This window comes from Nicotiana tomentosiformis, chromosome 8 (genome assembly GCF_000390325.3).
Source record: "Nicotiana tomentosiformis chromosome 8, ASM39032v3, whole genome shotgun sequence".
In the NCBI taxonomy this organism is placed as follows: Eukaryota; Viridiplantae; Streptophyta; class Magnoliopsida; order Solanales; family Solanaceae; genus Nicotiana; species Nicotiana tomentosiformis.
This window is the reverse complement of record NC_090819.1, coordinates 143,132,092-143,204,180: the sequence shown is the minus strand read 5'-3', so window position 1 is coordinate 143,204,180 and position 72,089 is coordinate 143,132,092. Positions and strand designations below refer to the sequence as shown.

General features: G+C 37.8%; 4 protein-coding genes and 1 non-coding gene across 5 annotated transcripts; 2 read left to right on the top strand and 3 right to left on the bottom strand.

The window, feature by feature from the left end:
* The first annotated feature begins 1,381 nt into the window (after positions 1–1,381).
* Positions 1,382–1,452, top strand: TRNAG-CCC (transfer RNA glycine (anticodon CCC)). The gene has a single exon. It is a non-coding gene; the product is annotated as a tRNA-Gly (tRNA).
* Positions 1,453–7,392: 5,940 nt separating this feature from the next.
* On the bottom strand, positions 7,393–15,839 carry LOC104090433 (ABC transporter F family member 3). Its single transcript, XM_009595528.4, has 18 exons — positions 15,435–15,839; positions 14,482–14,700; positions 13,901–14,093; positions 12,784–12,992; positions 12,502–12,657; positions 11,575–11,703; positions 11,364–11,465; positions 11,103–11,249; positions 10,913–10,975; positions 10,683–10,729; positions 10,466–10,525; positions 10,281–10,363; positions 9,923–10,017; positions 9,495–9,581; positions 8,461–8,548; positions 8,238–8,323; positions 7,954–8,016; positions 7,393–7,855 (listed from the first exon to the last, which is right to left on the bottom strand). Exons 1-18 carry the CDS (start codon positions 15,639–15,641, stop codon positions 7,736–7,738), a joined length of 2,154 nt encoding a protein of 717 aa, XP_009593823.1. The 5' UTR covers positions 15,642–15,839; the 3' UTR covers positions 7,393–7,735.
* Positions 15,840–22,253: 6,414 nt separating this feature from the next.
* On the top strand, positions 22,254–32,182 carry LOC104090432 (glutamine-dependent NAD(+) synthetase). The gene is made up of 14 exons (XM_009595527.4): positions 22,254–22,412; positions 22,589–22,811; positions 24,016–24,321; positions 26,030–26,253; positions 26,421–26,524; positions 26,948–27,082; positions 27,795–27,963; positions 28,735–28,870; positions 29,597–29,735; positions 29,934–30,110; positions 30,420–30,587; positions 30,949–31,044; positions 31,157–31,285; positions 31,754–32,182. Exons 2-14 carry the CDS (start codon positions 22,618–22,620, stop codon positions 31,970–31,972), a joined length of 2,196 nt encoding a protein of 731 aa, XP_009593822.1. The 5' UTR covers positions 22,254–22,412; positions 22,589–22,617; the 3' UTR covers positions 31,973–32,182.
* Positions 32,183–33,922: 1,740 nt separating this feature from the next.
* LOC104090431 (luminal-binding protein) lies at positions 33,923–38,513 on the bottom strand. Its single transcript, XM_009595525.4, has 8 exons — positions 38,333–38,513; positions 36,710–36,977; positions 36,410–36,624; positions 36,078–36,320; positions 35,242–35,721; positions 34,984–35,138; positions 34,797–34,879; positions 33,923–34,707 (listed from the first exon to the last, which is right to left on the bottom strand). Exons 1-8 carry the CDS (start codon positions 38,388–38,390, stop codon positions 34,203–34,205), a joined length of 2,007 nt encoding a protein of 668 aa, XP_009593820.1. The 5' UTR covers positions 38,391–38,513; the 3' UTR covers positions 33,923–34,202.
* A 3,083-nt stretch (positions 38,514–41,596) lies between these two features.
* LOC104090434 (uncharacterized) lies at positions 41,597–42,963 on the bottom strand. Its single transcript, XM_070184321.1, has 2 exons — positions 42,864–42,963; positions 41,597–42,240 (listed from the first exon to the last, which is right to left on the bottom strand). The coding sequence occupies exons 1-2, from the start codon at positions 42,961–42,963 to the stop codon at positions 41,597–41,599; spliced, it is 744 nt and encodes a 247-aa protein (XP_070040422.1).
* Positions 42,964–72,089: the final 29,126 nt, after the last annotated feature.

Genomic DNA, 72,089 nt, shown 5'->3' with positions numbered 1-72,089 from the left:
ATTAAGACTGGTCTAGATCAAGATCGAGCCAAGGAATAAAAGAGTCGTTATATCCGCATTTTGAGAGAGAATCTCGGCGAAAATCATGGCTTGAATCAAGGAAAAGCCAATTAATTAATCTATCATGGGATCTCCACTATGTATTTTTAATTATATCCAAAGTAGGATTCCTCCACTATATTAAGAGTGATTATCATTCATTCAGGAGGACTCAATTTATTCATTCACACATTCAGACTTATTAAGATTTACATAATATCTAGCAAAGATTATCCTTTTTGGGCTTTGATATTGATTCATATTGCTCTCTTATCAATCACTCTCCATTTAATTTAGGGTTTGTATTCATTCCTTTTATAGTTAATTTCCATATACATTTGCTCATTTTTCCAATTTGTACCAAGTTATATCACGTATCCTTAGAACTACGTATAAATTCAACTCTATCCGTTTTTCGGGTAAACAAAACCCTTTGGTTGGATTTTTCTGTTTGTCCAAGGATTCAGCAGTTGTTCAAAAAGTTGAAGTTATATACTCGGTTAATTTTTACTATTAGATTATCGTTACTTGTTGTAGCAACTTATCCGTCTTAGATTTCAAATTTCACAATATCTATATTCTTTGGACGAGCTGATAGTATTAAAAAAAGAAAAAGAAATTACACTAACATGGTAGATAACTTAAAAGTCTTTATTTTATAGTGCCCAAACGATAACTTACTAGAATTTTCCTCGTTAAGAGTAGTTCAAACACCACGAGACATTGTTAAAAAACATGTACTTCCAAGTCCTCACACAGAACTACTACTAAGAAACCATCATATAAACCTAAGATAAGAGGTTGGTTAAACACAATAATTACTAACAATTATCATGACAAAACGAAAACAACAATTTGCATCCCCTTTTTTGACCAAGCAAGGTCGCACCGAAACTAAGAGCCCATTTGGACATAAGAAAAATTTCACTTTTTTTTTAATTTTATTATTATTATTTTTTTTCGAAATCAGTGTTTGACCATAAAATTTACAATTTTCACTTGAAGTTTGAAAAAATTAAAAAAGCTATTTTTCAAAAATTTTACTGAGATCACTCACAAAACATAAAAAAATAACCCTAAATTATATTCATTTACATACACAACTCTAATTTTTAAATACTATTTTTACTTCTTTTCTTTTCTTTTTTTAAATTTTACAATTCTTATGTCCAAACGCCCACTAACAGAGTTCCAACGGGAAATGGGAGGCAAATTCTTAGAGAGAAAAGTCCAAGTTTATCCCTTAACTTTTGATTATGATTAAAATTAATTTGACGTTTTGTTAGGGAAAACCAAGTCTTTTAGTTATATCAGAAAACTTTCTAAAGGATAGCACAAGCAAGCGCATCTGGTGTAGTGGTATCATAGTACCCTCCCACGGTACTGACCAGGGTTCGATTCCCTGGATGCGCATTTTTGTTTCCTTTTTCGCCAGATTTTGCTGTTTCCTCAATTCGTATTCCTTTTTTAAGAGCCAAGACAAAAAGTAAAGTACGACCACAAAAAACAAAATTTGGATCTCTAGTGTGATTTGTACTGCTTTGATGTTTAAGTGTTTGTAATCTTTCCTCAGATTGCTGGCACAATATAGTTTTTGTTATAAAATAAAGACTGTAAAGTAATGACAAGTATAAAGAAAAACTGATATATTATTCAAACTTCAAACTTCTGTACATAATGAACTGAATTCTCCTCTATTTATAGAAGAAAGGAAGCTGCTGTGTAAGCTGCTTGTAAGCTGTTACTGCAAGCTGCTGTGTAAGCTGCTGCTCTAAACTGTTGTGCCAGATATAGATAATCTTCTATCATGGGTAATATTTATCCATAGCGGAGTACCGAAAGGATAAGCTTCTTCAGGAGGCTTATTTACAACGGAGTACTAAATGAACATCCATAATATAATATATTCATAACACTCCCCCTTGGATGTTCATTAAAAGATAACGTGCCTCGTTAAAACCTTACTAGGAAAAAACCACGTGGAAAATAATCCTAGTGAAGGAAAAAGAGTACACATATTTAGTAATACGCATTGTTAACTACCTCATTAAAAACCTTATAAGGAAAACCATGTGGAAAAAAACCTTAATAAGGGAAAAAGAGTACATCGCGTATTTTACTCCCCCTGATGTAAACCTTGTTTCAAATATTTAAGTCTCTGCATTCCAATCTTGTATACCATCTTCTCAAAAGTTGAAGTTGGTAAAGATTTGGTGAATAAATCTGCCGGATTGTCACTTGAACGGATTTGTTGCACATCAATGTCACCATTTTTCTGAAGATCGTGTGTGTAGAATAATTTTGGTGAAATGTGCTTCGTTCTATCTCCTTTTATAAATCCTCCCTTCAATTGGGCTATGCATGCAGCATTGTCTTCGTATAAAATTGTGGGTCTTTTCTCACATTCCAAACCACATTTTTCTCGAATAAAATGAATTATTGATCTCAACCATACGCATTCCCTACTTGCTTCATGAATAGCTATTATTTCAGCATGATTTGAAGAAGTAGCAACAATAGATTGTTTTGTGGAGCGCCATGATATGATAGTACCTCCACATGTAAACACGTACCCGGTTTGAGATCTAGCTTTATCGGGATCAGATAAATAACCTGCATCTGCATAACCAACAAGATCTGCACTATCTTTGTTAGCATAAAATAAACCCATATCAAGAGTTCCCTTTAAATATCGTAATATATGCTTAATCCTGTTCCAATGTCTCCGTGTAGGAGAAGAGCTATATCTTGCTAGTAAATTAACAGAAAATGCTATGTCAGGCCTTGTAGCATTAGCAAGATACATAAGTGCACCAATTGCACTAAGATAGGGTGTTTCAGGACCCAGGAGTTCCTCATCCTCTTCTGGAGGTCGGAATGGGTCCTTATTCACTTCAAGTGATCGAACAACCATTGGTGTACTCAATGGGTGTGCTTTGTCCATGTAAAAGCGTTTTAAGACCCTTTCTGTATAGGCAGATTGATGGATAAAGATCCCGTCTGCTAAATGTTCAATTTGCAGACCAAGACAAAGTTGTCTTCCCAAGATCTTTCATCTCAAATTCTTTCTTAAGATATTCAATTGCCTTTTGGAGCTCTTCTAAAGTTCCAACAAGATTTATGTCATCAACATAAACAGCAAGTATAACAAATTCTGAAGCCATTTTCTTTATGAAAATACATGGACAAATAACATCATTTATGTAACCTTCTTTCAGCAAATATTCACTGAGGCGATTATACCACATGCGCCCAGATTGCTTTAAACCGTACAAAGATCTTTGTAATCTGATTGAGTACATTTCTCGAGATTTTGAATATGCTTCAGGCATTTTAAATCCTTCAGGGATTTTCATGTAAATTTCATTATCAAGTGACCCGTACAGATAAGTTGTAACCACATCCATTAGATGTATTTCAAGCCTTTCACGTAAGGCTAAACTGATGAGATATCGAAATGTTATGGCATCCATAACGGGTGAATATGTTTCTTCATAATCGACTCCAGGTCGTTGTGAGAATCCTTGTGCGACAAGGCGAGCCTTGTATCTTTCAACTTCATTTTGCTCATTCCTTTTTCGCACAAAAACCCATTTATGACCAACTGGTTTTATACCAGCAGGTGTTTGGACTACTGGTCCAAAGACCTCTCTTTTAGCAAGTGCGTTCAATTCTGATTGAATTGCCCCTTGCCATTTTGGCCAATCAGATCTTTGTTGACATTCTTCGACAAATCGGGGTTCAAAATCCTCACTATCTTGCATAATGTTAAGTGCAACGTTATATGCAAAAATATTATCCACCACTATTTCAGATCGATTTAAATTAATCCCATCACCAGTAGAACTTATTAAAAGTTCTTCGCTCACTTGAGTCTCGGGTTTATTGATTTCTTCAGGAATCTCATAACTAATCAGATCTTGGGTCTCTTCAGGAGATCCCTTCATAATATCATTTTGATCATTTGTCGATTTTCTTTTTCTAGGATTTCGATCCTTAGAACCCATAGGCCTACCACGCTTCAGGCGTGCTTTAGGTTCACTAGCTCTCATGCTAATAGATGGTCCTGCTGGGACATCAATTCGAATAGGCACATTCTCTGCAGGGATATGTGACTTAGTTATCCTTTTCAAATCAGTAAATGCGTCTGGCATTTGATTTGCTATATTCTGTAAATGGATGATCTTCTGGACCTCCTGATTACATATAGGGGTACGTGGATCAAAGTGAGATAATGATGAAACTTTCCACACAATTTCTCTTTTGATTTCCTTTTTCTCTCCCCCTAATTGTGGGAAATTTGTTTCATCAAATCGACAATCTGCAAATCGAGCAGTAAATAAATCTCCCATCAATGGTTCAAGATAGCGAATAATAGAGGGTGATTCAAACCCAATATATATTCCTAACCTTCTTTGGGGGCCCATCTTACTGCGCTGAGGTGGTGCTACTGGCACATATACAGCACATCCAAAAATTCGTAGATGGGTAATGTTTGCTTCATGACCAAAAACTAATTGTGACGGAGAATATTTATTATAATGTGTTGGTCTGAGACGGATAAGTGATGCTGCATGCAAGATAGCATGGCCCCAAACAGTAGTGGGCAATTTTGTTTTCATAAATAGTGGTCTTGCTATCAATTGCAGTCGTTTAATAAATGACTCTGCAAGGCCATTTTGAGTATGAACATAAGCTACCGGATGCTCAACTTTTATCCCAACTGATAGAAAATAATCATCAAAAGCTTGAGATGAGAATTCTCCAGCATTATCAAGGCGAATAGCCTTTATAGGATAATCTGGGAATTGTGCCCTTAATCGAATTATTTGGGCTAATAACTTTGCAAACGCCAGGTTGCGAGATGATAATAGGCACACATGAGACCATCTTGAAGATGCATCTATTAGGACCATAAAATATCTAAACAACCCACTTGGTGGGTGAATAGGTCCACATATATCCCCATGTATACGTTCTAAGAAGGTAGGGGACTCAATGCCAACCTTCATTGGTGATGGTCTAGTGATCATTTTGCCTTGATAACAAGCATCACAAGAAAATTCATTATTTGTAAGAATCTCCAGGTTCTTTAATGGATGCCCACTCGAATTTTCAGTAATTCGTCTCATCATTATTGATCCAGGATGGCCCAAACGGCCATGCCAAAGCACAAAAGTATTTGAATCAGTAAACTTCTGGTTTACGATAGAGTGTGATTCAACTGTACTAATCTTTGAATAATATAAGCCAGAAGATAAAGTTGGTAACTTTTCTACAATGCATTTCTGGCCAGAAATATTCTTTGTAATACAAAGATATTCCACATTCATTTCATCTATTGTCTCAACATGATACCCATTTCGGCGGATATCTATAAAACTCAACAAGTTTCTTCGGGACTTGGAGGAGTACAATGCATTGTCGATAATAAGTTTTGTTCCCTTAGACAGAAATACAATAGCTCTTCCGGAGCCTTCAATCAAACTTATATTACCAGAAATTGTAGAAACATTTGCTTTTTCCTTATGCAAATAAGAAAAATATTTCTGATCTTTGAATATGGCATGAGTTGTCCCACTATCAACTACACAAATATCTTCATGATTGGTCTTTGATCCAAACATAATTTGAGGATTATCCATATTCTTCAAAATGACATAAACAAAATAAATATGATAGTAAATATTATTATCAAAGCATAACTTTTATTTATGTACAACAATTACATAACCATACTATCTACTACAAATAACAAAAATTAAAATATTTACATCTCTACAGATTCACTACCGATCACATGACTTGTTTCTCCTTCTGGGAGTGCAAAGTAATCAGCTACATCCAAATGCATGAAGTCTAAATTATCTTCAGAAATAAAATTTGCTTCAGCATTTTTCTCTGTCTTCTTCAGGGAAGCTTGATATAGCTCAACCAGGTGCTTTGGCGTACGACATGTACGTGACCAGTGCCCTTTTCCTCCACATCTATAGCATGCATTTTCTGGCTTTGCTGTTTGCACCGCTTCATGCTTTTGTTCCTTCCTTTTCCACTGCTGGTGGTGAGGAGGGTTCTTTGGTGCATTATTATTACCACGATTAGAGTTTCCTCCCCGACCATGGCCATGACCACGACTGGGGCCATGTCCCCTTCCACGTTTAGCTTGGTGGAAGTTCGTCTCATTCACTTCAGGGAATGGACAAGAACCAGTAGGTCGGCTTTCATGGTTTTTCATTAATAGCCCATTATGTGGCTCGGCTATAAGAAGATGTGAGATAAGTTCAGAATACTTTTTAAATCCCATCTCTCGATATTGCTGCTGCAGGAGCATATTCGAGGCATGAAAAGTGGTGAAAGTTTTCTCCAACATATCATGATCAGTAATATTATCACCACATAGTTTCAATTGGGAAATAATTCTGAACATAGCAGAATTATACTCACTGATAGATTTAAAATCTTGTAGCCTTAGATGAGTCCAATCATAACGTGCCTGTGGAAGAACGACCATCTTCAGGTGGTCATATCTATCTTTCAAATTACTCCACAGTATGACTAGATCTTTAACAGTAAGATATTCCATTTTCAGGCCCTCATCAAGGTGATGGCGTAGGAATATCATTGCTTTGGCACGGTCTTGGTTTGATGCCTGATTTTTATCTTTGATGGTGTCTGCCAGACCCATCGCATCAAGATGAATTTCGGCATCAAACACCCAAGACATGTAGCTTTTGCCCGATATATCCAGGGCTATAAACTCAAGTTTAGAAAGATTTGACATTATTTAGAAAAAGAAAGTTCGTACCTCTTATACTTTTAAAGTATTTGCTCGAGATGACAGAGTCTCGTGCTGATAACGTGTTATAAAATAAAGACTGTAAAGTAAAGACAAGTATAGAGAGAAACTGATATATTATTCAAACTTCAAACTTCTGTACATAATGAACTGAATTCTCCTCTATTTATAGAAGAAAGGAAGCTGCTGTGTAAGCTGTTACTGCAAGCTGCTGTGTAAGCTGCTTGTAAGCTGCTGTGTAAGCTGCTGCTCTAAACTGTTGTGCCAGATATAGATAATCTTCTGTCATGGGTAATATTTATCCATAGCGGAGTACCGAAAGGATAAGCTTCTTCAGGAGGCTTATTTACAACGGAGTACTAAATGAACATCCATAATATAATATATTCATAACAGTATTTTTTTTTTTACATTCCTCGTTAATCGTTACTAGCTTATTTGTTTGTAGCCTGTATGTGACTTGAGATGCGCCATCTTTATTTTCTCGCCTTTTCCTTTGTCCTCGGTTTCCTTCATCTTAAATTATTCACAAGCCGAAGCCTGAAGGGCTGTACAAATTTACAAGGACAAATTATTCTTCAATCATTTGATAGTCTGTAATGCCCATACATTCAGTTGAATAATTAAGCATTGCTCCAGCAATGTCTCTCAACACCATACTAGAATGAAGATAACATATAGAAGTACAAGATATACCCTTGGTTTTATAAAAGGAAAGACAAAAGGTAAAATAAATTTCACATATAGATCACAAGACAACAAAATTGGAATAAAACTAAGCGGATCATCTCTGCATCGATCTCGTGCGTACTTTGAAAGCAATATTTTCCTGCATATTCTGTAGGGGTCTAGAGACCATAAGATCGCTAATAAAACTTCATCGAACTTCAGAACAACTATTTATGATTGCAGAATTTTCTTGTAATCCTGGAATGTCCCGTCGAAAGGCGTCACCCTGCCCTCAGAGACGGCCCAGAGTTGATCAACACTACCAGATATTAAATGTTCATCGTGACTGACCTGTAAATAACATGTAGCAGCAGCATTAGAGACCAGCAAAAACAAAATACCGTTATGTTTCCAATTAGTCAAAGAAACTGATAGAAGTTTCATAATACCATCAGTACGCCTCCTTGGAACAAGACAAGACCTTGTATCAGAGCCTCCACAGCGTCAAGATCCTACATAGAGCTAGATCAGAATTTTGCATATATCGCTAATCTACCAAAATCAAGCAAGAGATATGTTCTCACTCGAACAGAGTGTCAATAGCAGATAATGCAATCACATATGCAAAAACTTTGGATAAACATCATACTGACTACTAGTGGATCCTTTGCTTTAGCTATTGAGGTGAAACGAAATGCAAGAAAGAAACTAAAACAAGTAAAATATAACTTACCAAGTGATTTGATGGCTCATCAAGAAGCAATATGTGAGGCTTCTTGAAGGTTATCTTTGCAAATGCAACTCTGCTTTTTTGGCCACCTGAGATCCCATAGATCAATTCATAATGTGAAGAATAAGCTATTATCGTACTCTTGACTCCAAAATGACAAAACATAACAGAAGGCGGAACTGAATCATTGTGATCTGACCAGGAAAAAAATAGAATGCTAACGTACCAGACAAAGTGTACATGGGCTGAAGAGCAAGATTTCCAGTGATACCAAATGAACCTAGATGACCACGTAATTTTTGTTCAGGCACTCCCTGCAGGAAGCCAGAGCAAGGTTATGCATTAAAAGAGATAATTTGCAGATCCATCTTCTGCAATATCAGATTTAAGAGAGTAATAAATCCTGTAAATATCTTATTCAGGAGCTCGATAGGAAGTTATGGAGGTCGAGCATTAGGGTTGTAGGTTAGGAGATAGGAGGCTAGTATGATAGTATTTTGTTTTAGGCTGCTAGTGGCTCCAGTTGTGTTCTTAATACTTCATTAGGGTCGTAAGTTAGGCTGTAGTATGTTTAGTGGCCCTTTGTGTACATATTATTCCCTTGCGTCTGTAGTACTGTGCCTTTGTTACTGCTTAGTGTAACTACTTTGCTCTCTATTTTCTGGTTATTGTGTTGCTGGTGTTATCTTTCTGGATTCCGTTGCTGTTACTGATACACTGTCTCTTTCCTTCTTGTGCCGAGGGTCTACCGGAAATAGCCTCTCTACTCCTCCGGAGTAGGGGTAAGGCCTGCGTACACACTACCCTCCCCAGACCCCACTTGTGGGATCTCACTGGGTTGTTGTTGTTGTTGTATCTTATTCAGGAGTTCGGACACAAATAAATTAAAACAAAATCAACTGCTAGATCCACCTTCTTATCCAGAATTTCTTTCGTTCTCTTTTGGCTATTGCTTTTTGTTTTTTTATAGGACCATGAGGAGGGAGAAGGAAAAACACTAGTTGAACCACATCAGCAAGAACAGCAGCTGCCTGTCCAAATCACAAGTTCACTTTTCCTTCCATTAACTATTTCATCTTATATCTTGCAATTGTAGAACAGACCTCGATATCCAACTCCATTCAGAACAAAACTTCCAAATAATGGACAAGCTTACCAATGAATGGGAATCAGAAGCAGTGGATAAAGTAGAATGGAAGATTTATTACGCACATATTTTCAAATTTACAAGAAAATTCATCACCGATTAGGAGAACTTACTGGAAAGCAACGCATCATGTATAAGAGGGGATTTGAGGACAGATCCAGCCCATCAACATGATGCTGACTAAATACAGCAATTCGGACCTAAACAAAAAGAAAAGTGCAATTAGAATGCATTAAGACCGAGTAATTGAAGTAGCAAAATGAGACAATTGCCTGCACTACAATCATTATAAGCTCAAAAGATAACCACTAACATTTGTTTATACAGAATTATTAGTCTATAGACCTTTAAATGAAAGGTGACAGGAATTGTAATGAGAGAATGCTAAAACGGCTGAAACGCAAATTGACCAAACAATATAGTAAACTGACAAAAGTTGGTGAAAGTTATGATGCCAAAGACAGAACTAGTAGATGTTGGAAGTGATAAACAAAAATAAACCCTCACAAAATCTGTCTTTGGAAAATAAAAGCTACTGTACCTTAGCAGAGCGGAAAACAGTTCCTGAAGTTGGTTGAAGCTCCCCAGAAATAAGCTTAAGTATTGTTGACTTTCCAATACCATTAGGACCAACCACTGGAAAAAATATACGGTGAGATAAGGCCCATGATATATAGAACAATATAAATGATTAAAAGAAACAATTATAAAGATGCACATGCCTAAGCCACATACTACCTAATTCACAAATAGAGATATCCAATTTTACTTCCCAAAAGAAAAACTCAACGTAAAATACAGAGAGGCATATTACTGATCAGAGGATATGTACAGAGGTTTGCAACAATTAAGAAAACTAAAGTTTAAAATAAGTGATTGTTAGGTAATCAAGGTCTTACTTGCTACTCGGCTATCCAGATCTATTCCAAAATTCAAATTTTTGAACAATAAGGGGCCCCCAGGATATCCAAAGGATGCATCACTGCATATGTTACAACAAAGTAAGAAGTTAATTAACTGACATTTGCTACCTGACAAAGAGATTCAAAAGAATGTATTAGACATGGAATAAGAGATGCTTAACCTGAAGCTTATAATAGGAGCACCAGGTCTATCATCAGGAGAAGGGAACTCAAACTTGTAGCTGCATACGCAAAACAACATGAGTTCATATAGTTAAAAAATGTAACAAGACCGAGATCGGAGTTTTATAGACTCAGGTGATAACACGTTAAACCATCAGAGAAAGTTAAAACAACAGAAAAAATATAGGAGCAATCTGTTAAGGAATGAATACGTACTCAGGATCATTGATGACTTCATCCACACGACCAATTCGTTCCAGTGCCTGTTAAATTCAAGGAAAACCATTCAGATACTGATCATGGCATGCTAGGGCATCATAACTAGGCCTAATTAAATTATTAACCAATCGGATCGGGCAACTGATTAAATCACTTGAGCAAACAACCACAACCACTGAAAGCTGACAAGATATATAGAAGCAGCTTATGGTAAAATGAAAGAATACCTTAATTCTAGATTGAACAAGAGATGCACGCTTTGCATTGTACCGGAACTTATCAATAAAGGTCTGCAAAGCATTAAAGCCGAAAAATGTATCAAAGTATTAAACAGCTAAACAAGAAATATCCAAATAAGGTCGCAATTAATCTGTTTGCAATTGTCTACCAATAAAATTTAATGTAATTGAGAAAGACCTGCATGTGGGCCCTTGTACGTTCATTCGCCTCGAACGCCTTCTGTTGATTCTTAACTTGTTCATCTCGTGTCCTTTCGAATGTATCATAGTCTCCTTTGTAGGTACTCAATTTCTGATTTTGTAGATGGATAATGTCTGTGACTACCTGAAGAAAGAAGCAACGATAGGATTATGAGATATCAGAACAAACATCAACCTCTAGACATACTGAACCCAACTATTGTTTTAACTTTTAAGTCAAAGAGAAGAAAACACATACAGTATTCAAGAACTCTCTAGCATGAGAGACAACTATAAATGTCTTCGGCCACTTCACCAGGTAAGTTTCCAGCCATAAGACAGCATGTAGATCAAGATGATTCTGCAAGGAAAGGAAAACATAAGTTCTATGCTATTCTGCGTGCAAAAGAAAGCATACGTTCATTGTCTTACTAGATGTACATCTACATCTTCAAGAAGAAATAACACACCGTGGGTTCATCAAGCAACAATAGATCAGGTTCAATGAACAACGCCCGAGCAAGAGCTATTCTCATTCTCCATCCTCCAGAAAATGTTTTAGTTGCTCTCTTTTGCATTTCTGTAGTGAAGCTCAAACCCTGGAAGTAATAGCCACCAATGAGAACTAGTCTAGTCATTACAACTAGCTTGAGCACAAATGACCAATACGCAAAATATTCTTGAAGCACGTCAAAACTAAAGCAGAATCAAACTCAGCCTCTTAAAAATAGAAGAGTTCTAGCTTTTGATTGCCAAAGATAGACTGACTTCTAGCATCTTCCCGTTTTCGCAACTTTCAGTTTAAGATTTTAGTACACAGACCAGTAGCTTAAGACGTATAAAGAGTTTAATGCCTAAGTTATGGAAGCCTGAATATCTACAAATATAAGAAGACGCTATATCCATTCTGGAAAAAGAAGCATAAAACGACAAGACAACATTACATTATCAGAGAAAAAATAATCTAAACAGACAACTTAAACTCTGAGGAGAGGCCAAAACAGCAAGATAGTTCGGCAAACGTAAAGTTAGGACAGAGGCTAGGACAACTTAAAAAGGAGAAGCCAAAACAGCAAGATTAGCTTGAGACTAGCTTCCATACTTTTGTGCCATATCCAAAACATATTCCTTAGACAAAGTAAGCGGATGCGTAATTGTAGTAACAAGGAAAGAAAAGCAACAGGTATCTCAGGTACATTAATTAGCAGGTCTCAATCTTACTCATACATTATAAGTTAACATGTGCAGTTTGTCTATGATATACAGCAAAGGTGTGTGATATTATAAATCAAATGCAAACTCTGCTTTAATTAACACAGTGCATAAAGTGAACAAACTTTCTCAACAGACGCGAGCCAAAGCTTGGATATCAAATTACTGGGCAAATTCAAACTAACCGAAAGTATAGTTGCTGCACGTGACTCAGCCGAGTAAGCATCAATGAAATCAAGTCTTTTGTATATCTCTTCAAGCCTTTTCGCGAGGGCATTTTTGTCGATATCCCCATTCAACTTATCACTCTTTCCAGCTTCGCCTTCTAGGTCAATTTCTCTCTAGAAAACCATGAAAATACTAAGGAATGGGAATATATTTATTTCATGAGAACACAATACAAGGGAATATAAGAAAATAAACAATATAATATGATATAAAAGCTTAGCCATTTAACTGTTTCTAACCTGTAATTCAAGCAGACGACCCTCTTCTTCCAGAAGTTGGGTTCTCTCCATATCAGTGTTAAGAATACATTGCAAAACTGAGGTATCATCACCAACCACTTCTTGCTCAACATGCAATATCTGGCAGTTCTTGGGAATACCATCAATAGCGTGCATAGCCATGTGTCTTAGGAGAGTTGTTTTCCCCGTACCGTTTCTTCCAATAAGGCCTGCACCCAGATCAGAGATTCAGGTAAGGCTGTGGATGCTTAAACATTTTTTTTGATGAAGTAAGAGAAAACTGTGGATGCATAAACTTAACTGCCAATCATAATCAAAAAGGGGAAGTGAACTACGCCACTGGCTATAGGCTATGTTTTCTTCATAAAATAATAAATATTATTAATAAAGAGCAAAAAAAATGCCTGTACACACAGGCGATGGACTAAGTTGTTCTTCTTTGGTCTGAAATGAGTCATCTGGTTACTGTTCAAAAATTGCTTCCAATCCCATTTATTTCTAGTTAAAAGTAAAATTTTGTAGAATATACAGTATGGACAAACATATTCATCTCCCCCAAGTTTCGCCCCTTGAGATTTATGCTGATTCAGGTATTCACAGTCTTCTTCCCATGACAAAAATGTAGATACGGATTTTAGCTACGGTTGAATAGTATGCGCATAATGACTTACTTGCTTAAGACACTGAAATATGCATCAAGATAAGTAGATACTAGTCCACACCAATAATCTTGACTTCTTTCCTTGATGGCAACATTTTCTCCCTCCAACATTATTAAATGAATATAAACTAAGTCTATCTTCTATTATATCCATACCGATGTGCATTTTCAACTAAGCTTCCAACATTTCACATTTCAAACTATCATTTTCAACTTTCTTTTAGATAACTGCTCAATTTATATAGTAATCAAATTATTTCTATATACTAACATGTTAAAAAATGTCATATCATTTAACTCTGCAAATCAAAGTGGGTCATTGTTGTCCGCAAGGACGGAGTAATACCATATAGATGAGATACAGACAGCTAGATATCAAAAGGTCTAGGAAAACGCAAAATCAAACTACAGAGAAATGAGTTTTCATCTGTTTTTCTCAAAAATATTCAAGCATACCATAGTGTCTTCCAAAAGAAAGCGTAACAGAACCATCGACAATAAGGTCACGACCAGCAACAGATATATTGAAATTTTCCATACGGATATCCTTAACAGTTGGTCCATCACCCTGACCATCATGATTCACACACACTAACGGCATACCAGCTTTCACTTCTTCCACTTCTTTCAAGTGTGCTTGGTATTCTGCCTGCAGAACCAAGCCATACAGATTAGAAAAACGAAGAAGTAAGCCAGCCACTTTTTATTTTCCTTTTTTCCCCTCCTTTTCATCCACATGGCAGGGAGGAGAGGGTTACATTTTTTTAAGCAGTAGTAGGAGAGGGATTACATTTTTTCTGTCTCAAAACCTTAAAGAGGACAATTGTTATCCAACAAAAGGAGTATTGCGAAATGTCACTCACACACACACCCCATTAGAATAATAAATGGAAACTCAGTGAAGTGTCAATTGTCAAGTCAAAGTCAAATAAGCATGGTTCACAGCAGTAAAAGTTGGCTTCCCTGACATGACAACCAATATTTGTGTCAAACAGGTTCATCCGGATTATTGACAAGATTATCGTTTTGTCCCTCACCTCTCTCAGGCGTTCATCTTTCCTCTTCCTCCTTTCGATCTTAATCTTGTCACGTTCGGTGAGCAAAGGACCATCAACTGGTTCTGGCTTTTTATTCTTTGGAGCTTCCTCTTCATCCATTCCATCATACATTCTCAGCGGCATTTTTAAGCTTCTCACAGTTGGTTGAGGTTTAACCAATCCATGCTTCTCTAACTTCTCAGACAACTTGCTACAAACCTATCATGATTGGAAAAATTCACTCTTTATGCTACTGAAGATAGATTTCAGACAATTCAATCTATTACCACAATGGGATGCAAAGTAAGAAACCAACATAGAGGAGTCTACCAACCACAATCATAGTGCTGGTATAACCAAAAACTCTTGTAGTAACAAATTACTTATAAATTTGCTCACCGTATTATACTTAACTTTTTCGGTTCATAAATTTCTCTGCAGTGGTTATTGTTATTCATCCATTTGAACTCCTATGTCCCCTTAAAATGGCCATTTTTCTCTAGTTTAAGAAATTCTCAATTCAAATGAGCTAATATGCAATCAACTCAACTGACAACGCCTCAATCCCAAACAAAGTTGGACACAATTATGTGTATCTCCGGAGGTTCTCTAAATCACGCAATTCTTGTTTCATAAACCAACGCTAATTACCAATATAAACACTAAAGTTCTAATTTTTATTCATCAAAGCTCGCCATACATAACTAGCAGCTCTCTAAAACTACAGCTTCTCTAAATCATTACACCTCTTGCTTCATACATGTTGTCAATATAAACAATAAAGTTTCAAATTTTAATTCAATTAAAATGATAATAAAAACTTAGTGAATTAACTTTTATTCATCAAAACTAGTAGTAACAAAATAAGTAAATATTTGAGAATCAATTCAAAATTTCGAGAGAAAAATATTAAACTAAGCAGAAGCAATAACGAAATTGAGAACGATTAATACCGCACGACATTCGGGGAAGTCAGTAACGCAACCAGAATCTACGAGTAATTCGCCGAGGGCTTCAAAAGCACCTTCACCGTCAAGTCCAAAATCGAAATCTTCATCGGCTAGAACATTGATTATATAGTCAATAATCGGCTGATCTACATCTTCAGCTCGTCGCCCTAAGACGTCGTGCACAACGTTGCTCGTCGCCACTTCCGTCATCTGAACCGGAATAAACGGAAAATCTCGGTGCTGGACCGGTTTTATGGGTACAGTGTTAGGCGGCTCCGGTTTGTGAAGGGTGTTAGTGTGCTCCTATAATAATCGCAGCTTTTATCGGTCAATAGAAACGGCGATTTTATGAAACCTATAAGAAGGGTCCGTTGTTTTCTTTTTCGATTCCCTTTTATTAATTACATCCCGAAAAGGAAAAGGAAGAGGAAAATACACAAATATCTCAAATAGTATATACTCCCGAACCTGTTTGACTTAGCACGAAATTTAAGAAAAAATAATAGATTTTTTAAATTTGTGATCCTAAATAAATTAAAAAGGGATCCAGAATATTTACGTGATTATAAAATTTTCTCATTAAGGAAAGAATTAGAAATTTAAATTAAATTATTTCTAAATTTAAAAATTGGTCATTCTTTCTGGAACGAACCAAAAAATAAATAGGTTTATATAAACTGGAACGGAGTGAGTATTTTTTATTATGAATTTTACTCCAACAAATTATAAACAACACAGATATCTCAAAAAAAAATATTTTTTATTTACCACCTCTATATATTCATTTTATCGCGCTATTATTTCATGATTACCTAATAATACTAATAAATCAAGTACACAATAATCAAATTTGAGTTCAAATCTAGCCTTTGAATGGTCTAATAATCATGATAATGAGAATAGAGTTTGAATTTCAATCTAGGTGATAGTAAGTAGTAATTTGTTTTTCACTTCTTTATAGTATATGGAAATACTTATAATTGTGAGAGTAGTTTGTATGAAAATAATTTCTTTTGATTTATAAAGTTAATTAATATTTATACCGTGTGCTTGGTCAGCTTCTATCGCTACAAAAATGAGCTTCTTTAACCTTCTCCAATAAGCTTCCTGAAGAAATTTATCCATATGAGATTCCGCCATAAATATGTTTATCTATTTAGTACTCTATTGGAAATAAGCCTCCTGAAGAAGCTTATCTTTTCGGTACTCCGCTATGGATAAATATTACCCATGATAGAAGATTATCTATATCTCGCACAACAGTTTAGAACAACAGCTTACAAGCAGCTTACACAGTAGCTTGCAGTAGCAGCTTACACATCAGCTTCCTTTCTTCTATAAATATAGGAGAATTCAGTTCATTATGTACAAAAGATTGAAGTTTGAATAATATATCAGTTTCTCTCTATACTTGTCTTTACTTTACAGTCTTTATTTTATAACACGTTATCAGCACGAGACTCTGCCATCCCGCAAAAATACTTTGAAAATATTACAGGTACGAACTTTCTTTTTCTAAATAATGTCAAATCTTTCTAAACTTGAGTTTGTAGCCCTGGATATATCGGGCAAAAGCTACATGTCTAGGGTGCTTGATGCCGAAATTCATCTTGATGCGATGGGTCTGGCAGACACCATCAAAGATAAAAATCAGGCATCAAACCAAGACCGTGCCAAAGCAATGATATTCCTACGCCATCACCTTGATGAGGGCCTGAAAAGGAAATATCTTACTGTTAAAGATCCAGTCATACTGTGGAATAATTTGAAATATAGATATGACCACCTGAAGATAGCCGTTCTTCCACAGGCACGTTATGATTGGACTCATCTAAGGCTACAAGATTTTAAATCTATCAGTGAGTATAATTCTACTATGTTCAGAATTATTTCTCAATTGAAACTATGTGGTGATAATATTACTGATCATGATAAGTTGGAGAAAACTTTCACCACTTTTCATGCCTCGAATATGCTCCTGCAGCAGCAATATCGAGAGATGGGATTCAAAAAGTATTCTGAACTTATCTCACATCTTCTTGTAGCCGAGCAACATAATGGGCTATTAATGAAAAATCATAAAAGCCGACCTACTGGTTCTTGTCCATTCCCTGAAGTGAATGAGACGAACTTCCACCAAGCTAAACGTGGAAGAGGACGTGGCCCCAGTCGTGGTTGGGGAGGAAACTCTAATCGTGGTAATAATAATGCACCAAAGAACCCTCCTCACCACCAGCAGTGGAAAAGGAAGGAACAAAAGCATGAAGCGGTGCAAACAGCAAAGCCAAAAAATGCATGCTATAGATGTGGAGGAAAAGGGCACTGGTCACGTACATGTCGTACGCCAAAGCACCTGGTTGAGCTATATCAAGCCTCCTGAAAAAGACAGAGAAAAATGTTGAAGCAAATTTTATTTCTGAAGATAATTTAGACTTCATGCACTTGGATGTAGCTGATTACTTTGCACTCCCATAAGGAAAAACAAGTCATGTGATCGGTAGTGAATCTGTAGAGATGTAAATATTTTAATTTTTGTTATTTGTAGTAGATAGTATGGTTATGTAATTATTGTACATAAATAAAAGTTATGCTTTGATAATAATGTTACTATCATATTTATTTTGTTTATGTCATTTTGAATAATATGGATAATCCTCAAATTATATTTGGATCAAAGACTAATCATGAAGATATTTGTGTAGTTGATAGTGGAATAACGCATGCCATATTCAAAGATCAAAAATACTTTTCTTATTTGCATAAGGAAAAAAGTAAATATTTCTACAATTTCTGGTAATATAAGTTTGATTGAAGGCTCCGGAAGAGCTATTGTATTTCTGTCTAAGGGAACAAAACTTATTATCAACAATGCATTGTACTCCTCCAAGTCCCGAAGAAACTTGTTGAGTTTTATAGATATCCGCCGAAATGGGTATCATGTTGAGACAATAGATGAAATGAATGTGGAATATCTTTGTATTACAAAGAATATTTCTGGCCAGAAATGCATTGTAGAAAAGTTACCAACTTTATCTTCTGGCTTATATTATTCAAAGATTAGTACAGTTGAAGCACACTCTATCGTAAACCAGAAGTTTACTGATTCAAATACTTTTGTGCTTTGGCATGGCCGTTTGGGCCATCCTGGATCAATAATGATGAGACGAATTACTGAAAATTCGAGTGGGCATCCATTAAAGAACGTGAAGATTCTTACAAATAATGAATTATCTTGTGATGCTTGTGATCAAGGCAAAATGATCACTAGACCATCACCAATGAAGGTTGGCATTGAGTCCCCTACCTTTTTAGAACGTATACATGGGGATATATGTGGACCTATTCACCCACCAAGTGGGTCGTTTAGATATTTTATGGTCCTCATAGATGCATCTTCAAGATGGTCTCATGTGTGCCTATTATCATCTCGCAACCTGGCGTTTGCAAAGTTATTAGCCCAAATAATTCGATTAAGGGCACAATTCCCAAATTATTCTATAAAGGCTATTCGCCTTGATAATGCTGTAGAATTCTCATCTCAAGCTTTTGATGATTACTACCTATCAGTTGGGATAAAAGTTGAACATCCTGTAGCTTATGTTCATACTCAAAATGGCCTTGCAGAGTCATTCATTAAACGGTTGCAATTGATAGCAAGACCACTACTTATGAAAATAAAATTGCCCACTACTGTTTGGGGCCATGCTATCTTGCACGCATCATCACTTATTCGTCTCAGACCAACGCATTATAATAAATATTCTCCGTCACAATCAGTTTTTGGTCATGAACCAAATATTGCCCATCTACGAATTTTTGGATGTGCTGTATATGTGCTAGTAGCACCACCACAGCGCAGTAAGATGGGCCCCCAAAGAAGGTTAGGAATATATATTGGGTTTGAATCACCTTCTATTATTCGCTATCTTGAACCATTGACGGGAGATTTATTTACTGCTCGATTTGCAGATTGTCGATTTGATGAAACAAATTTCCCACAATTAGGGGGAGAGAAAAAGAAAATCAAAAGAGAAATTATGTGGAAAGTTTCATCATTATCTCACTTTGATCCACGTACCCCTATATGTAATCAGGAGGTCCAGAAGATCATTCATTTACAGAATATAGCAAATCAAATGCCAGACGCATTTACTGATTTGAAAAGGATAACTAAGTCACATATCCCTGCAGAGAATGTGCCTATCCGAATTGATGTCCCAGCAGGACCATCTATTAGCATGAGAGCTAGTGAACCTAAAGCACGCCTGAAGCGTGGAAGGCCTATGGGTTCTAAGGATCGAAATCCTAGCAAAAAAAAATCGACAAATGATCAAAATGATATTATGAAGGGATCTCCTGAAGAGACCCAAGATCTGATTAGTTATGAGATTCCTGAAGAAATCAATAAACCCGAGACTCAGGTGAACGAGGAACTTTTAATAAGTTCTACTGGTGATGGGATTAATTTAAATCGATCTGAAATAGTGGTGGATAATATTTTTGCATATAATGTTGCACTTAACATTATGCAAGATAGTGAGGATTTTGAACCCCGATCTGTCGAAGAATGTCAACAAAGATCTGATTGGCCAAAATGGCAAGGGGCAATTCAATCAGAATTGAACGCACTTGCTAAAAGAGAGGTCTTTGGACCAGTAGTCCAAACACCTGCTGGTATAAAACCAGTTGGTCATAAATGGGTTTTGTGCGAAAAAGAAATGAGCAAAATGAAGTTGAAAGATACAAGGCTCGCCTTGTCACACAAGGATTCTCACAACGACCTGGAGTCGATTATGAAGAAACATATTCACCCGTTATGGATGCCATAACATTTCGATATCTCATCAGTTTAGCCTTACGTGAAAGGCTTGAAATACATTTAATGGATGTGGTTACAGCTTATCTGTACGGGTCACTTGATAATGAAATTTACATGAAAATTCCTGAAGGATTTAAAATGCTTGAAGCATATTCAAAATCTCGGAAAATGTACTCAATCAGATTACAAAGATCTTTGTACGGTTTAAAGTAATCTGGGCGCATGTGGTATAATCACCTCAGTGAATATTTGTTGAAAGAGGGTTACATAAATGATGTTATTTGTCCATATATTTTTATAAAGAAAATTGCTTCAGAATTTGTTATACTTGCTGTTTATGTTGATGACATAAATCTTGTTGGAACTTTAGAAGAGCTCCAAAAGGAAATTGAATATCTTAAGAAAGAATTTGAGATGAAAGATCTTGGGAAGACAAAACTCTGTCTTGGTCTGCAAATTGAACATTTAGCAGACGGGATCTTTATCCATCAATCTGCCTATACAGAAAGGGTCTTAAAATGCTTTTACATGGACAAAGCGCACCCATTGAGTATACCAATGGTTGTTCGATCACTTGAAGTGAATTAGGACCCGTTCCGACCTTCAGAAGAGGATGAGGAACTCCCGGGTCCTGAAACACCCTATCTCAGTGCAATTGGTGCACTTATGTATCTTGCTAATGCTACAAGGCATGACATAGCATTTTCTGTTAATTTACTAGCAAGATATAGCTCTTCTCCTACACGGAGACATTGGAACGGGATTAAGCATATATTGCGATATTTAAAGGGAACTCTTGATATGAGTTTGTTTTATGCTAACAAAGATAGTGCATATCTTGTTGGTTATGCAGATGCAAGTTATTTATCTGATCCCCATAAAGCTAGATCTCAAATCGGGTACGTGTTTACATGTGGAGGTACTATCATATCATGGCGCTCCACAAAACAATCTATTATTGCTACTTCTTCAAATCATGCTGAAATAATAGCTATTCATGAAGCAAGTAGGGAATGCGTATGGTTGAGATCAATAATTCATTTTATTCGAGAAAAATATGATTTGGAATGTGAGAAAAGACCCACAATTTTATACGAAGACAATGTTGCATGCCTAGCCCAGTTGAAGGGAGGATTTATAAAAGGAGATAGAACGAAGCACATTTCACCAAAATTATTCTACACACACGATCTTCAGAAAAATGGTGACATTGATGTGCAACAAATCCGTTCAAGTGACAATCCGGCAGATTTATTCACCAAATCTTTACCAACTTCAACTTTTGAGAAGATGGTATACAAGATTGGAATGCGGAGACTTAAATATTTGAAACATGGTTTTCATCAGGGGAGTAAAATACGCGATGTACTCTTTTTTTTCTTGTTAAGATTTTTTCCCACAGGGTTTTCCTTATAAGGTTTTTAACGAGGCAGCTAGAAATGCGTATTACTAAATATGTGTACTCTTTTTCCTTCACTAGGATTTTTTTCCACGAGGTTTTTTCTAGTAAGGTTTTAACGAGGCACATTATCTTTTAATGAACATCTAAGGGGGAGTGTTATGAATATATTATATTATGGATGTTCATTTAGTACTCCGTTGTAAATAAGCTTCCTGAAGAAGTTTATCCATATGAGACTCCGCCATAAATATGTTTATCTATTTAGTACTCTATTGGAAATAAGTCTTCTGAAGAAGTTTATCCTTTCGGTACTCCGTTATGGATAAATATTACCCATGATAGAAGATTATCTATATCTGACACAACAGTTTAGAACAGCAGCTTACACAACAGCTTACACATTAGCTTCCTTTCTTCTATAAATAGAGGAGAATTCAGTTCATTATGTACAAAAGTTTGAAGTTTGAGTAATATATCAGTTTCTCTCTATAGTTGTGTTTACTTTACCCTCTCTTTATTTTATAACAAGAATAACCTTTTTTTCCTTATTAAATCCTTTCTTCATTTTCAATGACTATAGGCCACAAAGTTTTTTCTCTTTTTTTTTTTTCTCTCTTTAGGGGAATAATCTTTCAATCTTTTACCCCCATATACAAGTTGCAACACGCACTGAAAACCAAGAAAATATTGATATTACAGTGCTGAGTGTGTTGGACGTGTCAAATATCTCCCAAGACTGAGACCTTCAATTCTTCAAACGGTGCGTAAAGTTCAATCTAACTTCTATTTTCCCTTTTTTTTTTTTCTGTTGGTCATACTTTGCGGTCTTCTTTGCAAACTGAGCTGAAAAATCTATAAATACCAGCAAGGTGTAATACTCGCATTTCAAATTCTACAAAAATCAATTCTCAATCCTCGAAATTTTTTATTTTGAAGTTGGAGATAACAGAAAGTGAGAATTGAAGATGAGGCTATTGAAAGTGGCGACGTGTAATTTGAATCAATGGGCTATGGATTTCGACTGTAATTTGAAACACATTAAGGAATCTATAGCCGAGGCTAAAGCTGGGGGAGCTAAGATCAGGCTAGGACCCGAGCTTGAAATCACTGGATATGGTTGTGAAGATCATTTTTTGGAACTCGATACTGTTTCTCATGCGTAAGCTTCGAATTTCACAATTTGTTTTTAAGTTACATAAACTGACAGTGTTAATATGAGTGTAGTTTGACATGTTACTTACCAGTTATTCTCTATCAATGCTGTTAAATAGGTTACCTGTAATTACCTTATAAACATTTTAATGTGCTTGTGATGACGTTGGAAGATGATCTAGAAGTAAACTGGTTGTTTACGTCAATCCATAAAACTTAAACTCAAATAGGATATAAGAAACATCTCACCTCTAAAAATGCAAACTTTTAGATGAGGTAGTTTCACACATTTCAACACGGTATTGGGATTAGAAGGCAGATATCCTGTGTTTGAGTCTCAGTGAACAGAATACTAAATTTAACCTCAGTGAGGACTTATTCGCACTCTCCTACTCTGTGTCTATTTAAGGGGTTTTCTTTAACAAGTTAGACGGCATAGATGTAGATCACACAATTCAACAGCATCTACTCCATATATAAATCTCATTAAGAGCTCTGTGCATTGAAAAATGTGCAGCAGATAATTGGCGCTTAGAATTAATTTTGACACAGTAGAATATGGATTAACTTTGCTCTTTTTCCCAATTGAGATTTACAAAATACAAAAAAAAGATATGGAAATTCTTGCAGATTAGAGGTTTCGTACTAATACTGACATGAAATGACATAAAATTAGCTTAGGCACTATACATAAGGTTGTTATCATTGGTTTCACAGATATTAAGTCTTCCATTTTTATATGACAGATTTTTCTTCTGTAAAAATTACATGCTTTGGGTGCATAAGACCTTTTCTAGCAGGTTTTAGTGTAACAGAGACTTCCCCATACAAGTAACATCAAATTAGCAGTTAGATACTGGCTGAAATAGACATGACTTGTTCTGGAGATAAATGAAGGATGTGCTATGTCAAGATATCTATCTTCTCTCTCCTTTTTCTCTTTATTGCTTTGCACATATCAATATTTGGTGTTCTTGTTGGTGTAAAGAAACCTATTAGTAATATGCTAGTGTTTCCTTTGAGATGGAATTCAGTTTATTTTGCCTTCCCAGATAACGAGACCAGCAAGTCAATTGCCATTATTGAAGTACGTTTTGATGTTTAAAGAAACACTTGCTGATAAATTGGCATCAGAAGAAGTAGAGAATAGCGGGCATTAGATTATCATTTTGAGCTCTTTTGCCCTTTGTAACATTTTCACAAATTTTCAGGTGGGATTGCTTAAAAGAACTACTGTTAGGAGATTGGACTGATGGCATATTATGTAGCTTCGGTATGCCTGTTATCAAAGATTCAGAACGCTACAACTGTCAAGTATTGTGCCTAGACAGAAAAATAATCATGATAAGGCCAAAGATGTGGCTAGCAAATGATGGCAACTACAGAGAACTCCGGTGGTTTACGGCGTGGAAACAAAAAGAGAATCTTGAGGACTTCCATCTCCCAAGTGAAATTTCAGAAGCTTTATCTCAGACAACCGTACCTTTCGGTTATGGCTATGTCCAGTTTCTAGACACGTACGTAACTGCGCCACCAGTCCTTGTTAGATATTTCTTTTGCTTTTCTGCCTCTCTTTCTAGCTTGCTGGGGATTGGGCAGCTAAAAAACAGAATTTTCGTATGTTATTAGTTGCTTACTTTATGGTGATGGTCTGCCTACTCTTAGCCAACTCGATCTACTGGAGAATGTATTCCCTCTATTCGGTTTTGTTTGATTTAGTTCCAGTTTGGAGCCTATCTTTTTTTTTTAAATAACCGGGGTGTTCAGGTCAGCTCGCGCGCACCTCGACTAATTCCACGGGATACCTGTTACCTCCCACCAGCACAGACACCGGGTCTATCCATAAGGCTTTCACAGATGGAAAATAATTTTCTCCTCTAGCATTATATATTTTCCGAAGTGGCTATTTGAACAAAATATTTAGAAATTCTAAAGTATAAATAAGAGTATAAAGACCAGTTGTTAGTTTAATAGGTGATGCTCTAATTATTACCTATTATTCAGCACATGCAGAAGATACAACTTTCTTCAACCATGAAAATTATCTGAAAAAGGTAGACCATAGCTTGAATGCTCAAGAAACAACTTCATAACAGATTAACATATAAATTTTACATTCTTCTTATCATTAGACGGAGATAATTGTTTGGGAATGTCCTTCCGTAGACAGTTGTTACTTGTTACAAATTTATTAACAAAGCACACTGAGAATTGTTTGTAAGAACTTATATAATAATAATCAGTTTTTTCTTATTTTGACCACCAATACTTTTACTATATTAGGAAACTACTTTTTCACTTATCTGACTACCTTTGTATGAAAATTTACTGTTCAACGACAGTTTAGAAAAACTCCTTAGCTCAAGATAGTATCAGTGTGTAAGAGTCACGCAAGTCATTATTTGACCATAATCGTTTTTAGTCTTATAGCATTTTCAATTTCTACCAATTACTCCCTTTGTGTCAATGTCGTCATATTTTGTTTACCAAGATTAAACAAGTTGACATTTTCAAATATATTCGTTCATGATTTTGATATCAGAATGATCTCCGTCTAGCTTGTGAATATTTAGGTTCTATGTTTTATAAAATAAATTAACTTTTGGTCGATTTAAGCAAAAAAATTGGTGAATATGTGGATTTTATTGTCAAAGATTTTAATCAGCCTTTTTATAACCTTAACTGTTTCATCAGCTAGAGTATAGAAGTCAGCTAGGTTGGAGATAATGCTTCAGCATCCTCAAAATTTCAGCCCCATTTCATAGAGACTACTGATTTTGGTGTCCATCATTCTTTGTGGTTCCGTGGTGGTTGAGAAAATGCTACTTAACTATGTTTAATCTCGGTTAGACACTTATATTACTTGATTATTAACAATGACATAAGCTGAAGATTTTAAGTAAGTTACTTGAAATTATCTTTTGAGTTGTTGGATGAAACTTATATTTTTGTATAAAAGAAAAAAGGGAAAGCATAATATTCTTGATTGAAATGTGTTCGCCAAAGAAAGAAAAATTAGAATAAGAAAAAAATGAAAATTCTCTTCCTAGACTAAATGCCTCTTTGTTGCCACATATCATGGGAGATCTCTCTTGCTTAGAACACACAATGCCGAACTTAGCGCAGTCAAACAAATTATGCATGTGTAGTAATAATAATTTGCACCTTATTGACTTTACCCACCATTTTATATGGTTTTGAGTTTTGTTTCAATGTTTCATTCAGAGCTGTTGCAGCTGAAGTTTGTGAGGAACTTTTTACTCCTCTACCTCCTCACGCTGAGCTTGCATTGAATGGTGTTGAAGTGTTTATGAATGCAAGTGGAAGTCATCATCAATTACGAAAGCTTGATCTTCGCCTTCGTGCTTTTATAAGTGCCACGCATACTCGAGGGGGAGTTTACATGTACAGTAATCACCAAGGATGTGATGGTGGTCGTCTCTATTATGGTAGCAAGCTTGCTTTCTATCCTCTCCATAATCTACCATATTAGTATCTTATCTGTATTTCTTAGCTCAGGTGATATGAAGATAATATTATTTATATACTCACTCTGGTGACCTTTTTGTAGCAGTATTATTATGAGTGTGTATTCATTGTTGATTACCTCTGGCAGATGGATGTTCTTGTGTTGTTGTAAACGGAGATATGGTAGCACAAGGTTCACAATTTTCCCCGAAGGATGTTGAAATGGTTTTTGCTCAAATAGATCTTGATGCGGTATGCTTGAATCTTGAACTCAATATCTGAATATATTGCTATAGGAAATACCTAAGTCTTTTGTGGGCTACCGAACTAGTGCCAACTAATTGGTTCAGATTATGCTTAAAAATTGTTCCAACTCAACTTCAGGATGTGCATGTATGAATTGCTCATCCATGCTTTTGCTTACTGATTCCACATTGTTCATAGCTCAATCCATATTTTGGTTTCCTTTAAATTTTGATATGCCTACTAAGTAATAGCCAAATCTTGATATGTAGAGTTTGTTTGATTGAAAGAAATAACATGATGTAGTGGCAGGAACTTTAGCATATTTTGCATTTTGTAGAGGCAAGCGAAATCTTTTTCTGTTGAAATCTCTAATGTTTGTTAGTTATCCATTTAGTCAAGTGATAACGTTTCTTCCCCTTTTTCTACCAGGTTGCAAGCCTTAGATCATCTGTCAGTAGCTTTCAAGAGCAAGCAAGTTGTAAAGCTAAAGTTTCCAAAGTATTTGTGCCTTACAAGCTTTGCCAATCTTTTAACCTCCAAATATCACTTTCAAGTCCACTGAAGGTAAGTTGTTGTGTAAGGTCAATGTTGTCCAAAACCAACCTGTGCTTGTAATGACTAGTGCCTAGTACTTTTCCTTGTTTAAGCAGCTCTCTGAGTTAAAAGTTTATCTGCAAACCCCTTCCCCCTTTTTCCTAGACAGGTTTTGTTTTGTTCTTAATCACAAAATGCTGTTCTGAAGGTCTTCCAAATGGACTTTTTCGTTATTTCTGATATTTCGTCGACTGAACTTTTTGGTTCCCATTTTAGGAGCCATTAATTTATGTGTATGATGAGAGAGAGGTTATACCTATATGAGTAATGAGTTATCTCTCCTCTTGACCTGGCAGGGACAGGACGGGGTGGAGGCATTAATTTTCTGATCTTCTCCGTTTTTCTGTCAATCTTAGATCACTTGATTCTATTCAATTGCCCCAGGCTTCCAATTTGAAGTCTATACCACAATCTTTCAAATGGCTTGAAAGATATCCACCTTGGCCAAATCAAATTGGGTTAATCCCATCTACTGGAATATTCCAGTCTTTCTTGTTAAAGTTCCATCTGTACTTGTTTCTCTTATGTTTCAAAGCACCTAATGTTTCAGCTTTGTATCTGCTAAATTTAGTTTGATCATCTTTAGAATTCTACTGCTTAAGCCAATTGTTTTGAGTGTAATGTCTGGTGGATTTTCCGTTGCTTAATTAAGTTTGCTTAGTGAACTGCTTTCTGTTTCCAGATTAAATATCACTCTCCGGAGGAGGAAATAGCACTTGGTCCTGCTTGCTGGCTGTGGGATTATCTAAGAAGAAGTGGTGCATCTGGTTTTCTGCTTCCACTTTCCGGTGGTGCTGATAGTTCCTCTGTTGCTGCTATAGTTGGTTCAATGTGCCAGCTTGTAGTAAAAGGTTTATTGAATTCCCTACCTTATAAACATCATATTGTTGAGTTCTAGCTATTTTCTTGTATTTGTAGCTGGTTTTTGACAATCATATTGTTGTCATGTACATAAGTTTCGTCATAGGTTCTGCATGAAGAAAGAAAATGCAGTCATTTGAATTCCCTATAGCCGCCTGAAAGTAGGAGTTCCTACATGAACCAACAGCCTCCTTCAGTGAAAAAATGATTTGACAATTGTTGGTGCTGTTTGATTACTCAAATTATTATCTGGATCCATCTCTGGTGAATTATTCTTGAGAAAACATGATGAGTGTGGAGCTTTGCTTTGTTAAAATGTATAAGCTACTAAAGAATGACCATTTCCTTAAATAATTTTAGGATTTAACTCTCCATGGTGTAGCTGAACTAGAAATTCTACAGGATGACCAATTTTTTTTTTCGGTGTGTGTGTGTGTGTTTTTTTTTTTTTGGGGGGGGGGGGTTCCTTGATTTGTCACTTCTTTTCTCAAAGTTTCCGCTGCACATCAGCAATTTCGCATCTGTATTCTTTGGTGTCCGAGAGCATTATTTGTGCATGTTCTGCAACACACGTACTGTGCCTTCATTTATGTTATGCTGACTGATAAATTGCATCATGCTGATCGGATTGTCTCCTTCATTATTAAAGGTCAAAGTAAATAGCATGACCAGCATGTCTGAAGATAAGCAGACTATTGACTGAGCTTTGTTTTCTATTCACTGATTTTTGTATAGTTTAATCACCAGTGATGTCAATGCAGAAATTGCAAATGGCGACGAACAGGTAAAAGCTGATGCCATACGAATTGGCCATTACACTGATGGTCAGTTTCCAACGGATAGCAAAGAATTTGCGAAACGCATTTTTTACACTGTTTTTATGGGATCTGAAAATAGGTAAGAACTCAGCACAGTGCCATTGTTTTGTCCATTTCAGGTTTTCTCTTCTGATTTATATCTATTTTCTAGTTACAGCTGAATTCCAAGTAAAAATTTGTTCCTTTGTAGTTGCCTTGCTAATTGGCAAATGGTTCTTTTTATTTTTATTTTTATTTTTTATGGTTGCCTGGCTTTGAGCAGCATATTTCTTGTCCAGAACTGAGAGCCTTTTGGGTAATTTTAATAAATGTAGAAAATTTGAACTTGCAAAGATGAGAATTTGGTCATCATGGAATCTTGGCTGGACTCACTCTTGTGCTACTGCCTGCTTAACCAAAGCTGATACCCCTCCTCATGAACTCTAGTCAACCCTGCTTGTTCTTAAATGACATTTATTCTCTTAATATCTAAGCAGTGAATATTCCCATTCAGTATAATGGCACCTTTAATCTGAACGTAGGGTTTAAATTTTGCATGTTTTACTTATAATGGTGGATGAAATGAAATTAGAGAGGAAATGATCATCTCCAACAGCAAGCAGATAATCTAATACAGTATAAGATTTCAGGCCTTTTCTATTGATTCATAGATGTCACCTTCAATGGAGAACTGCTTAAGGGCTTCTTCTCTCTTTCGGAGAACACTAACACAGTGTTCTTTTCAGAACTCTTTCTTTAAATAAAGATTTATTTGAATTGATTATTGAGCCAAACTAGTAATGTTGATAGTGTATGCTTGTGACAGTTCAGAAGCCACAACAACTCGGGCAAAGGTGTTGGCTGATGAGATAGGATCATGGCATCTTAATGTTAGCATTGACGGAGTGGTCTCTTCTCTAATCTCTCTGTTTCAAACACTCACTGGAAAGCGTCCACGCTACAAGGTAGAATAGTTCGAAGTAAATTTTGTCATTGTCTGATTATTTGCTTTTATGTATTCAGTTTATGTGGGATACTGAAACCTTTACCCTCATGTTGTTTGGCCATCTAATAGTTGGTTGGACTCGGAGGAACAATTTATGTAATAAAGACTAAGTTATTGCTTCAAAGTGTAAAATTGACCTGATTCTTTTTGTTTGCAGGTAGATGGGGGTTCGAACATTGAAAATTTAGGGTTGCAAAACATTCAAGCTCGAGTTCGGATGGTCTTGGCATTCATGTTAGCATCTTTGCTGCCATGGGTCCATAACAAACCTGGTTTTTATCTGGTTTTGGGTAGCTCCAATGTGGATGAAGGATTACGTGGTTACTTAACAAAGGTAGGAGAAACTTTTGCTGTTTCAAACATTGTTCTATTAACTGCAGTTATCCTAAAATAGAATCCAGTCAGCCAACGATTTTTGAGGCATCTAGTGCTGTTTGAATTGGTTTTGGGGCTGGTTTCAACTGTCCTTGTATTTGATTTTCTATGCTTTTAGAGCTTGTCAATGAACAGAGAACAACTTGTTTTCGTGGTTTGCTTTGAACTGTATATTAGTGCATATCTCTATTTCCTGACAATCTTGATTGATAACTCTCTATCTCTACTTTATTGAAAACGAAAGAAGTAAAACTCTCTATCTCTGCAGTATGACTGTAGTTCAGCAGATATAAACCCAATTGGAAGTATCAGTAAGATGGATCTTCGAACATTTCTTAAATGGGCTGCCATTCATCTTGGTTACTCATCCCTGGCAGAGATTGAAGCTGCACCGCCCACCGCGGAGCTGGAGCCTATACGCTCGAATTACAGTCAGGTATCTGATTCAGAGCACTGCCAATTTTCAGTTAGTTTAAGATGCTTTTTCTAGTGCTTCCGATGATCATTGTTTCCTGTTTCTAGTATTTTGTCATCCTTCATTCTGGAGACTTCTCATGTACCTCTGGTTGGATGCGGAAGAAGGGGGGAGGGTGTTCTTTGGTCTGAGTGGCATCTGGCTGTCGCTTACCAGATTTCTTGGAGTCACCTCTTCATAAATTCATATTTGACCAAATAGATTCTTGATAGCTTTTGCATTGAAAGTTCAGTGACTTATCTCTAAGCTAAATACTTAGTGTAATATGAAGAAGTGATTACGCACAACTAAAAGTTATTACTGTTCAATATCTGTTAAACAGCTGGATGAAGTAGATATGGGTATGACCTATGATGAACTTTCAGTGTATGGAAGGTTGCGTAAGATTTTCCGCTGTGGACCCGTATCAATGTTCAAGGTTTGTCCTCTTGGTTCTGTTAGCCATTATGGCTTCAGACTTGCTGTGAGATCAATTTTCGAATGTGTAAATTCCATAGTCCTTGATGAATTACTGAATGATCTTATTGCAGAATCTGTGTTACAAATGGGGTACAAAGTTGACACCTGCAGAGGTGGCTGACAAAGTGAAATACTTCTTTAAATACTATTCCATCAATAGACACAAGATGACTGTACTAACCCCTTCATATCATGCCGAGGTACTTCACTTATGTGTTTCATGGATTCTTTACTTGCGTTGAAGTATCTATTTCTGTTATAGGTACTTCTCGGGTTTCTTCTAAAGTACATAAAAATTAGGTAAAAAGCCTGCAAATGCCCATATGGGGAAACTTATACATACTCGTATCAGACACCTACTTGTTCCCGTATCCCTGTAAATTAAAGCTTGATAGTCAGAGCCAATAGAAAGGATCAAAACATTGTAATGTTTTTGTTCTGTGATTTTCATTAGAGAAGCAACATCATCATCTACGTATTGGGCCGGTCGACTATATGGATCCTCACTGGTTATATCGCTCAATTTAAGCTCATCTTAGACGGATATTATACGAAGTAAAGTAAAAACTAGAAGTACTAGAAGTTCGAAATATTTTTCTAATGGCATATAAATCATCTCTGACATCATTATTTCATTAGAGATGCATATAACGTTTTTTGTCTTGCAGAGTTATTCACCCGAGGACAATAGATTTGATCTGCGCCAGTTCTTGTACAATGTCAGATGGCCTTATCAATTTCGCAAGATTGACGAACTTGTGAATGAGCTTGATGGTGATAGAGTTGCTATTACAAAATCAACTGACGGGGAAAAGGTCAATGTTACGGCTGATGGTGGGATGGGTGTTGTGGCAGCAGGCTCGGGTGATCCGAGGGCTGGCTTCTAATTCTTGCAGAGGTTTGGTCATTGGTATTTGTTCTATGCACAAAGCTTTTTTCATGTAACATTTGGTCTTTGTGCATATTTCGTGGATTATGAGAACTTGTGATAGTAAACCTTCTAGCAGCTTTTCATTTTGAAGTTTTATATTTGCCATTGATTATTTGAGTCTTATGAAGGTTCTAATAGTCATTAACTGCTTTAGTAATTCATACAATTCAGGCCTTCAAAGTTTTTGTGCTCTCCCTGAGCAAGCTTTAGGAGCTGTGAAAACTGTGTAACTTCAATAGAGCAAGCTTTAGGAGCAATATATGTATAAGGAAATCTAAACCAGCATAGAAACACAAATAGAATTTAAAGATAACTGGCACCAACAACATAAAATTTGAACTGCTGTTAGGGAGCTTAGACTATCAATCAAGCGTAATGCATTGCTTCTTAGGAACCAAAAATATAGTTGAGTAGTGGTGCCAAAATGGTTAAAAGAAAATAGTTATCCACCCATATTATCCATTAAAAAATGGGTTGGATAATGAACTTTTTAAACGGGTCAAAATATGGATAAGAATTATATTATTCATTTAGAAAATGGATAACCAATCGGTTTAACTTTTAAATTGGGGGTTCCTAAATTTAGGAAACTGTGAATTCTCCCAAATGTGATCATATTCAAGAGACCATGAATAATATGGATATCCATATTATCTGTCAGTTGACCCATTTTTTTTTCTGTATTCAATATGGTAGTCGGATAATTTATCTGTTTTTGCATTAAACGCTTTTGATCCGTTCATATCCGACTCGGCCCGCCCGTTTGGCACACTAGTTGTGAGGGCAGCATTAAGTATGCTCCAATCCAGGGGCGGATCCGGCACAATAACTACAGGTTCCCGTGAACCCAGTAGCTTTTGTCTAGATCTTGTATTTGCATTGAAAAATTCATTAAATGTATAAGAATATTTAGTTTAGAACTCAGTTCGTTAATCCATTTATTATTTTTTGAGGAACCCATACACTTAAAATTCTAGGTCCGCCGGTGCTCCAATCACCCAACTGATTGATAAAGGTCCAAGAGGCCCATCATCAAACACCTTGGGTGCTTAGCCCACTTCAAATTTCAGTAAGTAAACAATGAAAAAGAATAAATAAGTGGAAGAGAACAAATTGTAAAAAGAAAGTATAGCCCAAATCAAGAAAGACCAACCTTCTGCACTGATTGGTTGGAAACAGAAGACAAAATTCATGTAAAAATCATAATGCATGCCAAAATCAGGTGCAATTACACATGCACATAAAATTTGTAGCAAGAAATTATTCAAAAGAACTGTAAACTACATATGCTCCAATTTGTCATCACCAACAAAAGTTCAATAAACAAAGAAAAATGCTCAGTAAAAGTACACGCGTCTGTTTAACTCTCAATATAATGATGCCCGTTTACCCTTTAATGAAAAAAATATTATATACACATAATATATGTGTGCATGTATTCTTTGCTTAAATTTATTTGACGTTCTACAACTGAGAGACACTTGTAACGTGCAACTTATATATCCAGCTATGTTCTTGAGTTCGTAAACTCTATAAAAAAATTGAGACGTGAAATAACTACAAATTAGACAAGGATAAGCATTGTCTTTTAAGTTTATGTTCTATTTGCAAGAGTTAAATGCCAATCTCCAAGATATGCAAGGGAACTGCGATAAAGATTGAGGGAAGTCTTGATAAATATGAAGGATTTGAAAAGATATTAATTGTGCCCAAATGGTACGTTGAAAGTTAAAACAACTTAATTAAGAGTTGCGTTTAATTTTGATTATTTGTCCAATTTGCCCTGTGGTTGAGTTTAAGACTTGACAATAGTTAATTTGGTACCTATAAAAAAGAGGCTGACTTTGAGCTTAGCTCAAACACACTGTTATAAAAATAATACTAATAAAATGGTGTTTGGAAGGAATTAAATTCGGAAATAAGTTCAACGCACCTAATATTTAAAATGGATAATCATACACTAAACAAAATGTCAGGAGTTCTATTTAACAGATTTAAGCAACATCCAAGAAAGGAAACATTGTTCCACGAAAATCTTCACCTAAAAAAACTAAGCGAAGAAGGGACACCTCTTCCCTCGTGCTTTAACAATTGACAAAATTTGCAGTAACCCTCACCTCAACCTATTCTATATCCTCATTTCTTGCATCTTTTCATCAGTGTCAATGGAGATTTTTCAGAATAGCTTACAGCTCATCATGGCCATCTTCTTCTTCTTCTTCTTCCGATGAACCACCACCTGGGGCTCCACCTGATCTTTGATAAACAGCTGTGATAATTGGGTTGCAGACTGCCTCTACCTCTTTAAGCTTCTCTTCGTAATCCTCTTTCTCGGCGCTTTGGTTGTCGTCTAGCCATTCGAGTGCTTCTTTTGTTGCTGTCTCAATCTTCTCCTTCTCATCTGACTCCAGCTTGTCAGCTAGCTTGTCCTTGTCGTTGATCTGGTTTTTCATGTTGTACACGTAGGTTTCAAGACTGTTACGGGCATCAATCCTCTCCTTCACCTTCTTGTCTTCCTCAGCAAACTCTTCTGCTTCACGAACCATACGCTCAATCTCTTCTTGGCTTAAGCGGCCCTTGTCGTTTGTAATGGTAATCTTCTCGGATTTACCAGTTCCCTTGTCTTCTGCTTTGACATTCAAAATACCATTGGCATCAACTTCAAATGTGACCTCAATTTGTGGGGTTCCCCTGTTCAAACAATGTCAAAAATCCGATTCAGATCCCAATAGGTTTCCAAAATGTAATGCACAATAACTAGAAGAAGAAGTGTAGCAGACCTTGGAGCCGGGGCAATTCCTGTCAGATCAAACTTTCCAAGCAGCCTACAGTCCTTAGTAAGACTCCTTTCACCTTCAAAAACCTGTCATCAACAGTGAGAATTGAAGCATACTAGAGGACAAATTAAAGAATATTTCTAAAACTGTGAGCTAATTACGATTGCACAAACTTGAAGCAAAGCAATACCTGAATGGAGACAGTGGTCTGCTGGTCTTGGTAAGTGGTGAAGACTTGGGACTTCTTGGTTGGGATGACGGTGTTCCTAGGAATCAATTTGGTCATGACACCACCAACAGTTTCAATACCAAGGGTGAGAGGAGCGACATCCAGGAGAAGAATATCTGCGCATAAGAAACATGCGACAATCAATCACTAAAAGCTGCTAACACACCATGAACAACACCGAAAAGCAAATTATGACAAGAAACTAATTAGATCATGTACCTTTAGTTTCATCTCCACCCTCTCCGCTAAGGATACCACCTTGAACAGCAGCACCAAAAGCAACTGCCTCATCAGGATTTACACCCTTGTTGGGCTCCTTCCCGTCAAAATAGTCCTTCAGGAGCTGTTGCACTTTAGGAATTCTGGTGCTTCCACCAACAAGAACTATCTCATCAATCTGGTTCTTCTCTAGCCCGGCATCTTCCATTGCCTTCTTCACAGGTCCCATTGTCTTTCTGAAGAGATCATTGTTCAACTCCTCAAAGCGAGCACGGGTTAATGGTTCAGAGAAATCAGTACCATCAAATAGTGATTCAATCTCAACCCGGATTTGGTGCTGGCTACTCAGGGCTCTCTTGGCACGCTCAGCTTCTCTCCTTAGCTTTCCAAGAGCTCTGTTGTCCTTGCTGATGTCCTTACCATGCTTCTTCTTAATCAACTTGATGAAGTACTCCATAATCCTTTGATCAAAGTCCTCACCTGCAACAAAAATATGGAGCCTTCAGAATAAAATCTAAGGAGGATTATCTGATAAGATGAAAGTTATCAAGCTTCCTCATCGACTTGAAGTATGCGAATCTATTCCATTTTCCAATACGCAGGGTCAAAACCCAAATTAGACCTCAGCTATCATTACAGATTCCAAAAAATTGACACACTAATGTGCAATCAGTAATAAAATCAATTTCATTCATTAATGTCAAGTTGTGAGCCCATCAAACACTACAATCAGGACATCCTAACAGCACTATGGTTAACAGTGGTGTTCTTGGTAATAAAATTGTAGACCGTAGTATATCTCAAATTTCAATTGTTAGATATATAAAGATCCTTACCTCCAAGATGGGTGTCACCGTTAGTAGAAAGAACCTCAAACACGCCATTATCAATGGTCAGAATACTGACATCAAATGTCCCGCCACCAAGGTCAAAGACAAGAATGTTCTTCTCACCACCTTTCTTGTCCAGTCCATAGGCGATGGCTGCAGCTGTTGGCTCGTTAATAATTCTAGCAACGTTTAATCCAGCAATAACGCCAGCATCCTTTGTAGCCTGTCTTTGTGCATCATTGAAATATGCTGAAGAGAGAAAAGAGAGTAACACTCAGTCATGAAGGGAAAAAAATGAAAACCGAAAATTGAACAGTGGGAACTTGATTACAACATACCAGGAACAGTAACCACAGCATCCTTAATTTTCTTCCCAAGGAATGCTTCAGCTGTCTCCTTCATCTTTGTCAAAATCATGGCACTGATTTCCTCAGGACTAAATACCTTAGTTTCTCCATCCTTGATTTTGACTTGTATGTAGGGCTTACTATCCTTGTTTACAATCTTGTATGGGACCAGCTTCATATCCCTCTGTACTTCCTTGTCCTCAAACCTGAAATTATGGTAAAGCATCTCTAAGCATAATAAATAGACAATCATACAAAAACATATGAAACTAATTGAAAATTGACCATTACTTTCTTCCAATAAGCCTCTTAACATCAAAGATAGTCCTTTCAGGGTTGACAGCTGCCTGGTTCTTTGCAGCCTCACCAATCAACCTCTCACTATCAGTGAATCCAACCCATGATGGTGTAATACGGTTTCCTTGGTCATTAGCTATAATCTCAACGTGACCATTCTTGTAAACACCGACACAAGAGTAGGTTGTCCCAAGGTCAATTCCAATAACTGTTCCAAGTTTGGTAGCCTCCTCTTTTGCAATGGAAAGTGCAGAAAGACATCCTGTTTGAGGGTAAAGAAAGATCACAAATGACACTCGTTAGTCTCAGTAAGTTATATTTGAAACACATTACATAACACAGCAGAAGGAACACATGTATGCATGTGTGTGTGTACTATCTATCGATCAACCAATCAACTATGCCTCGTTCGTAAATCAATTACAAATTAGTTTGATTTAGCTATATATATCATTCGTACCTATTCCACTCAACTCGGGTCCATACATGCTATTCAGTAGAAATAAATAGGTCCATACAACTTTGATAAGCTAACAACATAAACCAGCAGCTTTTTAGCATATTTAAAGTTTCACTCAGCTAAATAAAAAGTGTTTAAGTATCCATAGGGATCTGACAATGACCCTTGCAAATGTGCATCCATATCCACAGGCCATATATTCATCCCAAGACAGTAGCATTCCATCAGGTATAAATTTGAAATACCTATAGTAAAAAAGTTGTTTTGCTATGTAAAGTTCAGGGATATGTGCAATTTGAACGTGACAGTGATCTTGTTTCTCTGTTTTATGGAGTTGAAAAATCTAATCTAGAGTAGTAACTCAAATTGGATACATGGACTATACACAAATATAATACATACACGCGTACACTAAGTAGAAACATCGTATATCATCATCTAATTACATGATGTTACTCTACAATATTTATTACTCAAAAAGAAGAGGTAGTATCAAAAGAAGTTATCTAAATATTTATTCCTTATGATGTGGTAGCACCTGAGCCAACTTACGAATACCTCAGCTATTTTTTTTCAGTAAAATTAATTTGGTTTACGAATACCTCATCCATTCTACTTGGTACCTGCTAGACACCTCAACTATTCTACCTAGTACCTGCTAGTTCAGCACAGATACCGGTAACTTTGCTCGTGGGAAGAAATCACTTAGACTTGGTGTCCATATTTATAAAGAGTATAGCACCTAAAACACTAATTTCATTCCAAGTGCAATATTGTTTCCACTTAATAAAAACCACATACATATGAAAATTCTCAATTGAACTTCAAATCTATCAATCTACCGCGTCTCAATCCATCATAACACATGAATCCGTGAAGATTCTATTCCAGTACTTAATCATTTTCTATTAAACTTAAATCAACGGGAAAAAAAACAAGCCATAAAAGTCCTCAAACAGATCCAAAATTGCATAAAAACTATCATCAGATCCAGAATTACACATCAAACATGCAAATCTACAAACACATACATTATACATAAGATCTAGTCGACTACATTTCACCATTACATTAACATACAAAACAAGCTTAAATATTTTTAAAAATAAGAAAAAAATAAAAACAGATCTACGAGAAAATCGAAACGGCGAATTTACCGAATAGGACGATCGCTAGCACGACGAGAGAACTGCCTCGCCTCAAATAGCCAGCCATGGCTTTTAACCGTATCAACGTACAATACACTCTGCTATATGTACAACACAATGTGTTCGTTCAATATGTATGTGTATATATTATGATCTGTTGTAAGTCCCTCAGTTGTGAAGGCTAGAAGAAATGACGTGAAAATTTGGTGATGGAGGCTTTTATACTGTGAGGAACTGAAGAGAAGAGTGGAGCTTTGGGCTTTCGATCGATACCCGAAAGTCTCGGTTCAACGAGTGAAATGAAACATGTCATTGTTGATGACGTGGACCAATAGGAAGTGGAGGATGAACTTGTTGCGCCAATGACGATTGATCTTGTGTTGGGATGATCCAGGCCGTTGAATTTCATTTTATCAGACACATGGCTCCGTTAGGTTATTTTGATGGATTGCCTTTATTTATTTCATAGATTTCTTATAGGCCTTTACTTAGTTTGTTTTTCTTTACGGAAAAGGTATATGCCCATTGTACTATACGAAATTGAATACATTTGTCCTTCGTTAATACTTTAGCTCAAAAATACTCTTACCGTCACATAGTTGGTTCATATGTGCCCTTAGAGTCACACAGTTGGCCCATACATGCCATTTTCGAAACGGAATCTACCCAAACTAATTAGCTCTTTCGTTAATTATATTAAAGTGTATTACAAACACTATTTCCTTTTTATTATGACTTTTTATTCTTTACCTCTCTCTTTTCTTTCTTCTTTTTTCTTTTCTTCTCTTTTTTTTCCTTTTTCTTTCTCCTTTATCCGATTTCCTCCATTGCTGATGTCTTCTCCATTTTCGGCGCCAATTTCACTTGACAAAATTCATGAATTCCCGCCTTCACCGAATTAATACCACCGAAAAAATTTCTCCGACAATTTTCATCTCCTTATTTTCAGAAGAACCGGAGCCTTCTTGCTGGGAAGCTTTTGGTGGTGTATGTTTGATTTTTAGGAATAAAATCACGTGAAATTGGTGAAGGAAATGGAGGTTCTGGTCTTGCTGAATGTGATAGAAAATATGAGAATAGGGAAAGAATGTGGTGGGGTTTGTGATAGTAAAATTAGCAAGAATTCATGAGTTTTGTCAAGTGAAATTGGTGACGAAAATGGAGAAAACATCAGCAATGGAGGAAATTGGATAAGGGAGAAAGAAAAAGGAAAAAAAAAGAGAAGAAAAGAAAAAAGAAGAAAGAAAAGAGAAAGGTAGAGGGGAAAAAGTCCTAATAAAAAGGAAATAGTGTTTGTAATACACTTTAATACAATTAACGAACGAGCTAATTAGTTTGGGTGAATTCCGTTTCGAAAAGGGCATATATGGGCCAACTGTGTGACTCTAAGGGCATATATGGACCAACTATGTGACGGTAAGGGCATTTTTGAGCTAAAGTATTAACGAAGGCCAAATGTGCTCAATTTCGTATAGTATAGAGGCATATTTGGACCTTTTCCGTTTTCTTTATATTAAAGGGTTGCCCCTCAACTATGCAAAATAAGACAGGTACCTCAGTTAATAATTAAGGTCAAATATGTCCTCGTTGTTATCAAAATGGGTCAAATTTGCCCTTATATTCAAACAGAGGAAACTTAGCACTAGGTGATGTCACATGTCTCGCATTTAAGGTAAAAAAACTTAAGTAGAGGGCGAATTTGAACTTCTCGCATAGTTAGGGACAAATTTGACCTTTCTCCCTGACCCAAAAAAAGTTGCACTTTATAGAACTAAACTTAGGGAAAAATAGGATGATGAAAAGGAAGATATAGGAATAAAACGAGCTAAATTAGTAAACTAATTGTAGGATTCAACCACCAGATATATTTGATGTTGGATAAAATTTTAATCACTATTAGTATTTGAAGTATATTGCAAATAGGTTAAAGAGACTTATCACGTTTATTTCAGAGACTAAAAGTTTTCTACGCCAAGGTAACATGGGGATTTGCAGTCGTACCCTATATTTGTGTCACCTTTTAACATGTACCTTATTTTTAAAAATTATTAATTTGGTAGCCAGTTGACAAAATATTTATAATAATATGATAATTATACCCCTCACAAAAGATATAAAACCTGCATCACGCATTAATCGCGTGATCTGCAACCTCATTCGTGGAAAAGATCTCTTACATCACCTCGTCCCTCATCAAAAGATCTCCTTCAACCCTAGTCAAAGATCTCTTCTCCTCTTAGCAGCTTTATAAAAAAACAGAAACTTGAATTAGATTTATCTTCAGAATTCAAAATTACAAAATGCATTGTAAATATTGCAATTCATCTTCAGAATCCGCATTAGTTTATGAAACTGATTGAGCTTCATGATATATGTTTCTACAATTATTTTCGTAATTCGTCATGCTTTTTAAGTTTTGAACTTAAAAAATAAAATCTGAATTCAATTAACGCATGTAATATTTTTACTTATGGTCATTTACAAATCACAACTGCATGAAGTTGTTTGACGGATATAATATGAAGTTTTCACTTATAGATCTTCAAAAATTTTTCAAAATATCAAATTTAATGCGTGAATGACATAGAATAAAGTTGTTTCACGTTGAAGTCTGAAGTTTCAATGAAACACAAGCTAAAATTCCATGCTAATGTAGCATGAAATTGTTTCATGTTGAAATCTGAAAGTTTCAAACAAATACAAGCTAAAATTTCATGCTAATGTAGCACAATGTTGTTTCACATTGAAGTCTGAAGTTTCAATGAAATATAAAGCTAAAAACCTCATGATAATGTAGCATGAAGTTGTTTCAAATATATATAACATAAAACTTCAAACTAAACATGTTTAAGTTTTTTCCTACAGTATGTAATTTTGTAATGACTTTTTCCTAAACATCATACTAAACATGTTGAAGTTATTTAGTTCATTTGCTAAAACTTCATACTAAATATGCTGAAGTTTTGTCCTGCAATCTGTAATTTTGTAATGAGTTTTTTCCTAAACTTCAGACTAAACAAGCTGAAGTTTTTATATTCATTTGCTAAAATTTTAGCCTAAACATGCTGAAGTTTTGTCATGTAGTCTGTAATTTTCTAATGAGTTTTTGCAAAACTTCAAACTTATGCATGCTGAAGTTTTTTTAGTTCATTTGCTAAAACTTCATACTAAAACATGCTGAAATTTTGTCCTGCAGTCTGTAGTTGTGTAATGAGTTTTTTCCTAAACTTCAGACTAAACATGTTGAAATTTTTATATTTATTTGCTAAAACTTCAGACTAAACATGTTGAAGTTTCTCCCGATGTCCGCTCAATTGCATTATTAAAACCGGTTAGCGTGATGCAGCGCGACACTATTTTGTCCTCGAGTCTCATCTGGGAAAGGACTCGGGGATGGATAATGCATGCTCCACTTCCATCATCCACCATGATATGTTTGACATTAGTATCTAAAATGCGCAAAGTAATGACGAGAGCGTCATTATGAGGGAAAGTCAAACTGTCGGCATCTGACTCATCGAATGTGATACTTTCTTCGAGTCTGTCATACCGTTCGCGGGTGATAGATTGTTTGAGCTTGTGAGTGGTGGTGAATTTAACGCCATTGACAGAGGCATCATTGTTGTCGTCGATGATCATGTTGATAGTACGAGCTGGTGATGGCGGCTTCGGCAGACCTTGGTGTTTACGTCCTCTAGCAAAGTTATTCCTCCCCTTGTCACTCATCAGCTCTTTGAGGTGTCCCTGCCGCAACATGTTTACAACTTCTTGCCTGAGGGCGATGCAATCTTCTATTTTGTGTCCGCATTCCTGGTGGAACTCGCAGAGGGCATCAGATTTTCTGGTGCTCGAATCAGACCTCATCTTTGGTGGCCACTTCGCCTTCGTTCCAAGTTTCTCCAGAGCATAGACTATTTCTGTAGATGGTACACAAAAATTGTGAGCAGATAATAAGGGGGCATATCTCTTTCATTCTGGTGAGTCCATGTCCTCGGCCTGGATGGGCCTTCTTTATAGCGGAGGGAAGGTGGGGCGGGAGCCCTGACGTATGGCTGGTGTCATTCCCTGTTGGGTCGTGAGGCCGGATGATCCCTCTTGATGTTGTCTCTTCATTCTTTTCTGGACTCGAGTTGTACCGAGATGAGCCAATGGGTTGGTCCATTGAGGTCGTCCTCATCTACTCGGACTTCGGCACAGTAAGCATTATGGACCTCGTCCCAAGTGGTTGGAGGATATTTCATCAATCGGCTCAGCAGTTTTCTAGTTGCACTCAAACCATTTCTACGCAAACCGTTCTGAAAAGCCGCGACCGTCATCTCCTCGGACACATTCGGCAGGGTCATCCTTACCCTGTTGAATCGGGTGAGGAAGTCCCTCTCCCAAGGACCGCTTGATGGAGAATATGTCGTTTACTCTTGTTTCGGCCTTCTTGGCTCCGGGATGCACCATTACGAACTTATCGGCCATTTCCTAGAAAGTTTCTATGGAGCATGCTGGTAGTTGTGAGTACCATATTAATGCCCTCCCGTAAGAGTTTTGCCAAACTTTTTCAGCAAAATGGAGGACACTTGTTCCTTGGTGAGGTCATTGCCTTTCACGGCGGTGACATAACGAGCCACATGATCTTCGAGATCGGTCATTCTGTCGTATATCCTGAGGTAGGGCAGCATTTTGAAGGTCTTTGGTATGGCATGCGGGGCCGCTTCTTTGTTGTACGACTGCTCTACGAACCTGCCGGCATCCCTCTTTGTCAATAGCTTAGGAGCGCCAGGTATCTTGTCGACTCATTCTTGGTGTTCTTTCATTTGATCCCTGAGTGCTTTGTTTTCATTCTACATTTCTTCCATACTCCTTAGAACATCAGCGAGGGCGCTGTCCACAACTTCCTCAATCACTTATTTTTTGACAGCCCGCTTTCTCTTTGATTTGATCTTTTTCTCTTCCATTTTTCTTTTCTCCTTCATTCTCTTTTCCTTCCTTATTCTAATTTTATCCTTCTGTTCATCCGAAGGATGAACACGAGCCAACTTAGTCATATAATGATCAAAAAGTAAATTTGTTACTGCACATTTTGATTCTGAATAACTTGGAAGGTGATAGCAATATTGCTTGCGCAAGAAATATACGACCACTTCAATATACTGCAAATGAACAACATAAAAAGTAAATATGGGAACTTAACCACAATATAATTCAGAGTAAAAAATAATTTTAGGAAATGAACTAAAAAATTTCAGCATGTTTAGTTTGAAGTTTAGAAAAAAAACTCATTATAAAACTAGATACTGGAGAACATAAACTTCAGCATGTGTTAGTATGAAGTGATAGGGAATTAACTAAAAAAACTTAAGTATGTATAAGTCTGAAGATTAGAAAAAACTCATTACAAAACTACAGACTACAGGACAAAACTTAAGCATGTTTAGTATTAAGTGTCACAACCCAAAATTCACTATAGGTCGTGATGGCGCCTAACGCCACAGTCAGGCAAGCCAATGGTGATTTATCAATTTAATTACTCATTTTATTACTTTCGAAATCATAGATTTTAATAAGGAAGGAGATTTACACCTCTAAATCCACGGGAACATACAACATTTGTAGTTTATAAAAGAAATGAAAGGCGATAATAATATTCGAAATCGTAAGCATCAACTAGTATAACCCCAAAACTCGGTGTCACAAGTGCATGGTCATTTTTTAAGGAGTACAATAATAATACAACATATGTTCAGAATTTAAATAGGACAGGATAAAATAAATAGTACGATGGAAACTCGATGGACTGCGATGCGTAACCTGCAATGTAGCTCACATAAAGTCCCCTCAACAGGTGCGCCTACACGCCAAGATGATCGCCAAATGAACCTGTCAGATCCTGCACATTTTAGTGCAGAAGTGTAACATGAGTACGTAAATCAATGTGTACCCAGTAATTATTTAGCCTAACCCCGGAGAAGTAGTGGCGAGGGGTCAACATCAACACTTACTAGAGGTCCAATAAAGTAATATAATAAATCATAAGCAAATATGAAGTACACAACAATAATGGGATAAATCTGTAAGTTACGTAATCTTCCACATATTTCTTTTAAAGTATGAATTTCTCAATCTTGTACTCTACCTTAACAACTCAGAAAATATCAATGCCAATAATAAATGAATAAGGAATATTATATAAAATGTCGGGCATCAGTGGAAAGATAATCTCGTGAATGTTCGGACTACCAGCGATACAACGCACGATTATGCCAAAGTTGTTCGGCCCGATCCAAAATAATATGTACGCTGTCGAGGGTCGAGTGACACGAACCATAGGTGCATCTATTATATTGCCGAGGCGTTCGGCCCTCTCCACAAGAAAGGAAGAAAATTACCGAATTACGAGGCACGTGCTTACAATACAGTACATGGACACAATAATAAATATACCCCTTTATATTTATCAAATATCTTGGCAATAACTCAAGGTGATAAAGCTCGGTCTAATATATTTATATGTTTCTAAATCAATTTCAGTTAAAATTTCAATTAATTAAACTAACAAAATAAGTCCAAACAATTAAAACATTATATGATAAAGTCCTACGTCTACCCGGACATAATCATGCTTTAGCTATGTACGGACTCTCGTCACCTCGTGCGTACGTAGCACCCACAACTAGTTGCACATAACAATAAATATCACCTAAGGGGTAGTTATCCCTCACAAGGTTAGACAAGAGACTTACCTCGCTCCGAAGTTCCATAACCACCTCCAATGCCACTCTAACACTCAACTCCAAGCCAAACGTTCTGAAACTAGTCAAACAACGTGCAAATCAAACAAAATATATTCCCATGCTTACAATTTAATAATTTATAAAAATTTCCAACTCCGCTCGAAAAGTCAATAAAGTTAACCCTTAGGCCCACGTGCCTGGATTCCGAAATTTTTTGAAGATAAACATTACCCATAACACCGCGAACTTATATACATAATTTATTCCTAATTCCATATCCAATTTCGTGGTCAAAATCCAAAAATATCAAATTCCAGGTTTCTTCAAAAATCCCACAATTACTATAATTTTTCATGTTTAAATCCCCATATAAAATATGTATTTAACTCACAACGGTAGGAATCACTTAACTCATGAAGGATGACAAAAACGGAACTCCAAAATAGCCCCCAAAACCGGCTCCAATGTGAGAAAAGAGGTGAAATGAGCCAAATCCCGATTTGGCTAACATATACATTCTGCCCAGGCAAATCTTCGCATCTGCGAAGCCACAGTTCGCTTCTGCGGCAATAAATCCGCTTATATGGAAAGCACTGGAGGTCACCCCCTTCTCACCTGCATACAAGGTCCCGCTCCTGCGGCATCGCATGTGCAACAATCTCCTTCACTTCTGCGCTCCACTCCGCTTCTGCGCTCCAGGAAGCCGCATCTGCGCCATCGCAGATGAGGAAATAGTCTCGCACCTACGGCCACTGCCTAGCTCACCCAGAACCGCTTCTGCGACCCTCTTGGCCACTTCTGCGTCTCTGCACCTGCGGCCAAAAATCTCGCAAGTGCGGTTACACCATATGCCTAAAGCTTCAGCAGTTCCTCCAAGTCCAAACTCGATTCGTTTCCTATCCGATTCGCACCCGAGCCCCCCGGGACCCTGTCCAAACATACCAACACATCCCAAAATATGATACGACTTAATAGAAGCCTCGAGTCGCATCAAACAACATCAAAATTACAAATCGACGGCCAAAACCTTTCTTTAAACTTTTAAACTTCAACGAACGCGTATGAATCATACCAAGATATTCTGGAATGACGCCAAACTTTGCTTACAAGTCATAAATCACAATACGAACCCATTCCAAGGCTCGGAATTACAAACGGACATCAATAACACCAAAGTCCACTTCAAACCAAACTTAGGAAATTCTAAAACCTTAAAAATGTCAACTTTTCACAATGAGCGCCGAAATTCTCCTGGGTGATCCGATACTCAACTCGAGCATACAGCCAAGTCCGAAATTATCATACGAACCTATTGAAACCTTCAAATCCCGATTCAGAAGTCGTTTACACAAAATTCAAACCTTAGTCAATTCTTCCTACTTAAAGCTTCCAAATTTAGAATTTTCTTTCCAAATCAACTAACTTCCTGAAATTCAATTTCGACCACACGTGCATGTCATAAAATATGAAGTGAAGCTACTCAAGGCATCAAACTTCCGAACGATGTGCTAAAGGTCAAAATGATCGATCGGGTCGTTACTTTAAGTATTAGGGAGTGAACTAAAAAAATTCAGCATGCATAAGTATAAAATTTAGAAAACAATCATTACAAAACTACAGACTGTATGACAAAAACTTATGCATGTTTATCAAGTGTTAGGAAATGAACTGAAAAATTTCAGCATATTTAATTTAAAGTTTAGGGACAAACTCATTACAAAACTAGAGATTGCAGGACAAACGCTTCAGCATGTTTAGTATGAAGTGTTAGGGAACGAACTATAAAACTTCAGCATGTATAAGTCTGAAGTTTAGAAAAAAGCTCATTACAAAACTACAGACTGCAGGACAAAACTTCAGCATGTTTTAGTATGAAGTTTTAGCAAATGAACTAATATGCAAAAGTCTGAAGATTACCAAATTACAGTACAAAAACTTTAAAACAAACATAAGGCTGAAGTTTTAGGAAATATGGTTCAAAACCAATTCAAAAACAAATTTAATAACTTACATCATCCGCAAGATTATAGTTAGGGTTCACAAGCTCGGTAAAGAATGACTTTGGAATATCAATTCCAGCTAATCTAAATGGCTTGGAATCATATTCTTCGGCGTCGGTCTTTAACTAGTCTGTAAATCTCTGCATCAATCCGTTGTCTTGCTTGACATAATGGAAGGGACATCTTCGTGTAGTCTTTCCTGCTTTCCAATCTTGCCCCCTTGGCTTTTGTTTTGGAATGATGTAAGGATATTTCAACCAAATACTCTTCATACGAATCCTTTTCCCTACTTTAGCTGGTTTTCTTTTTGCTTGCTGCTCCTGCTGCTTAGTCTTAACTATGGGTGTTTACTGGACGGGCTGGACCGGGCTGGACATGGGAAAAAATAACTCGTTCGGTTAGTGGGGCGGACTGGTTAGTCGTTTCCAGGCTGGTAGTAGGCTGGGATATTTCGGGTTTTGGTGAGCCCGTCCGGGTTCGACTTATCGGGTTCGAACCAGGCCGAGTTAATTTTTGTGTGTGTGTGTGTATTATGTTCCCTTGTTCAATGTAATTGTTACTTAAGTGTTTGCAAACTTTTAATAATAAAATAAGTATTTTAAGGCATAAAATTAAACTTTTAAACTTTAAAGTTTAATGTTTTAAATTTGAAATTTAAAATTTGAAAATTGAAATTAAGTGGCTACATAAAATTATTTAATAAGACCAATATGTAAGGATGAAACTCCAAAGGCTTTCATTTCATATTTTCATTGCATAATAATACTTCAAATTAACTTGTCTTATAAAATAACAAATTAAACTTAAATAAGTCTAACAAATTCAAAATAACTCAAATTGTCTCAAATCAACTTAAATACGAATTTATTACGCACAAGACAACCCTTGATATCCCTCCTTAAACCAGTTGTGCCCTCCCACTTTCGATGAACATTAAAGACTTGACCATAGTTCTTGCACTCTACTTTGCAAACTTATTCATTTTCTTCTACTACCTCAAAGTGTTCCCAAATATGTGAACACACTCTAGAATAATGGGGCATGATTTAACTTGAACCTAACAAAAATGGTAATCACACTTCATTTGATAATTATAATTTTATAATGGCTACCGTAAATAATTGATAAAACTTGAAATATTAATTAATTGAGAACTTGAGAGAAATAAGAAATTCAATAATTAAAAGGGAATTGAGAGAGAATTAGAGTAGAAGAAGAGACCAATATGTGAAAAAAATAAAGAAGAGGGGAGCTATTTATAGTTATTAAAAGACTAAGAATGTAATTTATCAATTATTAGGGGTGGAGGGGTTATTTTAGTAAGGGGATAAGCCAAAATGGCTAAAAATGCAAAACATGGTCGTTGCCCAACGGTCAGTTTCTATTTTGACAAGTTAGAATTTTTAAAAAAAAAATTACAACATAAACCGGGCTGGACCGAGCTGGAAGGGTTAGCGAGCTAGCCGGGTTCCGGTGCACCGGTAGCCAAAAAGGCCCGACCCCCTCCGACACAACCCCCTACCCTAGCCAACCCGTCCCACTCCTTACCGAACCGGGCTGACCCAGGTCAAATCGGGTTGTTAGTGGTTCGGCCCGACCCGATTAACACCCTTAGTCTTAACTAACTACTGCGGTTCAGCAGCCGGGGCAAAAACCACATCCATAGGGACAAATACTTGTTCAACTCCCTGTTGTTCATGATCTTCTTGTCTCTCTTCACCACCACCAACAACAACAGAATTACCTTCTAAATCAGTCTCTTGTGTACTACCCAGTGAAAATGAACATAAATTAAAGTTGGGGATATCATTGGTGTCACGCAAAACATTAGGAGAACTAGACAACTTCCTTCTCTTAGGATTTGGAAGAAGTTGTGATGCATCAGATGAGATCTACAAAAACAAGAAAAATATATACATAAATAAAACTGATACGAACACACATTAGCCAAAACATGCCTTGTAATTGCAGCAAATAACTACATGGTCTAAGTGTTGCGACACAGATGGTGTTTGTATACCAACGGATCTGCTTCCATTACCCTTAGATATGACTATATCTTCATGCAAAAAGAAAAAAAAAGGCAAAAATATTAAATAATACTGGCTAAAATTTGAAAATACGACAAAGACACTTCACACCTGTCTATGAGCCAACACGTGTGAAGAGATGTATTTCTCCTTTTACATGTTGCCAAATGAGCTCACCAATTTCGTTTTTGGATGTATCAAGTCTTTATGAATAATCATCAAAGAGCACAAGAAAGAAAAGAAAGTATGTAAAATTTCAAACTGAAAATAAAAACTTGGATCAAATTAAAAAGTTCGTGATGAACAGAATACCTTGACGTTTGCCTTCCACTGCGCTATCGCCAGTCTGCATACCTTTGTCGATCTAAGCACCTCCAACTTCATTCAATGGTGCAGCATCGTCGGCGAGCCTTGGAGTATTTTGTGGAAGGATTTTCTCGACTCTATCTTCATGCAATGCAGCATTATCGGAGAGTTTTTGAGTCGTATCAATTGAAGCACCATTGTTTTCCAACTTCCACTGCATATTCATAGGGGAAAAGAATCAATGACCTAAAATATATATATATAAAATAACATAGAACATATTTATACCTATAGTGACAACTTCCTATGTGTCTCCACCTATAATTTCTTGGCAAATAGTTAATACTTTCACAAATGCGTTGACATTTCTAGTACGAATACCCATATCAAAACTCGGTGCGTGTTCTTCTGTAATGACTTGGCCGGTTGTTTTGAAAGTTGTAGTACCGTTCCCCTATTTAATGCTCATTTTGTACTTTATAACTATTATGTGACTTGCCGGGGTAGTCAGTTCGGGTCCGGTGAGGTTTCGGAATGAATTAAGACACTTAGTTTCAATGATGAAAACTTAAGTTCAAAAGGTTGACCGGATGTGGACTTAGGTGTAGACTACTCAGAAATAGAGTTTCGATGTTTTCATTAGCTCCGTTGGATAATTTTGGACTTAGGAGCGTGTCCGAATTATGGTTTGGAGGTCCGTAGAGGTATTAGACTTGAAATGGCGAAAATTGGATTTTTGGAAAGTTTGACCGGGAGTGGACATTTTGATATTGAGGTCGGGTTCCGATTCCAAAAGTTGGAGTAGGCCCATAATGTCAAATGTGACTTTTGTGCAAAATTTGGGGTTAATCGAACGTGATTTGATAGGTTTCGGCTTTGTTTGTAGAAGTTGAAATTTCCTTAGTTTCAATAGGTTTGAATTAGGGTGCGATTCGTGTTTTTGATGTTGTTTGACGTGATTTGAGGGCTCGACTAAGTTTGCATCGTGTTTTAAGACTTGTTGGTATGTTTGGTTGAGGTCCCGGGGGCTTCGTGTTGATTCCGGATGGTTAACAGATCAAAAGTTAAAATTTAAAGGTTCCTAAAGCTCGAGGCTGCTGGTGTAACCGTACTTGCTGAGCTTTGATCGCAGGTGCGGGCTGGGTTGCGTAGGTGCGAGTTTGGAGGGGAGTGTGCAGGTGGACGCAGGTACGAGGGAATTTCCGCACATGCGTGACCGTAGATGTGGCAGGGGGACCGCAGAAGCGGAAATAGGCATGAGAGCTGGGTCCGCAAAAATGGCTTAGAGGCTCGCAAAAGCGTGTCCGTAGGAACGGCTTAAGGAACCGCATGAGCGGAGGATGCCGCAGAAGCGGGTATGTGGTCGCTTCTGCGACGCAGCATAAGCGGGTAAGTTTTCGCAGAAGCGGAAGTGCTGGACAGAACATTTAAAAGCAAGGGTTCGCGATATTACTTCATTTCAAACATTTTAAGCTCGGGTTTTGGCGATTCTTGAGAGGATTTTCGAGGTGTTTCTTGAGCTAAGTCCCTTGTGCTTATTTTTGATCAATAATCTTGTTTCCCCATTGAATTTCCCACCTAGTTTGTGTGTATTTAAGGTGGAATTTGAGAGTTTGAGGTTAGGGGTTTGGAGAGTTGAATTTGGGGATTTGGGTGGTGATTTGGTGTCGGGTTCTGGTAAATTTGGTATGGTTGGACTCGTGGATCAATGGACTTTCGGGTTTGTGATTTTTAGCTGATTTTGAGATGTGGGCCCGGGGCCCTGCTTTTAAGTCGATTTTTAACTTTTGGTTAATAACTTAATATTTTTCTTCTAGAATTGATTTATTTAGCCCGTGTTGATTATATCGAATTGTTTATGGATAGATTCGAGGCATTCAGAGGTCGTTTCGCGAGGCAAGGGTGTGTTGGAGTAGAGATTTGCTCGTATTGAGATAAGTAACACTTCTAAACTTGGCCTGAGGGTTCGAATCCTCCAATTATGTGTTATATGATTGGTGTTGAGGTGACGCACATGCCAAGTGACGGGTGTGTGGGCGTGCACCGTAAGAATTATGACCTCGTCGATTCCATGTGATTGTATATTGGATTTATCTTGTTGATATCCATATTTCCATCACGTGATAAAGTAATTGAGCTGCCAATCATGCTAGAAATCATGTTTAGGTTATTATTGGTACTGCTGGGACGCATAATGATCGTTTCCTTGCTGTTGACTTATTGATTTCATTGAAACTTCGTACTCAGTCATATTTATTCATTGCATATCATATTTCAGTCTTCGTTGCTATTTATTGCTATATCGTATCATCCTGATTGGGCTAGCTTTATGACATTGTGAGCATGAGAGAGAGGGGGAGACGAGAGAGATTGATGACTGATTGAGGCCGATGGCCTGATTGAGGGTGATAGTTATGGGATCGGGCTGCATGCCAGCATGTTTACTGATTTATGCCTGGATCTGGCTTATTATAGAGCTTGGGCTGAAGGAGCTCTTCTGGAGTCTATACACACCCCAGTGAGCGTAGTGGATTATATTGAGGGATGAATCTTCCCTGGACATGGATCTTGTCCGAATCATTTATATTTGGGGATGGATCTTCCCCTGGGCTGGATTGGCCTTATGCGATACTGAGTGATTGACTGTCAGTTGATGTATATATATATATGTGATGGATCTTCCCTGGGCTGAATTGACCATATACAATATTGAGTGACTGAGTATTCTGAGAGTGTGAGTACCCGGGGCTTTCAGAGTGGTGCATCACATACAACATGTGCATTGGCATGTAGATGTAGAAAGGTCATACTCTTCATATCATTTAGAATTTGATCTATTTTACTTGAATTGAGTTTTAACCGTCAAACTTGAAAGCATACCTATATCTCTGTACTGTTATTTCTATATTGAACTGTACATGCTAAGTTCGTCACTACCTTTCAGTCCAAAGGTTAGATTTGTTACTTATTGAGTTGGTTGTACTCATGCTACACTCCGCACCTCGTGTGTAGATCCATGTGCTCCCGGTCACGGCGGTTGATGAGTTGTGGAGTTTGGATTTTCGGAGACTACCAAGGTAGCTGCTTGGCGTTCGCAGACCTTGCCTATCCCTCTTTATCTTCCATTTTATGTTTTAGTTGTTATTTCCTAGATGGTGTATTAGACTGTGTTTTTAAGTAGATGCTCATGTACTCGGTGACACCCCGATTTTGGGAGAGATTTTGTATAAAATTGTGATTTCTTACTTAGACTGTGTTTTTAAGTAGATGCTCATGTACTCGGTGACATCCCGGTTTTGGGAGAGATTTTTTATGGAATTATTATTTCTTACTCTCTTTGTTTTTTGCAAGGTTTCCTTAATTTTAACCGCTTCCATATATTTCAAATTTTTCGAACGTGGTAAATATCTGCGTAGTCGGCTTGCCTAGTACCATGATAGGTGCCATCACAACTAGGGGTGGCTAGTGGGTTGGTTAGGACCGGGACTGACCCAGGACCGCAAGCCCACATGGGCGGTGGGCCTAAACGGTCTTAACCGGATAGGACCGGGACCGTGGGGTGGTGGGCCGGGTAGTGGGCCGGTTTCATAGGGGAGACCCGCGAGACCAGGACCGTTTAGGACCGGGACCGGCTCAGAAGTGGGCCGGTTCAAGCGGTCCTAAACAGGCCTAACGGATAATTGTTTTTTAAAAAAAAATTGACCGTTTGGCCTTTTAAAAACTAGCCGTTTGGTCTGCCAAAATAGCCATTGGCTATTTGCAAAATAGCCATATAACCCCTCAAATTTTGTTTTAACCCCAAACTTTTTATAATTATACTTTTTCCCTATTTTCAACTATAAGTACCCCCTCATTCTTTTATTTTTCTCACAAAATCATCAATATCTCTCTAATATTCTTCTATAATTGCTTACTTAATTGTTACAATTTGTGCAAAGTTGTGAAGTTGGTGAATTGAAGTCTTCAAATCTTCAACGATAATTATTTTTCAACAAGTTGTTCGTCAATTTAGTAAACTCATTCCAACTCTTAAGTTTTAATATTATAGTTTTGTTTGTTTTATTTACTTTGCTTGATTAATTAAGATGGCTTATTCCCTAAAAATTGTTTAGTAAAAATAAGGAAAAATCCAAGAGTGGTGAATCTAGTGGCCAATCTGTTCCTCCTCCACTTCCCCCGGCTCCCCGACCGAAAGCTGTTACCCGTCCTACACATGCTATTCTTGTTAGCGATAATAATTTATTATAATTTACCGAGAGTTAATTTTGTCATAATATTGCACCCGGTGAACAATTAAACCATGAATATATGAATGCTCTTTATGGTAATCCAACTATTGATGAAAATGATGATGAAGAAATAGATTTTGATGAAATGCAACCGGATGACGATACACCCACTAGTCCTGCTCCTGAAGTTAACCCAACTAATAATAATCCAAATGACCCCCCGTCTGACCCTCTTGTTACTGCCCCTACTTTTTCTAGACAACCTTCTAAACGGGCAGAAACATATCTTGTTTGGCCATTTTTACTCAACTAAGAGAAAAAAATAGGGCTAAGTGTAAACCTTATGGCAAAGAGTTAGTTTTTCAATATGTTGGAAGTCGCGGGGAGGGGGGGAGGACGGAAAGTTTGACTAGACACATATTGCTACACCCTCAAGATAAAGCTAGATATTTTCGTATTAAAGCTTTCGCCGAGGGGACAAGTGCACCTAGTATGGCTGACCTTAGTACCGGATCAAATCAATTTTAACCGGGAATTAACACTGTTACCGGTGGTATTTTATATTATGATCCAAAAAAGGATCGGGAAGAATTGACAAAAATGGTTACTGTTATGTGCTTACCCTATAGTTTTTCTTCTAACCCTCACTTTGTGCATTATATTAGAAAAATTTATAATCCTACTTATAAAAGTTTTCCTCGCACAACCGTAAAGAGTGATATTTATAAATATAAACATGAATATGAACAATATTTGCGCTATTTATTTGCTCATATAAATTATCGTGTTTCTATTACAACTGATATTGGTAGAAGTGGTAATGACTGTGATTACCTTACTGTTACCAGTCATTGGATTGATGAGGATTGGATAATGCAAAAGTGCATTATTGTTTATAGAATAATTAATTCACGTCACACATGACAGTTTATTTCTAGTACGATTACGGATATTTGTAGATATTTTTGTATTAGTGATAAAATAATGTCAGTTTCAATGGATAATGCTACTAGTAACACAAATGTTGTAGCCTTGCTAACCACTACACTAAGTCCTGCATTTAGTAACATTTTTATGTTAGATGTATTTGTCATATTTACCATTTAGTTACGGGTATGCGAATTTTAAATGTTGAAATTAAAAAGGTTAAAATGGCTCTTAATTGGATTTTTTATTCAAACCGTAGAAGTAGACTTAGAGAATATTTTAAAAGATGCGATGAATTTTGCCTAAGAGAAAGAAAGGTTCTTAAACCTTGTCCAACTAGAGGGAATTACATGTATGAAAGTTTAGTTATTGCATATGAATATAGAAACCCCATAAACTCAACGTTTAATGCTCATGTAAGTGATGATGATGAGCACCTTACAAATGCGGATTGGGCTAATGTTAAAATGCTTGTAGATTTTTAGAAAATTTTATATTGCTACAAATGAATTTTCTGGGCAATATTATCCTACTATTTCTAACTGTTTAGTTTATATTGCAGAACTTGCAAATTTGTTTGATCATTTATCAGAGGGTGGGGAAATTTATCAACTTGCTATTGATTTCATGAGAAAAAAATTTAAAAAATATTTTTTCCCTATTCCCCATATTTATGGTGTTGCTGTATTGTTAAATCCTACTATGAAATTAGGAGGTCCTCAATTTTGGTATGAAACTGTTTATAATGGTTTAGCACTTGAAGATGAGGAGTTGTCTACACTTGCAGACGCAATAGACTCAATTAAAATAAATGTTCAAACTATTTATAATGCTTATCAAGTTGCATTAGATCATGCTAGACCAAATGTTCCCACTCCTTTTTCTTCTAGTTCTCAATCATCTAAAAGAACTGCGGGAGTAAGAGCACTTAGTATGGGCAGGGTTCAGGGGTTCTCAAGGTTCTAGTACTAGTGATTTTTCACAACTAAATGAGCTTGAAGTTTATTTGTCATAGGGAATTGAGGAAGTGAATCCCGACGGCTCCTTTAATATTTTGAAATGGTGGAAGGACAAAGAAAAACACTTTCCGATTCTTTCAAGGATGGCCCGAGATATTTTAACTATTCAAGCTTCAACAGTGGCATCAGAGAGCGCTTTCAGTCAAGCAAGACTTCAACTCGGTGATTATAGAGCGTTTGTGAGGGAGAGCTTGGAAAAATCAGTACTTTTTAGAGATTGGATCCGTTCAGAAAGAAGAAATTTTAGACTTGCTGAATCACAACCAGAGGTAGACGAAGCTTATGAAGAAATGCTAGTTGAACTTGCGAAGGATGATGCTTCGCCTGGAAGCGGTGATGACCAAGCTTCATTTCCGCCACCACCAACGGAAATTCCTCCGGACCTTGAAGGATTTATGAAATTTGTAAGAGATACCATGTAAATTAATATGTAACTTGTATTTTGGCACATCTTGATTAGTTTCTTTTTCTTCTCAATGGTGGTATTAGCACCTTGTTGTGCTCATTCCATAGGGGGATGAAGACTAAGAAAGATATTGCCATAATTTTTTAATGCTATAATAAAAATATAACGCATTGCTTTGAATATCTCTTTACAATATTTTTGTCTTTTTATATACCTTAAGCTATACATATAGTATAATATAGTATATGCTATACTCTCTCTCTCTCTCTCTCTCTCATATATATATATATATATATATATATATATATATATATATACATCTTACTATATACATCTTACGATATACTATATATACATCTTAATATAGTAAGATGTATATATATATATATATATATATAGAGAGAGAGAGAGAGAGATATAGATATATATATCTTAAGCTATATTCAATAGTATATAAATATATATATCGAATATAGCTTTTATATATATATATATATACATACATACATCTTACTATATACATAGTATATAAGCCATATTCGATAGTATACATCTTACAATATACTATATATACATCTTAATATACTATATATACATCTTAATATAGTAAGATGTATATATAGTATATATATATATCTTAAGATGTATATATAGTAAATCGAATATAGCTTATATATCTTAAGATGTATACATTGTATAGTATAGTATATACTATATATATATATATGTATATATAGTAAATCGAATATAGCTTATATATCTTAAGATGTATACATTGTATAGTATAGTATATATATTATAACGCATTGCTTTGAATATCTCTTTATAATATTTTTGTCTTTAAATTTGAATTAAAAAATTTAGGTGACAATTCTATAATATAATTTACTAGGAATTGCCTTAGATATTTTTATTACCATTTTTTTTTCTCTAACTTGTATAAAAATAATTTAAAAAATAGAAAGTTTCCGTTGGGCCCACTCGGTCCCGCTTAGGACCGTTTGGGCCCGAGACCGACCCACTTAACACGGGACCGCTAGTTCGTGGTCCCGGTCCGGTTCCAACGAGAAGCCCGGGACCGCTTAGGACCGGACCGCCTAGGACCGGCCCACTTAGGACCGAACCACTTAGGACCGGGCCAGCGAAGCCCACTTAGGACCGGGCTCGGCCCACATGTCACCCCTAATCGCAACAGGTTGGTTTTGGGTCGTGCTAAGTTAGTATCAGAGCCTAGATTACATAGGTCTCACAAGTTATGGGCAGGTTTAGTAGAGTCTTGCGGATCGGTACAGAGACATCTGTACTTATCTTCGAGAGGATACAGAACCCTTAGGAAACTTCACATTCTTGTATTCTTGTTGTGCAAATTTGTTGATTCCGGTCACTAAATTTTTGTTGTTCTATCTTCTCATAGATGGTGAGGACACGTGCTACTGGACAGAATGACCAACCACCAATACCACCAGCTAGGGCCACGAGAGGTCGAGGTCGCGGTAGGGGCCACGGTAGGGGCAGAGATGCAACTCGTACAGCAGCTAGAGCAGCACCTGCAGATCCACCAGTTGCTCCAGCTTAATAGCAAGTTCGAGATGTGGTTGAGTCGGTGGGGCCAACTCAGGTACCAGATGTGCCCATTGTGATTCCATGCCTTCAGGAGGCTTTGGCCTAGATATTGACTGTTTGCACTGGCCTTGCTCAGGTGGTTTCGGCTCGGGCCACACCATCCACTTCTCAGGCCGGGGAAGTACTCATACCCCCGCCGCCCATATTCTAAAGTAGGTGATGTAGGGACTTCAGACACCGGGGGTACTACCAGCCCAGCCGGTTGCAGTTGCTCAGGCCCCAAGTGGGTCCCGTTATGACTGATGATGAGCAGAGAAAACTTGAGAGGTTTGGGAGTCTCCAGCCTTTATCATTCAATGGGGCTGAGTCTGAGGATGCCCAGGACCTTTTGGACATGTGCCAGCGGATTCTTCGCACGACAGGTATTCTAGACCAGTGGGGTCTCATTCACTACTTTTTAGCTTACTGGAGCTGCTTTCAGATGGTGGGAGGCATATGAGAGGCGCATGCCAGTCGGTGCAGCACCACTTACATGGCATAAGTTCTCCGTTCTCTTCTTGGAGAAGTTCGTGCCATAGTCTCGCAGGGAGGAGCTGCGCAGACAGTTTAAGCAGCTTCGTTAGGATGGCATGTTTGTGACCCAGTATGAGATGAGGTTTTTGGATTTGGCTCGTCGTGCAGTTTGGTTGGTTCCCACTTATAGGGAGAGGAGTAGGAGGTTCATTGATGGGCTCACGTATTAGTTGCTGTCATGACCCAAACCGATGGGCCGTGACGAGTGTCCGAGTTCTACCTATCGAACGCCCCTAAGCATTCGTCTAAGATATAAACATGAAATAAGTGCAGGTCATGCATGTCTGGAAATAAACTGCTGATTCATATGTACAACATACTTGGGAAAACATGCCCAAAAGACATATATACATACACACACACACACACACACACACACATATATATATATATATATATATACACACACACAACAATAATAACAAACCCAGTATGTTCCCACCAGGTGGGGTCTGGGGAGGGTAGTCTGTACGCAGACCTTACCCCTACCTAAAAGGTAGAGAGGTTATTTCCAATAGACCCTTGAATTAGGAAGGGTAATAAGAAGAAGTAGATAGCAAGAAAGGAAGAAAGGGGGAAGAGAAAAGAAAAAGGGACATATAAAGGATAAGTAGTACCAAATACTAGCAACAAGAGATACAATACCTGGGGCGAATAAAACTACATAAAGTAATAAAAATCTAAGAATATGATGGAACAAGCATGCTACTAAGACTATCAGTGAGCAACTAAAAACTACCCACTAACCTTCTACCTTAATCCTCGACCTCCACACCCTCCTATCAAGGGTCATGTCCTCAGTAAGCTGAAGCAGCGCCATGTCATGTCTAATCACCTCTCCCCAGTACTTCTTAGGCCTACCTCGACCTCTTCTCAAACTCTCCACGGCCAATCTCTAATACCTCCTAACAGGGGCATCAATGCTTCTTCTCTTAACATGTCTGAACCATCTCAGCCTTGACTCCCGCATCTTGTTCTCCACGGAGGCTACTCCCACTCTGTCTCGGATAACTTCATTCTTAATCTTATCTCTCCTGGTACGCCTACACATCCATCTCAACATCCTCATCTCTGCTACTTTCATCTTCTGGACGTGGGAGTTCTTGACTGGCTAACACTCAGTTCCATACAACATAACCGGTCGAACCACCACTCTATAAAACTTGACCTTAAGTCTTAGCGGCACGTTCTTATCACATAAAACACCGGAAGCGAGCCTCTACTTCATCCATCCCGCTTCTATGCGATGTGCGATTTCTTCGTCAATCTCCCTGTTACCTTGAATAATAGACCCGAGATACTTAAAACTCTCTCTCTTGGGGATAACTTGAGCATCAAGCTTTACCTCTACGTCTGCTTCATGGGTCCCGTCACAGAATTTGCACTCCAAGTATTTTGTTTTGGTTCTACTCAATTTGAAACCTTTAGACTCCAAGGTCTGTCTCCAAACCTCCAACTTCACGTTAACTCCTCTTCGTGTCTCATCAATCAACACTATATCATCGGCAAATAGCATGCACCAAGGCACCTCTCCTTGGATGTGTTGCGACAGTACATCCATCGCTAAGGCAAATAAAAATGGGCTAAGAGCCGATCCCTGGTGCAACCTCATCACCACAGGAAAATGTTCTGAGTCCCCACCCATAGTCCTCACCCGAGTCTTAGCATCATCATACATATCCTTAATCACCCTAATGTACGCTACTCGAATGCCACTAGCCTCCAAACACCTCCACAGGACCTCTATCAGGACTTTATCGTATGCTTTCTCAAGGTCAATAAACACCATATGCAAGTCCTTCTTCCTCTCCCTATACTGTCCACTAATCTCCTAACCAGATGAATCGCTTCTGTAGTCGAACGCCTCGGCATGAATCCAAACTGATTCTCGGAAATAGACACACACCTCCTCACCCTGGCCTCCACCACCCTCTCCCAAACCTTCATAGTGTGACTCAACAGCTTGATACCCCTATAATTGTTGCAATTTTGGATATCACCCTTGTTCTTATAAAGTGGAACCACCGTGCTCCACCTCCATTCTTCGGGCATCTTCTTCGTCTTAAAAATAACATTAAACAACCCAGTGAGCCACTCTAAACTTGCTCGCCCCGGGCTCTTCCAGAATTCCACTGGGATTTCGTCTGGCCCTGTCGCTCTGCCCCTGCGCATCTTACGCATCGCCCCTTCTACCTCCTCTATCGTAATCCACCTACAGTACCCAAAATCCCGTTGGCTATCGGAGTGCTTCAACTCACCCAGCACAATGCGTCTATCCACCTCCTCATTCAACAGTTTATGGAAGTATGTCTGCCATCTTCTCCTAATAAGTGCCTTGTCCATAAATACTTTGCCATCCTCATCCTTGATGCACTTGACTACAGACCTCTAATACAGTTTATGGAAGTGTGTGTGTGTGTGTATATATATATATATATATATATATATATATATATATATATATATGCATATGTATGTATATACGGAATACGGTAGGGCGAGCCGACAAGGCCACATACTATATAACTATACATGACTGTCTACAGACCTCTAATAGAGTGTACAACTGTATAAAGGACGGGACTAGGCCCCGTCATACCCATATGTATACAAAAGTATCGTACCAACACTCAATAGCAGTTGCAGATCAAATGGAGCATACAACTCTCGCTGAGCAAGTATCCTAAGATGGGGGACCGTCAGCCTGTCTACTTGCACCTGCGGGCATGAAACGCAGGTCCCCAGGCAATAGGGGCGTCAGTACGAATAATGTACCGAGTATGTAAGGCATAAAAAATAGTACATAATAGACATGAAAGAAACATGGAGTAAAGGACTCAACCTGTAAGCCTGAATAGATATGTGAATCATGAAACATTTATAATTTCATGCATATGCATATAAATGTCATATCATGCATAGGTATATGCGTATATAACAACATCAAGCCTGTGAAGGCATCCCATAATATCATCTCAGCCTCTGTGGGCAAAATCATAAATGTATACCAGCTGATCAGGTGGTGGTGCGTATATAACGCCATAACCTTTCCCTAAATCCCATATACATATACTATACGCGTATATAATGCCATTTGTTCATGGGTCAGTATACATGTATAAATGGATACAATGCATAATGAAGTAAGTCAATAAGATCTCTCGAAATGTCATGAGACCCATGAATTGACGATGTGATAGTAGGACATATGGGGAATCAAAAACATAGGCAACCCTAGTACTTCTAGGAATAGAATTATTTATGAAAGTTGCGTACTTGCTCATTTCTTGCATCATATGGATCATGCCAAAAAGGAAAGAAGGAATAGCCTTAACATAACTTATCACAATATTTCCAATCACCAAGTTGAACTCGCCTCTTCGTACCTTAATCTATAACAACAATAATAATACTATCATTAAGTTACGAAAGGTACAACTATCGCACAACGAACGTCAAGCTTATTTTGTATTAAAACGGCCAGCATCTCCCCTATAATCCTTACTTCCTTCAAATTCAAGATAATACCAAACAAAACAAAATCAACATGTATACATTATTTTCAAACCTTATATACACCACAAAATATTACAAAATAGCCCAACACACCCTAATCTCTTCATACACAAAACGACCATCGTAGTAGTGTCAAACGACCCAAATATGTTACGACGAACGACCAGCCCACCACCCTGAATTTATGTGGTATTTATCCACAACCTTACTCCTCAAAAACTCCACAAATCAGTAGTAAAACATGCAGCCTAGCAGCAACACAAAACAATCCCCAAAACAGTCCACTACAAGTGAATAACTTGAACTCACGGCTTCCGATCACCGTCCCGTGAGTTCTAACTATTAGGAAACAGATTTATCAACCTTCCTTGATATTTAAACACTTAAATACAGAAATTACAAGTTTTCCTACCTATGAAGTACCTTCCAAAATTCAAACTACAAAGAAAAAGAGAGGCGATATAGAGATACTTACGTCGTAGGGATAGTTGTAATGTTATCGTTTCTTAATTCCGTGCCCGGGATGATAATCTTGTTTGAAGATCTTGAAGAGAGCTTAAAAGTAAAGTTAGGGGTCTTATTTGGTTGTGTGTTCTGGAAAATTGAAGAAAGAAACGAGATAAGGATATAAATATCCATTTTGTTTGAAAAGTCAAAAGGTGCTACTTGGCACCCTAGCATTGGTCTTCCTTCCAACGCTTATAACATTTTATCCGGGTGTCGTATGAACAAAAGGTTAAGAGCGTTGGAAACTAAATTCCTAGACCTTTAAATGGGTGTATAATATATCCCAAAAGACCTCATATATCACACAAAATGTATTTCTCAAAAAGCTCTGTTACAAGGCAAATCCTTAATCGGTTTTTTCGCAACTTTAATCCGATTTTTTCCAAACTTCATATTTTCTATCCAAACATCATATATAGCCATATTATTACTTTAAAATCATTTAAATCATAATTAACAAGTCTCATATTCATTACGTCACCTTGGGATGCACAAGGTGTAACAATCTTTCCCCCCTTAGAAGTATTCGTCCTCGAATTTTAAACTCCCAGAAATCTATAGAACTTTTGGCAGAGTCTCCTCTGTAACGGTACTACTACCAACCTGTCACACAAAAAACCCAACAATACAAAGCCACACAGGTCCACAATCATCAATAACACCAATGGCCTCACACGACTAATAGCAATAACTAACATAAGAATCAAGTACCATATACGTACCTAAAGGTTGTGATGTCTGAGTATGATCCTCCTCCGGATGTGGAAACAAGTGAGGATACCTAGTGTTTATTTCTTCTTCAGATTCCCAAGTCATCTACTCCACATTATTGTTAATCCAAAGTACTTTAACCGAAGCTACATTCTTAGTTATTAATCTTCGAACTTGTCTATCTAGTATAACAATAGGAGCTTCCTCATATGATAGCTGCTCTGTAACCCGAACATCGTCAATTGGAATGAATTTAGAGGGATATCCAATACACCTACGAAGCATAGACACATGAAATACTGGATGTACATACTCCAATTTGGAAGGCAAGTCTAACTCATATGCTACTTTACCTACTCTACGTATAATCTTATAAGGTACAATGTACCGAGGGCTAAGCTTTACTTTCTTACCTAATCTCATAACGCCTTTCATCGATGATACCTTTAGGAATACCCAGTCATCTAACTGAAACTCCAAGTCTCGTCGTCGATTATCTGCATAGGACTTCTGATGACTCTGAGCTGCTAATATCCTTTCCCGTATAAGCTTAATCTTCTCAACTGTCTGTTGTACCAACTCTGGTCCTACTAACTTAGTTTCCCCAACCTCGAACCATCTGATAGGTGACCTACACTTCCGTCCGTAAAGAGCTTCGTATGAAGCCATCTGAATGCTGGAATGATAACTATTATTATATGCGAACTCAATAAGTGGAAGATGATCATTCCAGCTACCCCTGAAGTCCATCACATAAGCCCGTAGCATATCCTCCAGTTTCTGAATAGTACGCTCAGCCTGACCGTCTGTCTGGAGTTGAAATGATGTATGAAGACTTACCTGAGTCCCCAATCCTTTTTGGAAGGACCTCCAAAAATTAGCTATAAACTGAGCACTTATATCTGAGATAATAGATATAGGGACACCATGAAGTCATACTATATCCTTAATGTAAATCCTTGCATAATCCTTTACTGAATACGTAGTCCTGACATGCAGGAAATGGGCTGATTTTGTAAGTCTATCAATAATAACCCATATAGAATCGAACTTACGCTGGGTACGAGGTAAGCCTATGATGAAATCCATGTTAATCACTTCCCATTTCCAAGTCGGAATCTCTATAGCCTGCAATAATCCACTGGATTTCTGATGCTTAATCTTAACCTGCTGACAATTAGGGCACTGAGCAACAAACTCTGCTATATCCTTCTTCATTCCGTCCCACCAGTATATTCCCCTGTTATCATGATACATCTTCGTCGCTCCTGGATGAATAGAATAATGAGCTTCTCCCATAACCTGCTGGCGCAACCCTACCACATTAGGAACACATAATCGATCTCGATATCTGAGGACTCCATCTCCTATAATCTCCAATGATGTTTTCTCATTTCGAGGGGTTGCATCTCTATAGTGAGCTAGCACATGATCTTCATACTGGTGTTCCTTCACTTCAGTTACTAGAGAGGATGTTGCCGTGTCTTGAATAGTAACTCCGGTACCAACTGAATCTAGTAGTCGAACTCCAAGATTAGCTAGGTGATGAATCTCACGAGCTATCTCACTCCTCTCTGTCTGTAAATATGATAAGCTACCCATAGATCTACGGCTGAGGGCATCGGCTACTACATTCGCCTTTCCTGGATGGTATAAAATATTAACATCATAGTCTTTTAGTAGCCCCAACCATTGCCTCTGATGTAAATTCAATTCCTTTTGCTTGAATATATACTGAAGGCTCTTATGGTCCATATAGATATCAACATGAATGCCATACAAATAGTGCCTCCACATCTTTAGAGCATGAATCACCGCGACTAACTCTAAATTGTGGGTCAGGTAATTCTTCTCATAGTTTCTTAGTTGTCTAGAAGCATAAGCAATAACCTTACCATGCTACATCAATAGACAACCTAATCCAACGCCCGAAGCATCACAATAGATAGCATAACCATCGATCCCTTATGGAAGTGTCAGAACCGGTGCTGAAGTCAATCAGTCCTTCAATGCCTGGAAACTCCGCTCACAAGCATCAGTCCACTGAAACTTGGTTGCCTTCTGAGTTAACTTTGTCAATGGTGCTGAAAGGGAAGAAAACCCCTCTACAAATCTCATGTAATTACCTGCCAAACCCAGGAAGCTATGAACCTCTGTCAGTGTCGTGGGTCTAGGCCAAGTCTTCACTGCCTCAATCTTCTGTGTATCAACCCGGATACCCTCTCCCGAAATAATATGACCAAGGAAGGCTACAGAATTCAACCAGAATTCATATTTAGAGAATTTTGCATACAACTTCTTTTTTTGTAGATCTATGAGCACAATACGCAAATGATCTGCATGATCACCCTCTGAACAAGAATAAACCAAAATATCATCTATAAATACAATCACGAACAGATCTAGAAAGGGTCTGAACACACGGTTCATCAAGTCCATGAATACTGCTGGGGCATTGGTCAAATCGAACGACATAACACGAAACTCAAAGTGACCGTATCTGGTCCTGAATGCTGTCTTCGGAATATCCTTCTCTCTAACCCTTACCTGATGGTACCCCGACCTCAAGTCTATCTTCGAGAAATACCTGGCACCCTACAACTGATCAAATAAATCATCAATCCTCGGGAGAGGGTACTTATTCTTGATCGTTGCCTTATTTAATTGTCTGTAATCAATACACATCCACAAGGAACCATCTTTTTTTCTCACAAATAACATATGTGCTCCCCACAGTGATGTACTAGGTATGATAAAGCCTTTTTCAAGCAAATACCTCAGTTGTTCTTCCAACTCTGTCAGCTCTACGGGTGCCATTTTATAAGGAGGAATAGATATCAGCTGAGTATCTGGTAATGTGTCAATAGCAAACTCAATCTCCCGCTCTGGCGGAAGGCCTGGAAGCTCATCGAGAAAAATATCGGGAAACTCATTAACCACCGGGATAGATTGAAGGGTCGGTGACTCTGCTTTCACATCATGTACCCGAACAAAGTGATAAATATAGCCCTTTATGATCATCTTCCTTGCCTTGAGATAGGAAATAAACCTACCTCTCAGCGATGTAGCATTACCTTTCCACTCTAGAACTGGCTCCCCTTGAAACTGGAACCGAACCATCTTTGATCTACAATCAACGTTAGCATAACAAGAAGCCAATCAATCCATACCCATTATAACATCAAATTCTACCATAACTAGCTCAATCAGGTCTGCCACTGTAGAATGACTAAGAACTACTACTATACAATCTCTATATACCCGTCTAGCTATCACTGGATCCCTAACATGTGTAGACACCTCAAAAGGTTTAATCAACTCAGGTTCTATCCCAAACTTACTGGCAACCAACGAAGTGACGTACGATAAGGTGGAACCTGGATCAATCAATGCATATATATCATATGAGGATACTGATAATATACTTGTAACAACATCAGGTGATGACTCATGATATAGTCGACCCGCTAAGGCATAGATACAGTTCTGAGGACCGCTCGAGCTAGATGCTCCACTTTTGCCTCTACCACGACCTGTTGGTGCCTGTGAACCTTGCCTAGGGGGGCGTACTGATGATGACGAACTAGCTACAGATCCTGCTGGCTGAACTATACCTGCACCACCTCTCGTCGGATAATCTCTCATAACGTGGACTGGATAACTACAAGTATAACAAACACCCAACACCACGAGGTACTGCCCAACATGCTGTTTACCACACTGAGCACATCGTGGCAAGGGTGGCTTCATCTGACTTGACTCACCCCTATACTGAGAACTAGAGGCCCTAAAACTCTGACCGAGTCCTGAATATATGGAACGATCAAATATCCTACCGAAAAATTGAGGGGGTGCACTAGCCGATGGCTGGACTGGATACCTCGGGTACTGCTATCTCTGACCACCTCGAAACTCACCAGAAGGACTTGAAGATCTCGCTCTCTTACTCTGGCCCTTCTTATGCTCACGATCAACCCTCTACTTCTGCTTACGCTCCTCTACACGCTGAGCGTATGCCTGAATACGAGAAACATCAATGCCTGGATGAAGTGAGACCGACATACAATCATTAAGCAGGTGCGGCTCTAACTTTATCAAGAACCGGTGAACCTGATCCTCCATCTTAGCTAGAATAGTGGTAGCATACCTAGCCAAAGAATCAAACTGAAGGTTGTACTCCCGAACACTCATATTACCCTGCCGAAGGGTCAAGAACTTATCAACTATGGGCCGTCTAAGCTCTGGTGGAAAATAATGACGAAGAAAAGCCTCTGTAAACTCCTGCCATACTGGTGGAAGGTCATCCTCACCTCTGGACAACTCCCAAGACTCATACAAATTAACTGCAACATCCCCAAGTCTATAGGAAGCTAGCTCAACTAACTCAGTCACAGTGGCCTTCATTATCCTCAAAGTTCTCTTCATCCTATCAATAAATACCTGTGGGTCCTCATTTGGATCTAATCTAGTGAATACGGGAGGGTCCAAATTAATGAAATCACGAACCCTCGCACCGCTGGCCCTATCTGCATGACCGATACCTACCTCCTGGTGCCGAGCCTGTGCGGCCACTAATCGATTCAATAGCTAAATAACATCTCTTATCTCCTGACCTGGTGCATCTGGCTGAGGAACTGGGGGTATTGGGGTTGGCGCTGGAGCTGGTGCCCCTCGGATCTCCTCCGGAGAGGGTAGTGTATGTGAAGTCTTAGATGGAGTCTCATTATGCGACTCTCCCTGAGCCGTGGTAACTCGCGGCGCTCTACTTGTAGTCTCATCATCCACGGACTTGCCCTTCTGGGAGGTTGTAGCCTTTTTGGGCTTCACCGAAAACCTAACATATCGTTAGGAAAATGAATTCTTATATCGCACGATCTAAGATAAGAAAGGAAGGTAACATCCTATATGTCCAGCAACCTCATATTTATAAGTGTGGTGCACAACACACTCATAAACAAGACTCTACTAGACACGGTCTATAAACAACCCTAGGATGGAACTGCTCTGATACCACTTTTGTCATGACCCAAACCGATGGGCCGTGATGAGTTCTTGAATTCTACCTAACGAACACCCCTAAGCATTCGTCTAAGATATAAACATGAAATAAGTGTAGGTCATGCATAACGTCTGGAAATAAACTAATAATTCATATGAACAACACACGTGGGAAAACATGCCCAAAAGACATATATACGTACATATATATATATATATATATATATACGAAATACGGTAGGGAGAGCCGACAAGGCCACATACTATATAACTATACATGACTGTCTACAGACCTCTAATAGAGTGTACAACTATATAAAGGATGGGACTGGGCCCCATCATACCCATAAGTATACAAAAGTATCATACCAAAACTAAATAGCAGCTCTGGATCAAATGGAGCATACCAACTCTCGCTGAGCAAGTATCCTAAGATGGGGGACCGTTAGCCTGTCTACCTGCACCTGCGGGCATGAAACGCAGGTCCCTAGGCAATAAGGGCGTCAGTACGAATAATGTACCGAGTATGTAAGGCATAAAAAATAGTATATAATAGACATGAAAGAAACATGGAGTAAAGGACTCAGCCTGTAAGTCTGAATAGATCTGTGAATCATGAAACATTTATAATGTCATGCATATGCGTATAAATGTCATATCATGCATAGGTATATGCGTATATAACAACATCAAGCCTCTGAGGGCATCCCATAATATCATCTCAGCCTCTGTGGGCGAAATCATAAATGTATACCAACTGATCAGGTGGTGGTGCGTATATAACGTCATAACCTTTCCCCATACCCCATATACATATACTATACGCGTATATAACGCCATCTGGTTATGGGTCAGTATACATGTATAAATAGATGCAATGCATAATGAAGTAAGTTAATAAGATCTCTCAGAATGTCATGAAATCCATGAACAAACGATGTGATAGTAGGACATATAGGGAATCAAGAACATAGGCAACCCTAGTACTTCTAGGAATAGAATTATTTGTGAAAGTTGCGTACTTGCTCATTTCTTGCATCATATGGATCATGCCAAAAAGGAAAGAAGGGATAGCCTTAACATAACTTATCACAATATTTCCAATCACCAAGTTGAACTTGCCTCTTCGTACCTTAATCTACAACAACAATAATAATACTATCATTAAGTTACGAAAGGTACAACTATCGCACAACGAACGACAAGCTTATTTTGTATTAAAACGGGCAGTATCTCCCCTATAATCCTTACTTCCTTCAAATTCAATATAGAACCAAACACAATAATATCAACATATATACATTATTTTTCAACCTTATATACACCACAAAATATTACAAAACAGCCCAACACACCCCAATCTCTTAATACACAAAACGACCATCGTAGTAGTGTCAAGCGGCCCGAAAATGTTACGACGAACGTCCAGCCCAGCACCCTGCATTTATGTGGTATTTCTCCACAACCTTAATACTCCAAAACTCCACAATGCAGTAGTAAAACACGCATCCCAATAGCAACACAAAACAATCCACAAAACAGTCCACTACAAGTGAATAACTCAAACTCACAGCTTCCGGTCACCGTCCTGTAAGTTCTAACTATTAGGAAATAAATTTATCAACCTTCCTTGATATTTAAACACTTAAATACAGAAAGTACACGTTTTCCTAACTATGAATTACCTTCCAAAATTCAAACTACAAAGAAAAAGAAAGGCGATATAGCAATACTTACGTCGTAGGGATTGTTTTAATTCTATCGTTTCTTGATTCTGTGCCCGGGATGATAATCTTGTTTGAAGCTCTTGCAGAGAGCTTAAGAGTAAATTTAGGGGTATTATTTGGTTGTGTGTTCTGGAAAATGGAAGAAAGAAACGAGATAAGAATATAAATATCAATTTTGTTTGAAAAGTCAAAAGGTGTTATTTGGCACCCTAGCATTGGTCCTTCTTCCAACGCTTATAACTTTTTATCCGGGTGTCGTATGAATAAAAGGTTAAGAGAATTGGAAACTAAATTCCAAGACCTTAAATTTGGTGTATAATATGTCCCAAAAATACCTCATATAGCACACAAAATATATTTCTCAAAAAACTTTGTTACAAGGCAAATCCTTAGTCGGTTTTTCCGCAATTTTAATCTGATTTTTCCCAAACTTCATATTTTCTATCCAAATATCATATATAGCCTTATTATGACTTTAAAAGTTTTTAAATCATGATTAACAAGTCTCATATTCATTACGTCACCTTGGGACGCACGGGGTGTAACAACTGCGGTTGCTTATAACTAGGGAGAGGTATTTGGTGCTACCTTCGACGAGGTTGTCGATGTTGCTTGGCAGATAGAGATGGTCCACAGTCAGGAACACGAAGAGAGGGAGGCCAAGAGGACTTGTAGCTTGGGTGGTTTCAGCAGTGCTCTTTCTGGGGGTCAGTTCTACCACAGCAGGGGACGTCCTTATAGGCACACCCATACAGCTCGTCCGGTTCAGTGTGGTGCATCATCCAACCATGGTTTATACAGTGCTCATCAGGGCCAATCATCTCTCAGTGCCCTTCCAGCTCAGAGTTCCTCTTGTGCACCATCAGCTCAGGGTTCATCTGTACCAGGTCCTTCTGATAGTTATTCTAGATCTCTAGATCCGCCTCACTACTCACCGCCATTTACAGGGAGGGGTTGTTTTGAGTGTGGAGATTTGGGTCACATAAAGAGACATTGTCTCCGCCTTTCAGGAGGTCCAGCTCAGTAGAGGAGTCCGACTATGACTTCAGCACCAGTTACTTCACCACCCATCTAGCCAGCTCGGGGTGGGGCTTAGTCAACTAGGGTCGCCCAAGAGGGGGAGGCCGATCAAGTGGCAGTCAGGCCTGATTCTATGTTATTCCTGCTAGACCAGATGTTATTGCTTCAGATATAGTGATCACATGTATTGTATTAGTATGCCACAGAGATGCCTCTGTATTATTTGACCTTGGTTCAACTTATTCGTATGTATCATCATATTTTGCTCATTATCTGGATATGCCCCGTGAGTCCTTAGTTTTTTCTATTCATATATCTATGCCAGTGGGTGATACTATAATTATGGACCGTGTATATTGGTCGTGTGTAGTGACTATTGGGGATTTTAGACTAGATTTGATCTCTTATTGCTTAGTATGGTTTATTTCGATGTGATCTTAGGTATGGATTGGTTGTCTCCATGTCATGTTGTTCTGGATTGTCATGCTAAGACCGTGACATTGGCGATGTCGAGGTTGCCAAGGATTGAGTGGAGAGGTTCTCCAGACTATGTTCCCAGCAGAGTGATTTTATATTTGAAGGCCCAACGGATGGTTGGAAAAGGCTGTTTATCTTATTTGGCCTATGTGAGGGATGTTGGTGCTGATACTCCTTCTATTGATTATGTGCCGGTGGTGCGAGATTTTCCGGATGTGTTTCCTGCAGACCTATCGGGCATGTCACCCGACATGAATATTGACTTTGGTATTGACTTGGTGCCGAGCACTCAGCCCATTTATATTCCTCAGTATCATATGGCACCAGCTGAGTTGAAGGAATTGAAAGAGCAGCTTTAGGAACTCCTTGATAAGGGGTTTATTAGGCCTAGTGTGTCGCCTTGGGGCGCACCGGTTCTGTTTGTGAAGAAGAAGGATGGTACTATGCAGATGTGCATTGATTACAAGTAGTTGAACAAAGTTACAATCAAGAACAAGTATCCTTTACCGTGCATTGAGGATCTATTTGATCATCTTTAGGGAGCGAGGGTGTTCTCTAATATTGATTTGAGGTCTGGGTATCACTAGTTAAAGATTCGGGACTCGGATATTCTAAAGACAGAGTTCAGGACCTGTTATGGTCATTATGAGTTTCTTGTGATGTCTTTTGGGCTGACCAACGCCCCAACAACATTCATGAATCTGATGAACAATGTATTTCAGCCTTATCTTGACTCGTTTGTCATAATGTTCATTAATGACATCCTAGTGTACTCTTGTAGCCAGGAGGAGCATGCCCAACATTTGAGGATTGTGTTGCAGCAGTTGAGGGAGGAGAAACTTTATGCCAACTTCTCCAAGTGTGAGTTCTGGCTTAGTTCCGTGGCGTTCTTGGGGCACGTGGTGTCCAGTGAGGGGATTCAGGTGGATCCAAAGAAGATAGAGGCGGTTCAGAGTTGGCCCAGACCATCCTCAGCTACGGAGATTCAGAGCTTTCTCGGCTTGACCGGTTATTATAGTCGCTTCATGGAGGGTT

Coding starts and splice junctions, on each gene's coding strand:
- LOC104090433 (XM_009595528.4), bottom strand. CDS start 15,641: ATGACGGAAGTGGCGACGAGCAACGTTGTGCACGACGTCTTAGGGCGA. Junction 10,526..10,682: donor GAAGTCATCAATGATCCTGA/GTACGTATTCAT, acceptor TTGCGTATGCAG/CTACAAGTTTGAGTTCCCTT. Junction 9,582..9,922: donor CTGTTTTCCGCTCTGCTAAG/GTACAGTAGCTT, acceptor CTTTTTGTTTAG/GTCCGAATTGCTGTATTTAG.
- LOC104090432 (XM_009595527.4), top strand. CDS start 22,618: ATGAGGCTATTGAAAGTGGCGACGTGTAATTTGAATCAATGGGCTATG. Junction 28,871..29,596: donor TTTATGGGATCTGAAAATAG/GTAAGAACTCAG, acceptor TGCTTGTGACAG/TTCAGAAGCCACAACAACTC. Junction 30,588..30,948: donor TACGCTCGAATTACAGTCAG/GTATCTGATTCA, acceptor TCTGTTAAACAG/CTGGATGAAGTAGATATGGG.
- LOC104090431 (XM_009595525.4), bottom strand. CDS start 38,390: ATGGCTGGCTATTTGAGGCGAGGCAGTTCTCTCGTCGTGCTAGCGATC. Junction 36,978..38,332: donor GCTAGCGATCGTCCTATTCG/GTAAATTCGCCG, acceptor ACCCTCAAACAG/GATGTCTTTCTGCACTTTCC. Junction 36,321..36,409: donor TGCTGTGGTTACTGTTCCTG/GTATGTTGTAAT, acceptor TTCTCTCTTCAG/CATATTTCAATGATGCACAA.
- LOC104090434 (XM_070184321.1), bottom strand. CDS start 42,963: ATGACCGATCTCGAAGATCATGTGGCTCGTTATGTCACCGCCGTGAAA. Junction 42,241..42,863: donor CATTTTGCTGAAAAAGTTTG/GCAAAACTCTTA, acceptor TACCATCTACAG/AAATAGTCTATGCTCTGGAG.